We start from the raw sequence: 62,168 nt of genomic DNA, 5'->3' as shown, positions 1-62,168 counted from the left end.
TTTTTATTGGGATTTTGACTTTTTCAGGTAGAGGAATGTCTGCGACTAGCCGAGGGCCACTGGATAAGGGTTGTTGATGGTAAAACAGTAATAATACTAAAATTATTATCATGTACGCAAGCCAAATAAGCATATTATGATGCTTAAGGTGTGAAATACTGTCATCATCAGGTTGTGTGGTCACTCAAACCCTTGCCGCCATGCAATTCCCCGTGCAGTTTGTATGGATAGTTCCGCGTCCTGACACGTAAAGCTCGCGCTTTGTTGGCAGCAGAAGTTGGCACTTAAACAGGTTTATCTTGTTCCAAAGCATGTATGCAGTGCATCTGAGTTGATATGCTACTTGTAACCTACATTAGCTTGTGTTTGGTATTGTTTTCTCACAATATGCTTACAGTCATGGTCCCGGCTTGAAAGGATGTGCGGCGTCCGACTTAAACATAGGATTGTTGTAGCAGCAAGTCCCCTTCATCATTTACTTAGAGGGATCTTTTGCCAAAATGTGGCACTTCAGCAACCAGTTTAGTTTTTCATTTGGTACATGCTTCTCTCATTCAGTGATTTATGGGAAGTATTGACCTTATTGCTTGTCTTTGCATACAAGGTGACATAAATCATGATATGTGTTGTGTTGAGAATTCTGCGGGAAGCTGTTCCCCAGAAGATGTACTAGAACCTCTTTCAGGAAGCCTGCATTGATCTGAGCTGCCTTCTGCCCCTGTTACTTCATAGAACTTCATTTCTAAGCTTATAATGCTCTCCAACAATATGTATCTTGTTCATTTTAACCTTTCCTTCTAGTTTAAACCCCCAAAATGAGCATTTTTGTCTTTCGCCTCAGTTATTAACGCCCATTTTGACCAGATTGCCACCATAAAAATAGTAAAGTACTTATTTGCGCCCAAAATATGAAATTTTGTATTCTCTGAACCTCTGAATGACAGCTGGCAGAGCATATTGACCATCTGTGCAGTTTAAAGGCACCATGGCATTATATGCTAGAATATACCATTTGCGACTGGTAAATAAATGGGCTCCGAGCAACAAGGCGCTTTCAAGATTTCACACTTTTATAAGTGTGAAACAACAAGTAATAGGAAGCTTATTGATTTCTACACTTCAAAGTATCTTTGATCTCTCATTTTTGCTTATTGTTGTTTGTCTTGGATGAAATTGGATTTTTTTTGCTGTGAAATTGACATTTTTGGGGGTATTTTAAAAAAAAACACACACAAAAAAGACATTATCAAAATTGCTTGGAGTGAAAATATCTAACAAGTTCATTCTTTCCCCACCCCGCAATAAGCCCCACGTGCCTGTCCATATGGTTTGTTTTGGTATTTTGTTGCAGATATTGAACACAACAGCTTTAAATCTTAAAGGGACATTTAAGCTTTAACAGCCCTTAAATCGCCTTCTTCGGACCGAAAACACCCACATGTGAAAATGTGATCTAAAATGGCCAAATGGGCAGATAATCCAGCCAAACTTAATATGTGGTGCAATATGAATAGGAAGATAATAATATGCAAGAAAAAACATTTTTCATTCAGAACATATTTTTCCTTTAGGTTACAATATACTAAATCTTTTTGGAGTGCAATGCTATATCTTTTAAAAACCTGAACATCATTATAAGAAGACACAATTCTCTGTGGGGCACTTGCCATGACTTATTTTAGAATGTTCTTTGTGCATGTGGTAGGGAAAACATTGATGTTTAAAAGAAATTCACTCATTTGCTTGAAGGTTAAAGACTACGTGAGACTTTGACAGATGGCGGGAAACCCTCATCCACTGGTACGAACCCGGTAAATTGATGGCTGTAAAACAGTGACCGCTGATTCGCATCGAGTTCTTTCTTGCAAAACGCATGACCCCCTTTTTATTGTCTAAATCATTGCGGCTTGGAATGCTCTTTAAGAAAAGGTATGGTTATGGGGGTCTCTATGCGCAAAAGTTTGACTTTATTTTTTGTTGAAGTTATTGCTTTTACATGAATTTGTGTAGGAAATCTTTTGGTATATTGTAACCTAACTAGCTTTAGGTAAAAATGAAATATATCTGCAAGTGCAAAATATGACTGGGAAAGCTGATTTTGGTAATTTCTTAACAAAAGAGAAGAAAATAAGTGCCTTAAATGCATGAATTCAGATAATTTGACCTGGAATATTGTTTTTCAAGTTGACCCCCACCCTGATATAGCCAAATAAGGGCTAAATTGCTTTTCGACTTGAATTCAAAGGCATATTGGTTGACCGTGTAGCGTTAGTGTGCCACATGAAGTCAGAATTCAACGCCAGGAACTCCGTGATCCAGTAACGCAACAATAGCTAGTGCATAAAGCATGAACATTCAAACAGAGCCCCATTTCACCGACATGGAATGGCGGACATTTTTACAGTTTGGACAGTGCAGCAGACACTTAATTGAGGCAGCCTTCATATTAGTACAATCATGAACATAACAAGGTTTATTACTTCATATTATTCATAAAAATACACTCAAAATACTTAATGCATGTTTTTTGCCATGTTATATCTATTTTTATGGGAATTTTTGACTATTTTCAGGTAGAGGAATGTCTGCGACCTAAGCCGAGGGCCACTGGATAAGGGTTGTTGATGGTTAAAACAGGTAATAATACTAAATTATTATCATGTACGCAAGCAAATAAGCATATTTATGATGCTTAAGGTGTGGAAATACTGTCATCATCAGGTTTGTGGTCACTCAAACCCTTGCCGCCATTGCAATTCCCCGTGCAGTTTGTATGGATAGTCCGCGTCCTGACACGTAAAGCTCGCGCTTGTTGGCAGCAGAAGTTTGGCACTTAACAGGTTTATCCTTGTTCCAAGCATGTATAGCAGTGCATCTGAGTTGATATGCTACTTGTAACCCTACAATTAGCTTGTGTTTGGTATTGTTTCTCACAATATGCTTACAGTCATGGTCCCGGCTTGAAAGGATGTGGCCGTCCGACTTAAACATAGGATTGTTGTAGCAAGTGTCCCCTCTCATTTACCTTAGAGGGATCTTTTGCCAAAATGTGGCACTTTCAGCAACCAGTTAGTTTTTCATTTGGTACATTGCTTCTCTCATTCAGTGATTTATGGGAAGTATTGACACCTTATTGCTTGTCTTTGCATACCAAAGGTGACATAAATCAATGATATGTGTTGTGCTTGAGATTCTGCGGGAGCTGTGTCCCCAGAAGATGTACTAGAAACCTCTTTCAGGAAGCCTGCATTGATCTGAGCTGCCTTTCTGCCCCTGTTACTTCATAGAACTTCATTTCTAAGCTTATAATGCTCTCCAAATATATGTATCTTGTTCATTTTAACCTTTCCTTCTAGTTTAAACCCCCAAAATGAGCATTTTTGTCTTTCGCTCAGTTATTAACGCCCATTTTGACCCAGATTGCCACCATAAAAATAGTCAAAAGTACTTATTTTGCGCCCAAAATATGAAATTTTGTATTCTCTTGAACCTCTGAATGACAGCTGGCAGAGCATATTGACCATCTGCTGCAGTTTAAAGGCACCCATGGCATTATATGCTAGAATATACCATTTGCGACTGGTAAATAAATGGGCTCCGAGCAACAAGGCGCTTTCAAGATTTCACACTTTTATAAGTGTGAAACAACAAGTAATAGGAAGCTTATTGATTTCTACACTTCAAAGTATCTTTGATCTCTCATTTTTGCTTATTGTTGTTTGTCTTGGATGAAATTGGATTTTTTTGCTGTGAAATTGACATTTTTGGGGGTATTTTAAAAAAAAACACACACAAAAAAGACATTATCAAAATTGCTTGGAGTGAAAATATCTAACAAGTTCATTCTTTCCCCACCCCGCATAAGCCCCACGTGCCTGTCCATATGGTTTGTTTTGGTATTTTGTTGCAGATATTGAACACAACAGCTTTAAATCTTAAAGGGACATTTAAGCTTTAACAGCCCTTAAATCGCCTTCTTCGGACCGAAAACACCCACATGTGAAAATGTGATCTAAAATGGCCAAATGGGCAGATAATCCAGCCAAACTTAATATATTGGTGCAATATGAATAGGAAGATAATAATATGCAAGAAAAACACATTTCATTCAGAACATATTTTTCCTTTAGGTTACAATATACTAAATCTTTTTGGAGTGCAATGCTATACTCTTTAAAAACCTGAACATCATTTATAAGAAGACACAATTCTCTGTGTGGGCACTTGCCATGACTTTATTTTAGAATGTTTCTTTGTGCATGTGGTAGGGAAAACATTGATGTTTAACAGAAATTCACTCATTTGCTTGAAGGTTAAAGACTACGTGAGACTTTGACAGATGGCGGGAAACCCTCATCCACTGGTACGAACCCGGTAAATTGATGGCTGTAAAACAGTGACCGCTGATTCGCATCGAGTTCTTTCTTGCAAAACGCATGACCCCCCTTTTTTATTGTCTAAATCATTGCGGCTTGGAATGCTCTTTAAGAAAAGGTATGGTTATGGGGGTCTCTATGCGCAAAAGTTTGACTTTATTTTTTGTTGAAGTTATTGCTTTTACATTGAATTTGTGTAGGAAATCTTTTGGTATATTGTAACCTAAACTAGCTTTAGGTAAAAATGAAATATCATCTGCAAGTGCAAAATATGACTGGGAAAGCTGATTTTTGGTAATTTCTTAACAAAAGAGAAGAAAATAAGTGCCTTAAATGCATGAATTCAGATAATTTGACCTGGAATAGTTGTTTTTCAAGTTGACCCCCACCCTGATATAGCCAAATAAGGGCTAAATTGCTTTTCGACTTGAATTCAAAGGCATATTGGTTGACCGTGTAGCGTTAGTGTGCCACATGAAGTCAGAATTCAACGCCAGGAACTCCGTGATCCAGTAACGCAACAATAGCTAGTGCATAAAGCATGAACATTCAAACAGAGCCCCATTTCACCGACATGGAATGGCGGACATTTTTACAGTTTGGACAGTGCAGCAGACACTTAATTGAGGCAGCCTTCATATTTAGTACAATCATGAACATAACAAGGTTTATTACTTCATATTATTCATAAAAATACACTAAAAATACTTAAATGCATGTTTTTTGCCATTTTATATCTATTTTTTATTGGGAATTTTGACTTTTTCAGGTAGAGGAATGTCTGCGACTAAGCCGAGGGCCACTGGATAAGGGTTGTTGATGGTAAAACAGGTAATAATACTAAATTATTATCATGTACGCAAGCAAATAAGCATATTTATGATGCTTAAGGTGTGAAATACTGTCATCATCAGGTTTGTGGTCACTCAAACCCTTGCCGCCATGCAATTCCCCGTGCAGTTTGTATGGATAGTTCCGCGTCCTGACACGTAAAGCTCGCGCTTTGTTGGCAGCAGAAGTTGGCACTTAACAGGTTTATCCTTGTTCCAAAGCATGTATGCAGTGCATCTGAGTTGATATGCTACTTGTAACCCTACAATTAGCTTGTGTTTGGTATTGTTTTCTCACAATATGCTTACAGTCATGGTCCCGGCTTGAAAGGATGTGGCGTCCGACTTAAACATAGGATTGTTGTAGCAAGTGTCCCCTTCATCATTTACCTTAGAGGGATCTTTTTGCCAAAATGTGGCACTTTCAGCAACCAGTTTAGTTTTTCATTTGGTACATGCTTCTCTCATTCAGTGATTTATGGGAAGTATTGACCTTATTTGCTTGTCTTTGCATACAAAGGTGACATGAATCAATGATATGTGTTGTGTTGAGAATTCTGCGGGAAGCTGTGTCCCCAGAAGATGTACTAGAAACCTCTTTCAGGAAGCCTGCATTGATCTGAGCTGCCTTTCTGCCCCTGTTACTTCATAGAACTTCATTTCTAAGCTTATAATGCTCTCCAACATATATGTATCTTGTTCATTTTAACCTTTCCTTCTAGTTTAAACCCCCAAAATGAGCATTTTTGTCTTTCGCTCAGTTATTAACGCCCATTTTGACCAGATTGCCACCATAAAAATAGTCAAAAGTACTTATTTTGCGCCCAAAATATGAAATTTTGTATTCTCTTGAACCTCTGAATGACAGCTGGCAGAGCATATTGACCATCTGCTGCAGTTTAAAGGCACCCATGGCATTATATGCTAGAATATACCATTTGCGACTGGTAAATAAATGGGCTCCGAGCAACAAGGCGCTTTCAAGATTTCACACTTTTATAAGTGTGAAACAACAAGTAATAGGAAGCTTATTGATTTCTACACTTCAAAGTATCTTTGATCTCTCATTTTTGCTTATTGTTGTTTGTCTTGGATGAAATTGGATTTTTTTTGCTGTGAAATTGACATTTTTGGGGGTATTTTAAAAAAAAACACACACAAAAAAGACATTATCAAAATTGCTTGGAGTGAAAATATCTAACAAGTTCATTCTTTCCCCACCCCGCATAAGCCCCACGTGCCTGTCCATATGGTTTGTTTTGGTATTTTGTTGCAGATATTGAACACAACAGCTTTAAATCTTAAAGGGACATTTAAGCTTTAACAGCCCTTAAATCGCCTTCTTCGGACCGAAAACACCCACATGTGAAAATGTGATCTAAAATGGCCAAATGGGCAGATAATCCAGCCAAACTTAATATATTGGTGCAATATGAATAGGAAGATAATAATATGCAAGAAAAACACATTTCATTCAGAACATATTTTTCCTTTAGGTTACAATATACTAAATCTTTTTGGAGTGCAATGCTATACTCTTTAAAAACCTGAACATCATTTATAAGAAGACACAATTCTCTGTGTGGGCACTTGCCATGACTTTATTTTAGAATGTTTCTTTGTGCATGTGGTAGGGAAAACATTGATGTTTAACAGAAATTCACTCATTTGCTTGAAGGTTAAAGACTACATGAGACTTTGACAGATGGCGGGAAACCCTCATCCACTGGTACGAACCCGGTAAATTGATGGCTGTAAAACAGTGACCGCTGATTCGCATCGAGTTCTTTCTTGCAAAACGCATGACCCCCCTTTTTTATTGTCTAAATCATTGCGGCTTGGAATGCTCTTTAAGAAAAGGTATGGTTATGGGGGTCTCTATGCGCAAAAGTTTGACTTTATTTTTTGTTGAAGTTATTGCTTTTACATTGAATTTGTGTAGGAAATCTTTTGGTATATTGTAACCTAAACTAGCTTTAGGTAAAAATGAAATATCATCTGCAAGTGCAAAATATGACTGGGAAAGCTGATTTTTGGTCATTTCTTAACAAAAGAGAAGAAAATAAGTGCCTTAAATGCATGAATTCAGATAATTTGACCTGGAATAGTTGTTTTTCAAGTTGACCCCCACCCTGATATAGCCAAATAAGGGCTAAATTGCTTTTCGACTTGAATTCAAAGGCATATTGGTTGACCGTGTAGCGTTAGTGTGCCTACATGAAGTCAGAATTCAACGCCAGGAACTCCGTGATCCAGTAACGCAACAATAGCTAGTGCATAAAGCATGAACATTCAAACAGAGCCCCATTTCACCGACATGGAATGGCGGACATTTTTACAGTTTGGACAGTGCAGCAGACACTTAATTGAGGCAGCCTTCATATTTAGTACAATCATGAACATAACAAGGTTTATTACTTCATATTATTCATAAAAATACACTAAAAATACTTAAATGCATGTTTTTTGCCATTTTATATCTATTTTTTATTGGGAATTTTGACTTTTTCAGGTAGAGGAATGTCTGCGACTAAGCCGAGGGCCACTGGATAAGGGTTGTTGATGGTAAAACAGGTAATAATACTAAATTATTATCATGTACGCAAGCAAATAAGCATATTTATGATGCTTAAGGTGTGAAATACTGTCATCATCAGGTTTGTGGTCACTCAAACCCTTGCCGCCATGCAATTCCCCGTGCAGTTTGTATGGATAGTTCCGCGTCCTGACACGTAAAGCTCGCGCTTTGTTGGCAGCAGAAGTTGGCACTTAACAGGTTTATCCTTGTTCCAAAGCATGTATGCAGTGCATCTGAGTTGATATGCTACTTGTAACCCTACAATTAGCTTGTGTTTGGTATTGTTTTCTCACAATATGCTTACAGTCATGGTCCCGGCTTGAAAGGATGTGGCGTCCGACTTAAACATAGGATTGTTGTAGCAAGTGTCCCCTTCATCATTTACCTTAGAGGGATCTTTTTGCCAAAATGTGGCACTTTCAGCAACCAGTTTAGTTTTTCATTTGGTACATGCTTCTCTCATTCAGTGATTTATGGGAAGTATTGACCTTATTTGCTTGTCTTTGCATACAAAGGTGACATGAATCAATGATATGTGTTGTGTTGAGAATTCTGCGGGAAGCTGTGTCCCCAGAAGATGTACTAGAAACCTCTTTCAGGAAGCCTGCATTGATCTGAGCTGCCTTTCTGCCCCTGTTACTTCATAGAACTTCATTTCTAAGCTTATAATGCTCTCCAACATATATGTATCTTGTTCATTTTAACCTTTCCTTCTAGTTTAAACCCCCAAAATGAGCATTTTTGTCTTTCGCTCAGTTATTAACGCCCATTTTGACCAGATTGCCACCATAAAAATAGTCAAAAGTACTTATTTTGCGCCCAAAATATGAAATTTTGTATTCTCTTGAACCTCTGAATGACAGCTGGCAGAGCATATTGACCATCTGCTGCAGTTTAAAGGCACCCATGGCATTATATGCTAGAATATACCATTTGCGACTGGTAAATAAATGGGCTCCGAGCAACAAGGCGCTTTCAAGATTTCACACTTTTATAAGTGTGAAACAACAAGTAATAGGAAGCTTATTGATTTCTACACTTCAAAGTATCTTTGATCTCTCATTTTTGCTTATTGTTGTTTGTCTTGGATGAAATTGGATTTTTTTTGCTGTGAAATTGACATTTTTGGGGGTATTTTAAAAAAAAACACACACAAAAAAGACATTATCAAAATTGCTTGGAGTGAAAATATCTAACAAGTTCATTCTTTCCCCACCCCGCATAAGCCCCACGTGCCTGTCCATATGGTTTGTTTTGGTATTTTGTTGCAGATATTGAACACAACAGCTTTAAATCTTAAAGGGACATTTAAGCTTTAACAGCCCTTAAATCGCCTTCTTCGGACCGAAAACACCCACATGTGAAAATGTGATCTAAAATGGCCAAATGGGCAGATAATCCAGCCAAACTTAATATATTGGTGCAATATGAATAGGAAGATAATAATATGCAAGAAAAACACATTTCATTCAGAACATATTTTTCCTTTAGGTTACAATATACTAAATCTTTTTGGAGTGCAATGCTATACTCTTTAAAAACCTGAACATCATTTATAAGAAGACACAATTCTCTGTGTGGGCACTTGCCATGACTTTATTTTAGAATGTTTCTTTGTGCATGTGGTAGGGAAAACATTGATGTTTAACAGAAATTCACTCATTTGCTTGAAGGTTAAAGACTACAGTGAGACTTTGACAGATGGCGGGAAACCCTCATCCACTGGTACGAACCCGGTAAATTGATGGCTGTAAAACAGTGACCGCTGATTCGCATCGAGTTCTTTCTTGCAAAACGCATGACCCCCCTTTTTTATTGTCTAAATCATTGCGGCTTGGAATGCTCTTTAAGAAAAGGTATGGTTATGGGGGTCTCTATGCGCAAAAGTTTGACTTTATTTTTTGTTGAAGTTATTGCTTTTACATTGAATTTGTGTAGGAAATCTTTTGGTATATTGTAACCTAAACTAGCTTTAGGTAAAAATGAAATATCATCTGCAAGTGCAAAATATGACTGGGAAAGCTGATTTTTGGTAATTTCTTAACAAAAGAGAAGAAAATAAGTGCCTTAAATGCATGAATTCAGATAATTTGACCTGGAATAGTTGTTTTTCAAGTTGACCCCCACCCTGATATAGCCAAATAAGGGCTAAATTGCTTTTCGACTTGAATTCAAAGGCATATTGGTTGACCGTGTAGCGTTAGTGTGCCACATGAAGTCAGAATTCAACGCCAGGAACTCCGTGATCCAGTAACGCAACAATAGCTAGTGCATAAAGCATGAACATTCAAACAGAGCCCCATTTCACCGACATGGAATGGCGGACATTTTTACAGTTTGGACAGTGCAGCAGACACTTAATTGAGGCAGCCTTCATATTTAGTACAATCATGAACATAACAAGGTTTATTACTTCATATTATTCATAAAAATACACTAAAAATACTTAAATGCATGTTTTTTGCCATTTTATATCTATTTTTTATTGGGAATTTTGACTTTTTCAGGTAGAGGAATGTCTGCGACTAAGCCGAGGGCCACTGGATAAGGGTTGTTGATGGTAAAACAGGTAATAATACTAAATTATTATCATGTACGCAAGCAAATAAGCATATTTATGATGCTTAAGGTGTGAAATACTGTCATCATCAGGTTTGTGGTCACTCAAACCCTTGCCGCCATGCAATTCCCCGTGCAGTTTGTATGGATAGTTCCGCGTCCTGACACGTAAAGCTCGCGCTTTGTTGGCAGCAGAAGTTGGCACTTAACAGGTTTATCCTTGTTCCAAAGCATGTATGCAGTGCATCTGAGTTGATATGCTACTTGTAACCCTACAATTAGCTTGTGTTTGGTATTGTTTTCTCACAATATGCTTACAGTCATGGTCCCGGCTTGAAAGGATGTGGCGTCCGACTTAAACATAGGATTGTTGTAGCAAGTGTCCCCTTCATCATTTACCTTAGAGGGATCTTTTTGCCAAAATGTGGCACTTTCAGCAACCAGTTTAGTTTTTCATTTGGTACATGCTTCTCTCATTCAGTGATTTATGGGAAGTATTGACCTTATTTGCTTGTCTTTGCATACAAAGGTGACATGAATCAATGATATGTGTTGTGTTGAGAATTCTGCGGGAAGCTGTGTCCCCAGAAGATGTACTAGAAACCTCTTTCAGGAAGCCTGCATTGATCTGAGCTGCCTTTCTGCCCCTGTTACTTCATAGAACTTCATTTCTAAGCTTATAATGCTCTCCAACATATATGTATCTTGTTCATTTTAACCTTTCCTTCTAGTTTAAACCCCCAAAATGAGCATTTTTGTCTTTCGCTCAGTTATTAACGCCCATTTTGACCAGATTGCCACCATAAAAATAGTCAAAAGTACTTATTTTGCGCCCAAAATATGAAATTTTGTATTCTCTTGAACCTCTGAATGACAGCTGGCAGAGCATATTGACCATCTGCTGCAGTTTAAAGGCACCCATGGCATTATATGCTAGAATATACCATTTGCGACTGGTAAATAAATGGGCTCCGAGCAACAAGGCGCTTTCAAGATTTCACACTTTTATAAGTGTGAAACAACAAGTAATAGGAAGCTTATTGATTTCTACACTTCAAAGTATCTTTGATCTCTCATTTTTGCTTATTGTTGTTTGTCTTGGATGAAATTGGATTTTTTTGCTGTGAAATTGACATTTTTGGGGGTATTTTAAAAAAAAACACACACAAAAAAGACATTATCAAAATTGCTTGGAGTGAAAATATCTAACAAGTTCATTCTTTCCCCACCCCGCATAAGCCCCACGTGCCTGTCCATATGGTTTGTTTTGGTATTTTGTTGCAGATATTGAACACAACAGCTTTAAATCTTAAAGGGACATTTAAGCTTTAACAGCCCTTAAATCGCCTTCTTCGGACCGAAAACACCCACATGTGAAAATGTGATCTAAAATGGCCAAATGGGCAGATAATCCAGCCAAACTTAATATATTGGTGCAATATGAATAGGAAGATAATAATATGCAAGAAAAACACATTTCATTCAGAACATATTTTTCCTTTAGGTTACAATATACTAAATCTTTTTGGAGTGCAATGCTATACTCTTTAAAAACCTGAACATCATTTATAAGAAGACACAATTCTCTGTGTGGGCACTTGCCATGACTTTATTTTAGAATGTTTCTTTGTGCATGTGGTAGGGAAAACATTGATGTTTAACAGAAATTCACTCATTTGCTTGAAGGTTAAAGACTACGTGAGACTTTGACAGATGGCGGGAAACCCTCATCCACTGGTACGAACCCGGTAAATTGATGGCTGTAAAACAGTGACCGCTGATTCGCATCGAGTTCTTTCTTGCAAAACGCATGACCCCCCTTTTTTATTGTCTAAATCATTGCGGCTTGGAATGCTCTTTAAGAAAAGGTATGGTTATGGGGGTCTCTATGCGCAAAAGTTTGACTTTATTTTTTGTTGAAGTTATTGCTTTTACATTGAATTTGTGTAGGAAATCTTTTGGTATATTGTAACCTAAACTAGCTTTAGGTAAAAATGAAATATCATCTGCAAGTGCAAAATATGACTGGGAAAGCTGATTTTTGGTAATTTCTTAACAAAAGAGAAGAAAATAAGTGCCTTAAATGCATGAATTCAGATAATTTGACCTGGAATAGTTGTTTTTCAAGTTGACCCCCACCCTGATATAGCCAAATAAGGGCTAAATTGCTTTTCGACTTGAATTCAAAGGCATATTGGTTGACCGTGTAGCGTTAGTGTGCCACATGAAGTCAGAATTCAACGCCAGGAACTCCGTGATCCAGTAACGCAACAATAGCTAGTGCATAAAGCATGAACATTCAAACAGAGCCCCATTTCACCGACATGGAATGGCGGACATTTTTACAGTTTGGACAGTGCAGCAGACACTTAATTGAGGCAGCCTTCATATTTAGTACAATCATGAACATAACAAGGTTTATTACTTCATATTATTCATAAAAATACACTAAAAATACTTAAATGCATGTTTTTTGCCATTTTATATCTATTTTTTATTGGGAATTTTGACTTTTTCAGGTAGAGGAATGTCTGCGACTAAGCCGAGGGCCACTGGATAAGGGTTGTTGATGGTAAAACAGGTAATAATACTAAATTATTATCATGTACGCAAGCAAATAAGCATATTTATGATGCTTAAGGTGTGAAATACTGTCATCATCAGGTTTGTGGTCACTCAAACCCTTGCCGCCATGCAATTCCCCGTGCAGTTTGTATGGATAGTTCCGCGTCCTGACACGTAAAGCTCGCGCTTTGTTGGCAGCAGAAGTTGGCACTTAACAGGTTTATCCTTGTTCCAAAGCATGTATGCAGTGCATCTGAGTTGATATGCTACTTGTAACCCTACAATTAGCTTGTGTTTGGTATTGTTTTCTCACAATATGCTTACAGTCATGGTCCCGGCTTGAAAGGATGTGGCGTCCGACTTAAACATAGGATTGTTGTAGCAAGTGTCCCCTTCATCATTTACCTTAGAGGGATCTTTTTGCCAAAATGTGGCACTTTCAGCAACCAGTTTAGTTTTTCATTTGGTACATGCTTCTCTCATTCAGTGATTTATGGGAAGTATTGACCTTATTTGCTTGTCTTTGCATACAAAGGTGACATAAATCAATGATATGTGTTGTGTTGAGAATTCTGCGGGAAGCTGTGTCCCCAGAAGATGTACTAGAAACCTCTTTCAGGAAGCCTGCATTGATCTGAGCTGCCTTTCTGCCCCTGTTACTTCATAGAACTTCATTTCTAAGCTTATAATGCTCTCCAACATATATGTATCTTGTTCATTTTAACCTTTCCTTCTAGTTTAAACCCCCAAAATGAGCATTTTTGTCTTTCGCTCAGTTATTAACGCCCATTTTGACCAGATTGCCACCATAAAAATAGTCAAAAGTACTTATTTTGCGCCCAAAATATGAAATTTTGTATTCTCTTGAACCTCTGAATGACAGCTGGCAGAGCATATTGACCATCTGCTGCAGTTTAAAGGCACCCATGGCATTATATGCTAGAATATACCATTTGCGACTGGTAAATAAATGGGCTCCGAGCAACAAGGCGCTTTCAAGATTTCACACTTTTATAAGTGTGAAACAACAAGTAATAGGAAGCTTATTGATTTCTACACTTCAAAGTATCTTTGATCTCTCATTTTTGCTTATTGTTGTTTGTCTTGGATGAAATTGGATTTTTTTGCTGTGAAATTGACATTTTTGGGGGTATTTTAAAAAAAAACACACACAAAAAAGACATTATCAAAATTGCTTGGAGTGAAAATATCTAACAAGTTCATTCTTTCCCCACCCCGCATAAGCCCCACGTGCCTGTCCATATGGTTTGTTTTGGTATTTTGTTGCAGATATTGAACACAACAGCTTTAAATCTTAAAGGGACATTTAAGCTTTAACAGCCCTTAAATCGCCTTCTTCGGACCGAAAACACCCACATGTGAAAATGTGATCTAAAATGGCCAAATGGGCAGATAATCCAGCCAAACTTAATATATTGGTGCAATATGAATAGGAAGATAATAATATGCAAGAAAAACACATTTCATTCAGAACATATTTTTCCTTTAGGTTACAATATACTAAATCTTTTTGGAGTGCAATGCTATACTCTTTAAAAACCTGAACATCATTTATAAGAAGACACAATTCTCTGTGTGGGCACTTGCCATGACTTTATTTTAGAATGTTTCTTTGTGCATGTGGTAGGGAAAACATTGATGTTTAACAGAAATTCACTCATTTGCTTGAAGGTTAAAGACTACGTGAGACTTTGACAGATGGCGGGAAACCCTCATCCACTGGTACGAACCCGGTAAATTGATGGCTGTAAAACAGTGACCGCTGATTCGCATCGAGTTCTTTCTTGCAAAACGCATGACCCCCCTTTTTTATTGTCTAAATCATTGCGGCTTGGAATGCTCTTTAAGAAAAGGTATGGTTATGGGGGTCTCTATGCGCAAAAGTTTGACTTTATTTTTTGTTGAAGTTATTGCTTTTACATTGAATTTGTGTAGGAAATCTTTTGGTATATTGTAACCTAAACTAGCTTTAGGTAAAAATGAAATATCATCTGCAAGTGCAAAATATGACTGGGAAAGCTGATTTTTGGTAATTTCTTAACAAAAGAGAAGAAAATAAGTGCCTTAAATGCATGAATTCAGATAATTTGACCTGGAATAGTTGTTTTTCAAGTTGACCCCCACCCTGATATAGCCAAATAAGGGCTAAATTGCTTTTCGACTTGAATTCAAAGGCATATTGGTTGACCGTGTAGCGTTAGTGTGCCACATGAAGTCAGAATTCAACGCCAGGAACTCCGTGATCCAGTAACGCAACAATAGCTAGTGCATAAAGCATGAACATTCAAACAGAGCCCCATTTCACCGACATGGAATGGCGGACATTTTTACAGTTTGGACAGTGCAGCAGACACTTAATTGAGGCAGCCTTCATATTTAGTACAATCATGAACATAACAAGGTTTATTACTTCATATTATTCATAAAAATACACTAAAAATACTTAAATGCATGTTTTTTGCCATTTTATATCTATTTTTTATTGGGAATTTTGACTTTTTCAGGTAGAGGAATGTCTGCGACTAAGCCGAGGGCCACTGGATAAGGGTTGTTGATGGTAAAACAGGTAATAATACTAAATTATTATCATGTACGCAAGCAAATAAGCATATTTATGATGCTTAAGGTGTGAAATACTGTCATCATCAGGTTTGTGGTCACTCAAACCCTTGCCGCCATGCAATTCCCCGTGCAGTTTGTATGGATAGTTCCGCGTCCTGACACGTAAAGCTCGCGCTTTGTTGGCAGCAGAAGTTGGCACTTAACAGGTTTATCCTTGTTCCAAAGCATGTATGCAGTGCATCTGAGTTGATATGCTACTTGTAACCCTACAATTAGCTTGTGTTTGGTATTGTTTTCTCACAATATGCTTACAGTCATGGTCCCGGCTTGAAAGGATGTGGCGTCCGACTTAAACATAGGATTGTTGTAGCAAGTGTCCCCTTCATCATTTACCTTAGAGGGATCTTTTTGCCAAAATGTGGCACTTTCAGCAACCAGTTTAGTTTTTCATTTGGTACATGCTTCTCTCATTCAGTGATTTATGGGAAGTATTGACCTTATTTGCTTGTCTTTGCATACAAAGGTGACATAAATCAATGATATGTGTTGTGTTGAGAATTCTGCGGGAAGCTGTGTCCCCAGAAGATGTACTAGAAACCTCTTTCAGGAAGCCTGCATTGATCTGAGCTGCCTTTCTGCCCCTGTTACTTCATAGAACTTCATTTCTAAGCTTATAATGCTCTCCAACATATATGTATCTTGTTCATTTTAACCTTTCCTTCTAGTTTAAACCCCCAAAATGAGCATTTTTGTCTTTCGCTCAGTTATTAACGCCCATTTTGACCAGATTGCCACCATAAAAATAGTCAAAAGTACTTATTTTGCGCCCAAAATATGAAATTTTGTATTCTCTTGAACCTCTGAATGACAGCTGGCAGAGCATATTGACCATCTGCTGCAGTTTAAAGGCACCCATGGCATTATATGCTAGAATATACCATTTGCGACTGGTAAATAAATGGGCTCCGAGCAACAAGGCGCTTTCAAGATTTCACACTTTTATAAGTGTGAAACAACAAGTAATAGGAAGCTTATTGATTTCTACACTTCAAAGTATCTTTGATCTCTCATTTTTGCTTATTGTTGTTTGTCTTGGATGAAATTGGATTTTTTTGCTGTGAAATTGACATTTTTGGGGGTATTTTAAAAAAAAACACACACAAAAAAGACATTATCAAAATTGCTTGGAGTGAAAATATCTAACAAGTTCATTCTTTCCCCACCCCGCATAAGCCCCACGTGCCTGTCCATATGGTTTGTTTTGGTATTTTGTTGCAGATATTGAACACAACAGCTTTAAATCTTAAAGGGACATTTAAGCTTTAACAGCCCTTAAATCGCCTTCTTCGGACCGAAAACACCCACATGTGAAAATGTGATCTAAAATGGCCAAATGGGCAGATAATCCAGCCAAACTTAATATATTGGTGCAATATGAATAGGAAGATAATAATATGCAAGAAAAACACATTTCATTCAGAACATATTTTTCCTTTAGGTTACAATATACTAAATCTTTTTGGAGTGCAATGCTATACTCTTTAAAAACCTGAACATCATTTATAAGAAGACACAATTCTCTGTGTGGGCACTTGCCATGACTTTATTTTAGAATGTTTCTTTGTGCATGTGGTAGGGAAAACATTGATGTTTAACAGAAATTCACTCATTTGCTTGAAGGTTAAAGACTACGTGAGACTTTGACAGATGGCGGGAAACCCTCATCCACTGGTACGAACCCGGTAAATTGATGGCTGTAAAACAGTGACCGCTGATTCGCATCGAGTTCTTTCTTGCAAAACGCATGACCCCCCTTTTTTATTGTCTAAATCATTGCGGCTTGGAATGCTCTTTAAGAAAAGGTATGGTTATGGGGGTCTCTATGCGCAAAAGTTTGACTTTATTTTTTGTTGAAGTTATTGCTTTTACATTGAATTTGTGTAGGAAATCTTTTGGTATATTGTAACCAGAACGGACTATTGTTATGAAAGCGTCTCATTTATGTCATGATCATTCCAAGCGTTCATCATTGAGGTTACACAATACTAAACAATCTCTTGCACTACGGTTACATTGCATTCACTGCATTAAAGAAAACCATCTCATACCATGATATCTTATATCAGTCTGAATTCATTATTATAAAATTGATATGTTTTTTTATGTTAAGAAACCAACATACATACACGCGTCGAAGCAATACCTAACGTCACTAAAAAATATGTTCAATTGTTTACATTTGTGAAGTGCGTGGAATGAATCCATCTGCGTAAATGGGCAATAAATTAGTTACAATGAGTTTCATTAAAACTCGCAAGTTTTTGCACGATTTATCGTATATTTAAAAGTCATATTTCTTATTTTAATGCATGCGATCTTAGATATCCAATCAAATATACATTGAATGCGTTTGTTCGGTTTTATCTATTGTATAGACAAAATGGCGTGCTGAGCCTTTCGCAGAGTTGTATGTGAGAGCAAGGAACGACAACTCTGCGTGGATATTGGAGATGCACGCGTTTCAGTTGAAGTTGCCACGCAGGCGCCATGGACGAAAACGGGTCTGAAAAAGAGTTGTGGTATTATAATATCTCGCACAATTTTAACACGGTTTCGAGGAAATTGGAAAATAATTTTAGAATGAAGTTATAGAACAATGTTTAACAAGATGGAATGGTTAACACCAGCGGCGCGCCTCTTATGTCACATGCGAACATTTTCTTAACACCCCTAAATGTACATTAATGTAGGTTGATGGAGTTGCCTTAATAAAAATGAGCCTCGCTCTGGGAAAACAGGGATAAATGAAAAGTGTCGTCCCAGATTAGCCTGGGCAGTCCGCATATTAATCCATCTAGACTGGATTTTCGTTGAGAAGAGAATTATTTGAAAAAAAATCCATTAAAGCAGAAAGTGTCTTCCCTGATTAGCCTGTACGGACAGTGTACGCAAATACATTAATCCTCGTTTTCACAGGGCGAGGCTCACGTACATTCATCATAATCATACAAGTAAGTGTTACTTTAATGGAACTGTAAATAGGGCAACTGTACATTACCTGTCGCACCTTTATATATACATTTTATGGTTTCAGCTGTTAAGTTTGAAGGACTTAAATTAGTTCATTCCAAATGGCATAGTACATGTATTGTGAATCATCCAAACGTGAACAGTTATCAAGCCGTTTCGCAGAAGAAAATAACGCGCACATTTCAAACAAGTGTATCCGTTTAAAACTTAGAACGTTATGATGATGGTGATGATGATGATGATGATGGTGATGATGATGATGAGGAGGATGAGTATGATGAGGATGATGAGGATGATGATGATGAGGATGATGAGGATGATGATGAGAATGATGATGAGGATGAGGATGAGGATGATGATGATGATGATGATGATGATGATGATGATGATGATGATGATGATGATGATGATGATGATGATGATGACGATGATGATGATGATGATGATGATGATGATGATAAGGATGATGAGGAGGAGGATGAGGATGATGAGGATGATGAGGATGATGATGAGGAGGATGATGGGGATGATGATGAGAATGATGATGAGGATGAGGATGAGGATGATAATGACGATTATTATTATAATCATGGTGTTTATAGCGCTGCTGATGAATATAATGATATTAAGCATCATAAAGAGTACTATTTTGGCGATAATAACGCTGTTGTTTAAAATGTATGTTTTTTTCTCAACGATAATTACGTTACGCCATCCTTAAATGAAACCATTTTACGATCTCCGATCCAGTTTGTCTTCGGTCGCTCCGTGCCCAGTAACGTAACATTCTGCACCAACGTTAGCATCATACACGGTCGACACTGACGTCACATGCGACACGCCGCTAACCGGAAGTAGCGGCGATGGAAGGCACACGGGGCGGTTGTAGTTGGAGAGGAAGGCCGAATGTTCCAGTCGCAGTATCGCGATGTCGTTCGCCGGGTACGGTTCGACTATATATCCAGTCTCTTTAAACAATATAAATATGAGTGAAAGTGATAATAGTAACACGTATACGGACGTAGTTTTATCAAAAGGCATTTACATAATGACTCTTATAAAGGAAAGTTAAATAATAACCATTTAGTTAAGCGCTTAGTTATAAAGCCTTTTTAGCTGTATTTATAAGACTGCTATTTTTGGTGATGTAGCGCTACAATACTTTATCGTATGTTTTGGTGACCTGAATCGTCTGCATCCAGTTATCGGAAGTGAACAAAGAGTCGACGCTGAGGACTACCGAATATTCTGTATCCGAAGGCAGCTTTTTTTATTATACAATAAATAAGCGCCTTACATTGTAAAATTTATCATTCACATTTTGTTCTTATATTAAACGTAAATTTATGTGTTTAATAACTCTACAAGTCTATTTGTGCAGGCGTTTAATGATTGTTTACGTTAATTAATCAGGAAATTCTTCAACAAATGCACACATTATTCAGTGAAAACTTAAATAGATGCTTTTGATGTTTTTATTTATTTAAAGGACATTAATATAATTTATATATCAATTTAATATAACTGAATCATTGCACATTTAATGTATGATTGTCGTGTTCAATTTACTTGACTGTCATGAAATGTGAAGCGGATGCGTTATATTAAGGGTGTCACGATACGCTCACCTTACGATACGATACGTATCGCGGTACAGTGTGTACGATACAATACGTATCGCGATACGTATCGTCAGATGGAAACAACATACAAACCATTTAAAACCATTTTTCAATTTTATTTAAAGACCTCTACATGTGTCATACAATATACAAAATACCATATAATGTCATGAAAGTACACGAATTGACAATTAGTTATTATTATTTACAAATCTAAAACTTTGATTAAATATGAAGACGAAATTATGAATATGTTTGAAACATACGGACTGCTTTAAGTTTCTTTTACTGCGATAGATTATTTAAGGTAACAATAAAACGTGTTTTCTAACTAGTCAAACTGGCTTGTGCCAATCTTTACTTGTGCGGTAATAAAAGTAGGCGACACAGCACATTTTTGAGTGGTTGAAATTTAATTTTAATGGTTTCAAAGAATTTGCGAAATTCTCAGCGGAATCACAAAATTACAGCTCCTGCTTTGGAAATTCGTTGCGACTTAAGTCTTGATATAAAGCAAATGTTTATACGAAATAAACGCCTACCACTTTCTTACTGATAACACAAAATTCTTTCATATTTTTTATTAGAAGCTCGCTGGAGATGATTTCAATTAAACTTCCGCCATTTTTTGGGCGATTTACAGTTACTTCCCTTAAAATGCGTCATGGAAAATGACGTACCGTACCGTACCGTACGGACTCGGAGGCGAATCGTGAACCGTAACGAGGGGAGACTAATACGATATACCGTCCCACGGAGTACCGTGACACCCTTACGTTACATCACGCGATAGTAAAAATGGCGACGTTCATGCCGAGACATTTTTTCCGCCGTTTTATACCCTTTATTTCGTTTGTTAAATTTTTAAATGCCGCTCACTTTCCAGCCATATCAGTAAACATCTGTGTGTTTTGCATATCTAAACTTCATGGCCATAGCATATTTTAAGTTTCAATTTAATCTATTGAGACATTTCTAGACCGAACTTACAACATTTCATGCGGAATAAAGCAAATTGATATAATCAGGTTGATTTTTGTTCACACGTTTGCGTTTTGTGATAATTCTGGGCCAAGTATGGCGTGAAGTCATCAATCGGTTTAAACACAACTAATGTATGTAGTGATTGTTCAAACGCAGTCACATCCGCCTTATTAATTCGTTTATGTTTTATGTATTGTATGCATTTCCTCGATGTGTAAATAAGCAACCCTTGTGAAAAATAGGGCTTAATGCACGTGTGTAAAGTGGTGTCAAGATTAGGCTTGATGAGCAGTCCGCATAGGCTAATGTAGGACGGCACTTACCGCTGATACTTGATAAGCAGTCCGCACAGGCTAATGTAGGACGGCACTTACCGCTGAGACTTGATAGCAGTCCGCACAAGCTAATGTAGGACGGCACTTACCGCTGAGACTTGATTAGCAGTGCGCACAGGCTAATGTAGGACGGCACTTACCGCTGAGACTTGATTGCAGTCTGCACAGGCTAATGTAGGACGGAACTTACCGTTAAAATTTGATTAGCAGTCCGCACAGGCTAATGTAGGACGGCACTTACCGCTGAGACTTGATTAGCAGTCCGCAAAGGCTAATGCAGGACGGCACTTACCGCTGAGACTTGATTAGCAGTCCGCATAGGCTAATGTAGGTTCGCACTAACCGCTGAGACTTGATTAGCAGTCCGCACAAGCTAATGTAGGACGGCACTTACCGCTGAGACTTGATTGGCAGTCCGCACAGGCTAATGTAGGACGGCACTTACCGCTGATACTTGATTAGCAGTCCACACAGGCTAATAGAGAACGGCACTTACCGCTGATACTTGATGATTAGCAGTCCGCACAGGCTAATGTAGAACGGCACTTACCGCTGAGACTTGATTGCAGTCAACACAGGCTAAAGTAGGACGGCACTTACCGCTGAGACTTGATTGATAAGCAGTCCGCACAGGCTAATGTAGGACGGCACTTACCGCTGATACTTGATTAGCAGTCCGCACAGGCTAATGTAGGACGGCACTTACCGCTGAGAATTGATTAGCAGTCCGCACAGGCTAATGTAGAACGGCACTTATCGCTGATACTTGTTTAGCAGTCCGCACGACTAATGTAGAACGGCACTTACCGCTGAGACTTGATTGCAGTCCGCACGACTAATGTAGAACGGCACTTACCGCTGAAACTTGATTGATAAGCTGTCCGCACAGGCTAATGTAGGACGGTACTTACCGCTAATACTTGATAGGCAGTCCGCACAGGCTAATGTAGGACGGCACTTACCGCTGATACTTGATTAGCAGTCCGCACAGGCTAATGTAGGACGGCACTTACCACTGATACTTGATTGCAGTCCGCACAGGCTAATGTAGGACGGCACTTACCGCTAAGACTTGATTGCAGTCCGCACAGGCTAATGTAGGACGGCACTTACCGCTGAGACTTGATTGCAGTCTGCACAGGCTAATGTAGGACGGAACTTACCGTTAAAATTTGATTAGCAGTCCGCACAGGCTAATGTAGGACGGCACTTACCGCTGAGACTTGATTAGCAGTCCGCAAAGGCTAATGCAGGACGGCACTTACCGCTGAGACTTGATTAGCAGTCCGCATAGGCTAATGTAGGTTCGCACTAACCGCTGAGACTTGATTAGCAGTCCGCACAAGCTAATGTAGGACGGCACTTACCGCTGAGACTTGATTGGCAGTCCGCACAGGCTAATGTAGGACGGCACTTACCGCTGATACTTGATTAGCAGTCCACACAGGCTAATAGAGAACGGCACTTACCGCTGATACTTGATGATTAGCAGTCCGCACAGGCTAATGTAGAACGGCACTTACCGCTGAGACTTGATTGCAGTCAACACAGGCTAAAGTAGGACGGCACTTACCGCTGAGACTTGATTGATAAGCAGTCCGCACAGGCTAATGTAGGACGGCACTTACCGCTGATACTTGATTAGCAGTCCGCACAGGCTAATGTAGGACGGCACTTACCGCTGAGAATTGATTAGCAGTCCGCACAGGCTAATGTAGAACGGCACTTATCGCTGATACTTGTTTAGCAGTCCGCACGACTAATGTAGAACGGCACTTACCGCTGAGACTTGATTGCAGTCCGCACGACTAATGTAGAACGGCACTTACCGCTGAAACTTGATTGATAAGCTGTCCGCACAGGCTAATGTAGGACGGTACTTACCGCTAATACTTGATAGGCAGTCCGCACAGGCTAATGTAGGACGGCACTTACCGCTGATACTTGATTAGCAGTCCGCACAGGCTAATGTAGGACGGCACTTACCACTGATACTTGATTGCAGTCCGCACAGGCTAATGTAGGACGGCACTTACCGCTAAGACTTGATTGCAGTCCGCACAGGCTAATGTAGGACGAAACTTACCGCTGATACTTGATTAGCAGTCCGCGCAGGCTAATGTAGGACAGCACTTACCGCTGAGACTTGATTAGCAGTCCGCACAGGCTAATGTAGGACGGCACTTACCGCTGAGACTTGATTAGCAGTCCGCACACGCTAATGTAGTACGGCACTTATCGAGGAGACTTGATTAGCAGTCCGCACAGGCTAATGTAGGACGGCACTTACCGCTGAGACTTGATTTTGGTTTAGAAGAGACTTCCTTTAAATCGAACAATTCCATGTAAAAAGAGAGTGTCGTCCCTGATTCACGCCGGGTATGCGAATACTTCGTTTACGGATGGCACTTCACTAACAGAGAACAACAAACGCCACGCGCTAGAGGTAAGTTCCTCTGTTTTATTTAAAGTTATATCCTAAAGATTAGTTTTTAAGACAAGACACATGGTCGAGTTGATAAATGGTGTATCCTTTTGTATTGGGAATACACAATTTCACGGAAGAATGGAACAGTTTTGCCCAAAAAATAGAAAATTTGATCGGAAAACAGCATAAACTGGATGATCAGTAAACATTTTAACAAAATAAAACTACTTAGAATTATTGCAAGAAATTTTTTGCTATTCCAGCATGTAGAGTAATCACTGTGCTTCAAATACTGAAATTTTGATAGCATTCAATGAAATATAAACAAAGATAGTACATTTTGTAATAGGTGGCATACATAAAGTTGCAGCCACTTTGTTTACCGATAAAGGGCACTTCAGATTACGGAGACTTTCAACAAAGCGGGCACTCTAATAACTGAGTTTTATCTTCTACCTCAAATGCATTTATTTATATTATGGCTATTCATACGAAACATTTTAAAAATATATTTTTCAAAAATCACATGACTATTAATTTATACTATGTTTATTATAATTGCAATTTTCAAATAAGATAATATTTATTATTAAATAAATGTGTACGGATAATGCGAATCAACACAATCGTGTTTAATTTTACTTATAGCAGGGCTCTAGATAACGGTAGTGAAGGGGTCTTTATGACGCAAATACACATTTGTTCTTCATAAAATCCTATGTCGGTTGTGCTTATTTGAATCGCATCATCAAGACGATACTTATGCGTAGCAACAAAATTAAAAAGAGAATGGTAAAACTCCCTGTATTTTGAGCCCTGCTTATAGGGAGCACTTCCCTTTACGCAACGCTAACGTTTGCTCGAAGTGCGATTCACCTGACCCTAAATCACTGTATTGGTTGAGTTTTAAGAATCACGGTTAAAATTAAATCGTAAAATCAACTGATTCTGGAAAAAAAGGAATGCGTACATAAAATGTTTAAATGTCATATTATGGAGTCAGTACTTAGTATACCCACACAAACGAAGTTTAGGGTGCTATATTGGATAGAACTTCATATGCAGCATGTGTTGTGTTTATATTAAAAAAAAGACGGATATGCATAATTTTTACACCACTATCGTGTGATTAAATCAACCCCGCCCGTTCTTTTATTGCTATTTTCGTTTATTGGCATTGAGCCAAAAAGTTCCAATAGAATTTCGAACCTGCATCGCTGCTGATATTAATCTCTGAGAGGCAGTTTAAGCAGAGTGATTATTCATGACATGCTATCTAATATAAAAGAAAATAGCCATAGTACCTTCATTTGGACATAAAGATAAATGCTTTAGATCAACCGCTTAGAACGTAATTTAAAATATATGGTCATATAGATTTTACTCATTAGACATATCCAATTTGTTTAACATTTATCTTTCACATTTATACCAAATCATAATCATATTTCAAAGGGATAAGAACATGCTTCGGTTATTCGTTTTTTATTTGCGTACTAAGTACATACATTTTTATTTATTGCCTGCTTACTTTAACAGTATTCCACAGCGAATTCTGCATTTTTGATTCAAAAAATACGAGTGTGTTATATCTGGAAAAAAGTGTCTAGATGTCAGGAAACGAAGTGCCATTGTTTTTTAGATGATCGGTAAACGAAGTGCAGATGAAAAATGTGCATGCGACTCTTAAAACATTTGAATTTTCTCAAATACATTAGTAAACTAAAATGTAACATGTTGTAACATTACTGGATATATTGATCTTTTATTTCGAATAGTAAGCACGTTCTTGATTTATTTCCAAGTATGTTTATTTTGTTTAAATATGTACTGATCATTCAATTCATGCTGATTATCGATGAAATTTTATCGTTTTTTTTAAATAATTCACCGTTTTTCCGCGAATTTCTTTCTTCGCAATACGAAGTGCTATACCATTAATCACCCAAACAATGTTCTGTGTCTAAAACCCAAATAAACAGAACATAAATACAAGAAAGCTGAAGAACTCACCTCTCGCGCGTGGCGTTTGTTGTTCTCTGTAAGTGAAGTGCCATCCGTAAACGAAGTATTCGCATACCCGGCGTGTGATTAGCCTGTAATCCCCTTTTTGCGATAGTGAGGATCATAGGAATAGTTCATTTGCATAAAATTAACGAATTGCGCACAATTATATAGTCATTATGATACTGGAGTTTCATTTCTCATATATATCTAATGGATGTTGCATTATATTGAGAACCTACGTCTCATAGATTTTAAACCATACAACATATTGTATTACTTTGATATATTCCGGTTTCAGGTTTCAACATTTATTGGCAATCCGGCATTTTGCATTCAAAAGATATATGACTAAAACAGGGAATGTAGATGAACAAATATAACTATCAAGAAACGCTTGAATAATATTATATAATATGCAAGATTATATAGTGCAGGAGTGCGTTTTAACATGCACCTCTACAGCAGCTAGACGATTAACATGCTCACATCTACCAGAAATTTTGCACTGTTTTTTTAAGCTTTTATAACATTTGTGAACGGCATCATTAATATTACAAAATGCAGCATTATTAATCAATTGAATCGCAAAGTAACAGTTATGATTTAACATTTGGATTGCCATTATAGTTTGAGTTTATGAGATTGACACCAAGACAGATGTTAAGATTAAAAATCACCAGATTTAAATTATTGCAAACACTGACGAATAACAAATTCAGTTACATTTCATGTACATAACTCTTCAATGCGTTAAAATAACGGACACATAACCTTTTAGAGCAGCTTTAACTTTTTATTAATGAATCAAACAAGCCTTCTCATTACGTTAAACAATTGTTATCAAATAGTAAATTATGAAACATTGTAAAGTATCAAATTCATTTACTAGCGTAGTAGTAATAATTGTCGGATGTTTTCCAGTGTAAGCATATGCACATTTTTGAAAAAAAAAACATATATAAATTGCCTCAAAAGAAAATTTCTGATTTATGCGTGTGCTATCAAAACATAGTACGATATTAATAAACAAGATGAACGATTTAGTAATATCACAACTGGTTATTTGCCTGTTAATTTTTTATAAGGCAATTGTCATTGACAGAGATATGAATAATCCAGCGCTTCTCTATTCTTTTCGGAACACCACTAGAAGCGAAAGTGTATCGGCCGGCTAAGATTGGCATTCCGCCCAGACGCCCAGAGTGATCGACAAACAGTTTCCTCTCGTCGCAATAACGCTCGCAGAGAAGCCGAGTATATTATTTAAAACAACAACAAGGAGCCGCACTCTTGGAAAATGGGTCCTAAAGTACATGTATAAATTGTCGTCCAATATTAGCATGTGCAGTCTCATCGTCGGACACCCCCGGTCTATTCATTACGTTACTCTCTATTCCTAAATGATGTATGAGCGGAGCGTAATCAGCAGCCGTGGGTATCCGACGATGGTGCAGTCTACACACGCTAATCAGATAAAACACTTTCAGCTTTTATTGTAATTTTCGTTGGAATGAAGTCTCTTCTTAGTTTCTCTTACTCAATATCGCTTTTTTGAACACAACAAGTCTAATTGTTCGTAATAGCGGTCAACTTGGGAACATTACATAAAATAAACGATTACATCCATAATGGCAAAAATCATGTTTAATTTATAAATGAAAAAATGAAAACTATTATTTGCGGTATACCTTTCCAAGAACCAATTTAATTACTCGGAAATTGATGGCACACATAAGTTGAAAAATAGCTCCTTATGTATGTCAGAAAGCACTACAACCAAACACCAATCATATACCACAGCAATGACTATATATTTGTTACCGGAAATGTACCATCGAAAGAGGCGCATGCGTCATATGAGGCGAAAGAAAACAACATAACAAGATACACTACAGGTAAAACATGTCTTCCAAACAAATACATCGTAGAAAGCGGCGATGCATATTCGGATCGTGAGGCACGAGAGTCAAAACTTATACTTACAATGAGACTAGACAAAAACCTAGACCACGACTTCAATATGATATATGACGTATATGTCTGCAATGTGGAGTTCTATTTACGTATGGACAGCGTGAATTGGGGTGGATCTGCACGAGTTGACGCGCACGACTCACAAGGAGCGACAAGGTAAACGTCACAAATACTCTCGCTCTATCGTACGCTTTAATCCACATCTTCCTTTTGCCCCCATTTATGATCAAATTGATTTAAAATGTATCTTTTTATAAGCAAAATGTCAGTCGTAACTTACAATGTGTTGTGAGATGATAAGATGGTTCCCGAAGGTCGTGATTACGAAGGTCGAGGAGTGAAATGCTAGCGGCATGGATAAAAGGATTATGTCGTGTTGTATCGATGCGACCACATAACAGATGGCCAGATCCTGATACCCTGCAATCACGGAGCATCGACACAAAACTGTGTTTTGAGAAGATGATGATGTTACGCACAGTTCTTTTTCATAGCTTTGTGTTTGTCTTAGTAGGAAAATGGTTTGTTATTGAGTATGTCTAACGACTGAATATTGTCTTACAATTCGAGGCATTTTAGCGGCGCCCAATTGAAACTTTCCGTTTTCTTACAAACGAGTACACACATACTTATTATTTCCTCGATTCAATAAATGATTTATATCAATAAACGGATTACTCAAACACAGTGTCGCATTATGATGGAAAAAGCATTGTGAAGATAATTTGTTCGATATTTGAGGCGATAATTAGCTACGTACTCATTTATACAATTAAGTTATAAAGTTTAAAGAATAGACAGCCTAATTAGCACGTTAATCTAAAGCGAGAACATGTCGTGAACGGACAACTTAACTGTAGTAATTTTTGGAAATGACCGAGGGAAGTACATGGAAACAAAGTACGTGTGTACGATCTGTTAATGTTCACGCACATAACCTCCTTGTTTTGTTTCACTGTTTAATAATAAGTCCTTATAACGAATATTGTGTTTATTCACGCAAGAAATTATACTTTTCGAGTCAAGTTCAAAGCGCTATCTTTGCTTTATTGGGTTTTCACTCCGATAATACCGAACACAATACATTTGAACGCAATAAGTTCAAATGCTGATCAACATCTTTATTAAGTTCAATCACTTTAGCAGCAATTATTTTTTACTTATACACGAATAGTTCAAAAGTGATTTTATTTGCTTAATTATGTCCACATTTGTTGACTGAGGGCCTAAACTAATTGTATGTCCCAAAATCATTAAAATGCTGACATGCTGATAAAAATGAATGTACATCAGTAAAGCAAATACATGAGTACGTTTAATGTTACATGATACACAATAATCTGACGCTCGGACGGCATAATATACAAGAGCAATTTTATATGCGTCCTCCTGAAATTGTAGGATTGAAACTTTTGTGGAAAGAACTGAAGTCACCGTAAGAGTGAAAATTTTTATATAGAATCAGACTAGATGTTTGCTTTCTGAGAAACAGCATACTATGTCTCTACGAATGACTAAGCATGTGAATATTGCACGCAAGACATTGTTGGATGGCGCTGACCAATCGTATGAAGTTATATCAAAGAGTCAAATTGATGCGTTAATATCATCTAATAGTTCGTATATAAGTTGCATCAAGTCTTACAAAGGTGACCCTTGTGACATTGACCTACTGATAACAAAAATCAGCAATGGTCTTGTACCCATACAGACCAACCACCATATGAAATATGAAAGCTCTGTAATGAATGATTCTCATGATTTTAAACATAATTAAAGTGTGACGGCGAACTATCTGACTTACTTAAAATTCATGAGTCTCCCAGTTGAGGGGTCTTTTTCACATAATGAAAAGTTATATAGAAGTCAGAAAACGAATATGATTTTTTTAATTTTGATATCAACACATTGTCAACGTACAACATTATTTCCACTGCCAGGATAGCTATGTACATTAACGACAGGGGAACAACAAACTTGGTTCAACAAATGTACATATATACATACACATAATTAGTACGTCCCTATACAAACAAACCACTGAATATAGTAGTGGTATTGATAAGTATAATTTGCGTCTGAAAAAAACAATACAGTTATTGAAAAACTATAAAAAATATTAAATTTAATTACACTAACAGTAAAATAATGATGTAGTTATTTTAACACGTATATTTGTACAGTTTAGAGAAATATCGAAACATGAATAATTAAAATTCAATTAACAGTAATGTTTCGATTTTGAAGATATTGAGGCACGTCAGACAAAATGATGCAATCAATTGATAAGCAAATGATCATGATGTGTTACCAAGCTCTTCATAAAGACCTTGGAGACGCCTCCATAGAATTTTATTTATATAACAGAGCCTTACCATAGCAAATTGTCATGTTGGTGTTGGTCGAACAAACATATTAATCATACCAATTTAGCCCAATACTCATAATGTGTACACTTGTATGGTTACCATTTTATTTCAGCTAAACAATGATACAAATTAAATAAAATGCGAGTTTTCTTCTCACTGTAAATATCAATTCAATATGTAATTCAAATAAGATATAAAATGTACATACACAAAGGTTATTCAATTGTTGAACAACAGAAAAAAACATTTGATTTGTAATCAAGTTTGAATACAAACAATCAGATTTTATGGGGAAGTCTGGCTTTAAGATTTGTGTAAAACTTTTAAAGCGTCAGTTATATAAAGAAGTGAAACTCCAGCTGCTGGAGCAGTATTGAATTTTCATTAAAAACAATTAGTTGGTCCTTTATTTAAGGCAAGTTACCGATTGCCCAAACAGTACAAAACAGCACAATACAGCACAATACAAACCAACATAAACACAAAATATGAATAAAGCTGGGGTCACCGCCTGGGAACGGTCAATGCAAAGCATTGGGGGTTTAAACCGGTTATAGAGCGCTCAACCTCACACTTGGCCCAACAATATGTCAAGTATAAAATAAAATATTGTGCAGTCCATGCATTAATATTAGTCAGAATTACAAAAATAATTCAACACTCTAGTGTCATTCTATCAAGTTGATTTCCTACAAATTTCATTAAATACGAATTTTGTTATAACAAATACCGACAAGTTTTTGGAGAAATGAGAATTCAAATAAACCTAAACTAATAAATAAGCATGAATTAAAATTGCAGTTATTGACAATTTCAAGCATATCACATTGCTCTCCCTTGATATGTTATTGTTTTCCAAATCCCCACATATTAATATTTTTCGACATGATTTCCTACATATCAAAAATATTGTCAGTATATTTTTACATTTGAATTGGATTATATATATCTTGGTCAAGTTATAATACTCATTTACGCACATTAATATCTGGTTTCTATTAGTCTATTAGAGCCTGCACAGTGTATACAAAGAATCATGAACAGTTCTGTCCGAATACAAACTTCAACACTAGATATGAGCATGTTAGTAATAAGTAGGGTTGAAACAAAGCACAATTCATTAATAATTTAAACCGGCTTTGGATGTGTTTTGCTATATATCAACAATAGCATAATGTAAATATATATATACCTGTTTACTATAGTGACATCAACATCTTGGTCAAGTTATATCACTTATTTAGGCACATAATAATCTGGTTTCTATACAAGCCTGCACAGTGTATACAAAGTATCATAAACTATTATGTCCGAATACAAACGTCAACACTAGATATGAGCATGTTTGTAATAAGTGTGTGATCCACCATTAGCTATTTACACTTATAACGTTGGTTAGTATTCACGAATAATCTCATCATAATAAATAAATACATTGAAAGCATTCCATAGAATTATAGTCTTTTCATATCCTTAAACAAACCATAGCAATTTTAGTAAAGATAACCTTTCACATTTTATTCATTTCAAACAATCTTTCTTCAAATGATGACAACATAGGCTTTTCGCCTATTATCAGCGTTTTGAACATGTATACAGCTTTTAAAATATGATAAATTTGTGCTAATATTTAATAGTAATACCAATTGTCAATACAGAATTTACAATTTACCGAGCATAAAACAAGTTTGTAGAAATTAATTAATATTTTGCTTTTTAAATTTTACGAGACTACACACGATTCTTGATAAAATACTGACTCCTCTAAGCAAAGTAACAAGTACTGTATACAGACGGAAATACAGAAAGATAAAAATAGAAGTGTCAAAATGTTTAATCTTTCTTTAACAAAAATAGCATGTCTTGCTACATTACTGATAAAACAATACTGATATATGTTTTATTTAATGAAAAGGAAACAATAAATATGACATTTTGTACAAGTTACTAGTATTATTTAAACAGCTTTGCTTAAGCATAAAGTCAGCGTATGCAAACTCTTAATTCTAAGTTTTTCCAAAATCCCGTTTAAACAAAAACATTTATATCAAATCATTGACAGCATTATTATGCCCATACTACATGAAATGTATTCGCTGGTCGCATTCCACAATGTGGCATGCCACACGACTTTATGGCTGGCCACATGACTTGGTATGCTTTGTCATTCTGCAATTTCATTTTGAACTATGCCACTCGTTTCCGACCCATCCCACAATTCCAAGATGAGATCTTCGATCATTGTTATTGTTCACAACAGAAGGCGAGGCTATAACGCGACCAATAAGGGAACTTAGAAAGTAGCATGTGCTTAAATTTTATTCATAACTGATCTTCCGAGGTATGACTAACTGATGCAACAGGCTGTCTTTCTGATTGGCCCGTTTGATTGTGTTGATTGGTGTCTGAAAAAAAGGAAGATGCATTGTTGTTAACTTCAGTTTGTCATTTTGTTTGTTTTTTAACAAAGGGTCTGAGGGCAAAGAACAAGCAAGGTCATGATGATCATCGGGCTGTTGGTTAAATAAAAAATACTTTGGGTGAAAAAAAAAAGTGTAACAGTGTTTGTCTTTTTCACCTCCTCATTTCCAAATAGCAAAGTCAAACCATCAATTTGGCGATAAAGGATGGGATATCAAAAAAAGATATTTTTTGACATTAGAAAAATATTACGCATTATCAAAACATCTAAGTAAGGCGATATATTCTGAGAAAACTCATATGTCCTCTAAAAATAAGTGCTGGCATATATTTCACAGATGCACTAACATTCCAGTTTTGTCTAAAAACTCCATTGAAGTCAATACTAAATAAACACGAAATATCAAACAGTCCAAAATCAATCTCAGGTTAATAAGTTTGGAGACATTTATCAATAGAAGTATAAGTATTCCTTTCGTAATACCAATCATTTTTTATTTTGATTAAAGAGAAAAGAATTGCAATACAATCTTAATTGAAATGGAAAATGTCTCATCACTCCAGTCCAACATGCAATCATGCAAAGGTCACCAAAGCCCATGTGACCTTAAACCTTTCCCTGACACCAAGGTGAGTACTGGGGCGAGTTGGAGGACTTCATCGTCATGGGTATGGCACTGTTGGGAGGGCTGACCTCGCATGGATCCCTTTGAGATGTTGTGCTGCGACATGAAAGCCCGCTGATCTGCTCTGAGCGGCGTGAGTCAACCTTGGTAGAAGAGAGGCAAGGTGAAATATTTATGTGTTAATATACTGCACAACATAACATATTTGTTTAAGTGTTAAAAAATACATACAAGCAAATTTAAATACATAAATTAGACTAGTAAGTTTTGTTTCACAATGCACTTTTTTCATAATAAGTTTATTTTTTTACATAATTCTTATTTTTATTGTTGCATTATTTATTTCATTAGTTATAATGCTTTACATTTCTTGCCTTTATATATTGCTTTCAAAGTACCTGTATCAATATATTGTTGTTTCTTAAATGAATAAAGGGAGGGATTCATTGGTTTGATATGAGTCTATATTAAGATGAAATACCTCCAATATCACCTTTCACCCAAAATGAAAAATATCTTTCTAAAATAACAATTTGTAAGAAGAAACAACATTTAAAATCACAATGTTCATCCTTAACTCCATAACAAAATATTAGTTAAAAACTATCCATACTGAGCTGACGTTTCAACAAACTACTGCGCCTTGGCTGCCCAAACATGGTTGACGGCTGACCTGACCACTGCTGCTGATGAAGCTGTTGCTGGGCAATTATGGGTTTGTTTCATGGATACTGTTGCATGGATACTGCTGGTAGCTAAATATGAAGCAGTTTGGTGAAAGCTTCAAGCGATTGGAGAGAGATCTATGACGATGTTTGTATCTAGGAGCACATTGCTGTGAAAGAAAATAATCTGCAGTAAATAACTTCTTACTTACCATGTACAGTCAGATAGTGTTGCTGAAACAACATATGCATTCACTGCCCTGTATTGTATACCCACATCGTGCCGGATCAGTAAGAAGCCATAAAATAAATTGATGTTACTTTGTATCATTATTTCCACAGTATAACCGGTAACATAATAAGCTACACTTCATGACATGGTCATGTTTATTTCAAAGCCATTTAACGTTGCTTGCAGGAAATGAAAAAGCTACTGACCTAATAAAGAAAATTGAATGGTTATCATGTGAGCTTTGCCGATGAAAAACTTCTAATTTTTTTTTCAAGGAAAGATAGTTGTTGATTTTATAGTAATACTGAATTTTATTTCAGAATTCATTGAGAAGTAAAACATGTATATGACTAGCGGGATCCATTCTTTCCATTTTTTTAAAAGAAAAATCACACAACCCGACATTTGTTTAACTGAAACTGTGAAAACCCCAGAATATTCACACTTAAGGGTAGAACTAACAATTATCTACAGCAATCATTTTATAAAACATGTTTATTTTATTGTTTAATTCCTAAAAAAGCAGATATCGTGCAAGTTACCCGTATGTGGTATTTTTTATGTTGATGATACGTACCGATGGGTTATTCAACATTTCACTGTACAATAGGGGTATATACATATTTAGAAAATTACACATTTTGAAACTTCATATTGGGCAAGCCATTGGATATCATTAGTCCAACGATTCTCAATTGTATTCCTTCAATGCAATACTTTAACATGAGGACTTAGTTAATCAATGTCAAACCTATGAAACAAACTACAGATATTTAATAGATTTTGGGTTCAGTCAAATTGTACTCAAACGAAAATACTTTGAACTATCAATACTGTGACAACTGTTACGCTGGGTCTTGCTGGTTACAGAGGGAATACTGAGTTAAGATGAGGTCAAAGTAATAACCGAACAGCATGAAACCCCACAAATTGTTGACTGCTTATTTTAACGAAAGGTAACCATTAAGTAATGCTTAATTATTGTTAACATGTATACATAGTCAGTTTATATAGTAGATAATTACTGCAATTAGGTTGCTGTCCTAACATTGAAGATGGCTGAACCGAGTCTTGCTGCAGCTGATGTTATTGTTGCTGTGCGAACATGGCCTGGTTGCTAGGATACCATGGGTTGCTGATTGTCACCAGACAATGATCTGTGGCGATTGTTGTATTGGGGTGCCTCTTGCTGTGAAAGAAAATAGAGAAGATATAAATTAAAGATTGCACAATGTCATACACGTTAATCTCACTTCATTTTTCTCGCAGATATCAATGTCAGGAATGATTCCTCTTTCAGAAATGAAGCTCTTTCAACTAAAAACAATCTGCAATGTTCATTACAAAGCGTCTATTTTTAGTTCCGTGTATTTTTAGTTTATAAGATTTTCTTTTCCACCAATACTCCACAAGTTATCGCATCAAATTAAGATAAATTACCAAAATTAACTTTTGGATGCCCTAAAAACAGATTTTCGGAAAAACAATAGCTGTCTCCATCGGAAGACATATGCCCCCAAAAAAACGCTTTTTTGAAACCTAAACGCATATATTGAAACCTAAACGCTGACCCTAAGTTCAAGGTCCAAGTCAAAGGGGTCAAAATTTGTGTGCGTTTGAAAATGCCTTGTCCATATACACATGCATACCAAATATGAAGGTTACATCTGAAGCGACATAGAAGTTATGAGCATTTTTCAAAACCTAAACGCAAAAGTGTGACAAAAAGAGAAACGGGCAGACAGACGGACAGTGCGATCACTATATGCTCTCCTTCGTGGGCATACAAATTAACAAAATTAGTCTGAAAATTTTAATTAAGCATTTCACAATTGTTAGTTGTGTAGCTGGGGTTTGTGTAGTTAACAAAAGTGGGTATAATTTTCAACTTTTATTTTAATTAATCATATTAATGATGATGGTCTGATGGTCTGAAATATAATAACATAAAGTATTTTAAGATAAATTATAAATCAGATAATTAAATAAAACAATATAATTCAAATAATATAATGATTACTAGTATAACCATAATACACGTAAATACACTTAAAATAATAAAATGACTCACCAGTGACTAGATGCAGACAGAACTTAAAGATGGTAGGTTTATAAGCAATTGAAAAATGCTTGCACCTCTTACAAGGTTTAATAACAAACTGAACCAATTGTTTTAGATATATACAATCATAAAGATGTTTCTAAAATCATGCATCAAAAAAGCATGCACGATTAATAACATAACTCGCTCATTGATCACCTATCAACTCAAGAAATATTTATTGGACTGTGCGATATGAAAAATGGATTTTTCATTTCCCACAAATTCACCAAAAAGTAATAATTACAATTTATAAAACAAAAGAAAAAAAGCATAAAGATTTGTCACTGTTGGAAATAATAATTACTTAAGTATACACTTAAAGAAATGCAAAACAATGATAAAGCTGTGTCATTCATGAACATATTAATATTTAACAAGAATTGTGACACCTGAAGAGTTTCGCATATTGAAAACCGATTATTTATGTGCATTTAATGAGGTTTACCATTATTCTCGCAGAGAGCAATAATTTTTCGTGGCCGTGCGATTAGGTGCTTAAACAAGTAGAAATAAATTTCTCATGACAATAATATTAAATACTTTCAAAGAGCAAACAATTGCAGATTTACGGACATCCTAATTCTTAGCCAAAACACTTTTGACTGACATACAATCTTTTTCTGTCTTTACAATTGTTTTTTCAATCGAAACATCTTCATTCCTTTTTATAAGCTTATGTTGTATTAAATGTGCAATGCCTTCAGCGGTTTTATATATTTTTACATATTTTGAAACCAATTTGAAAACCTTATATAGGGAAATTTAAGCTGTCAAAAGTGAAAAACATTTTTGACATTTTATTAAGCGCCAATTACCAGCCACGAAAAAGACAACAACAACAATAGCTAACCTTGGCCACCATGTTGTTCCACCGCTGCTGTGATAAGTCCGGGGATAGCTGCGAGCCCATGGGCATAATTATCCTTCCGCTGGGACCCACAATGCTCATCCTGGATGGCGGCTGTAGGAGCCGGATTGGTACCGCGGTGACATTGGGCCTGGAGTACCCTTTATTTTGGCGTTGTGGCAATGTTCATTAGCTCAGCGTCGTTTTATGGGAATGCAAGTGATCTTTAAAAAAGATATTATATGTGAATGTGAATAACCTCGCATCAACCAGTCTATGTTGATGCGATGGCAGTATGGTAAATTCTTTATGCATGCGCTTATAAACCATACCAATATAACAATTCCACTGGGTGGATCGTTCGTCTTGAACCCCTGAGTACTACGTGAACAATGCATCGATTCTAACCTTTATTGAATAACCAAGGGAGGTTACCTGTTGAGATGCTGGGACCGTTTCAGAGTGAGGGAACCTGGTGACCCCACTGGTGAGTGTAAGGCGCCTGGGAACAGATGAGAAACATCTGCATTAATCACAGTTATGTATTCAAGCACCAGTAAAATATAACCAACAAGCAAATTTGTTGAATTGATATCCCCCGCCAATTTGCTTCTGGACACAAAAGTGTTATATTTGACACTAAAAAAGCATTTTTTCAAGATACAAAGGGTCATAACTCCGTTATTAACAGATGGTTTACAATGCCATTTGGCGTGCATCATTCTCTTATCCTTATATATACTCATACCAAGTTTCAATGAAATCCGCCAAAGCAAGTCCAAGATATGGCTCCTGACGGACGGAAAGACGGAAGGACGGAAAGACGGAAGAACGGACGGACGGACAACGCCAAAACAATACCCCTTCGCCTATGACTGGGAATAAAAATAATAAAATGGCATCAGGGAGACAGTGAAGTTTGTTTCACAAAAATCATTTTAATTATGTTTTAATTATGTTGATATAAAATGAATATGTACAGTACATTTTGTACAAATACAGTCTACCTTGCTAAATTTACTCCAGAGGCAATACAACATGTATATATATTATACAACTAATTTCATACATTCGTTTTCAGATGGTACAAGTTGACCACTTTAATAGAAAAAAATCCTAGCTACCAAATTGTATTTGAATGACCAGGAATTTTAGATAATATTGTTTGCAACAAGTTTATTGTGATTGAAATACACAAAACAAGAGATGTTATGTTTCAGAAACACAATGCCCCCTACTGCGCCGCATTTTTTTTTATCATTTGGAAATTACAGATAATTATCTCCCTCTGAAGCTTATTACTTCCCTTGGATTTATTTTTGTGACTTTTGAGCGTGAAGGTTGACCTTGACCTTTCACCACTCAAAATGTGAAACTTCATGACATACATATGCATGCTAAATATCAAATTGCTATATGAAGCAACATAGAAGTTATGAGCTTTTTTCGAAACCTAAACGCAAAGTGTGACCGACAGACACACAGACTGACGAACGGACAGTCCGATCACTATATGCCCTCCTTCTTGGGTATAAATATCACAAATAACCATGTGGATAAGGTAACCTCGTTTTTCCAGAAGTCCACACTCAAGAGTCCACTGCAGCTTATGTCTGCCCAATGCTTGACAGAGTTTCCAGTCGTTCAGCTGTTAAGACAGCTGCTGTTCTGGGAAACCGATCTTCGATTATATAACTCTGAGAAGAAAATCCAAGAATTTTATTTCTTTGTTTATAGAACACTCCACACATTACAATGTGTTTATTTGTTAATGTGTTGTTTTTTTTTACCAAAGTCAGTTATGGACATTCAGTCAGTAAGTTTACATTCTCCTCCTTGTATTGGGTAAACTGGTTTATAAGAACAAAAATATACATACTTATGCTAATAACTGAAAAAGTGCCCTACTTGGGCATGAATGCTCGTAGACATTATATCTACACAAGTTATGTGGTCACATTTAGAATTAAACGTAATTTCTAATGCTCAACAAACTCAGCTTACCACAAGAGCTGTCTCCATAGGATGACATATGCCCCCCAAAAACGCATTGATAGTTATGTAAGACAGCTAAATAACAGAACGAATTTTCGAAACCTTAATGCCTAACTTCAAGGTCATGGCCACATGGGTCAAGTTTTGTGTGCGTATGGAAAGGCCTTGTCCTTATACACATGCGTACCAAATATGCAGGTTACATATGAAGCGACATAGAAGTTATGAGCATGTTTCGAAACCTAAATGCAGATTTCGAAACCTAAACGCGGACCCTAAGTTCAAAGTCAAGGTAAAAGGGGAAAACATTTTTGTGCGTATGGAAAGGCCTTGTCCATATACACATGCATACCAAATATTATGAAGGTAACATCTGAAGCGACATAGAAGTTATAAGCATTTTTCGAAACCTAAACGCAGATTTCGAAACCTAAATAAGGACCCTAAGTTCAACGTCAAGGTCAAAGTGGTCAAAATTTGAGTGCGTATGGAAAGGCCTTGTCCATATACACATGCATACAATATATGAAGGTACAATCTGAAGCGACATAGAAGTTATGAGCATTTTTCGAAACCTAAACGCATATTTCAAAACATAAATGCGGACCCTAAGTTCAAGGTCAAGGTCAAAGGGGTCAAAGTTTGTGTGCGTATGGAAAGACCTTGTCCATATACTAATGCATACTAAATATAAAAGCTAAATCTTAAGCGACATAGAAGTAATGAGCATTTTTCGAAACCTAAACGCAGATTTCGAAACCTAACCGCGGACCCTAAGTTCAAGGTCAAAGGGGTCTTAATTTGTGTGCGTATGGAAAGGCCTTGTCCATATACACATGCATAACAACTATGAAGGTTACATCTAAATCGACATAGACGTTATGAGCATTTTTCAAAAAAGTGTGACGGACAGACAGACAGACAGATGGGCAGTGCGATCACTACATGCCCAACTGTGAGGGCATACAAATATCTTACATACAAACTACGGCTGATCTTTAAACTGTCCTATCTGATAACAACTTGTACAGTAGATACATCTGTTTCACAATCTAAAATTTAACTGTCAATGATACCCGATGATAGACTGTAAATGGTTTGTCCAACCATATACAATGGATAGTTGAAAAACCTCTCAACTGGGACAATTATAAAACTCATGTTAAGAGGGCATTGCATTTTGGAGTGGAAGTAATTTACCCGAGTGTCTGATAAATCCCTACAAAGTGAACAATGGATCGAACAACAAGTATAAGTTACCAGTTTTAAGATATGCTTATCCTTAATACATTTTGTTTTTTAAACATATAGTGAACATACCCTTATATGAGTAGTATTTTCATTTAACAAAGATGTTACATAATATACACGCATGTTCTAATTTTTATTCACAGCAACACAATGTTCACTAAGCTCTTATTATTTATATGTTTACTTGTCAATCTGGATTATATCCTGGAAACAGGCTCGGGAGCGTTTCAATCAGCCTTTGGCTTTCGATGCAATCAAACTTCAATAAATAGGTTTAACTAAGCAGCAACATAAGTATAATTATGCTACGGTGCAAGTCAAATTTTGAAAACTTGGATAGTGAACTAGACAATGACACCTACCAAATTTGTAAAATTGCAATCAAATACATGTGATAGAAATGTGCTGTTTAGATCGTTCATAAAACAGTTCCGTGAGTCAGACAGCTCAGACTATTTTGTAAATAGTGGAGCTAATTATTTAAGCACACTGAGACTACTTAGCTCTCACGCTGTAACAAACATAGTATATACACAAGACAAGAGAAGCTACTGTATTTTACCGTATAAACATCGCCTCTGTGGATGTCGCCCTAAGCATCATTGTTGGCTCAATAGCAATTTCAGGAGATTGTTGCACTCAGTTTCCTCCATCGCCATGTTGAGGTGATTGTTGTTGTTGAAGTGCTCTGCAGTTTGTTGCCCTTGCTCTATGCGGGTCCTGGATGCGAGGACTAGCGCAGTCGGGGGGGGGGGGGGGGGGGGGGGGGGGGGGGGGGGGGGACATCGGCAAGTATCCCTGATGACTGTCCTGTCTCAGGTTGACTATGTTCATCTAGGATTAAAACCTGTTTAAAACCGGAAAAAAACATCATAGAGTGTATCTAATGCCTGATGTGTTTCCTACGTCAACCTGAGAAGTTTACTTTTATTCTCCCAATTTATGTTGTATTCAAGAACTGTGATCAAGATTAACACAACAAAACATTTCACATTGGAAATACATGACTGCAATACACAACCCACTAACACAGTCCACAAATCTTAAATCTTAAAATAAGCCTGCTAACCTTAATGCGTTTCCTGATCAGATTTCACTTTGGAGACATGGGTTGGGACAGGAGCTGACGGTGCATGTTTGGTCTTTTAGTCTGGTTTGGTGTCCACTGCCATTTCGTGAGTCACATGGGTCTGTAACAGCGGTCAGGGGCTTGAGTGTGGCTTAGCTGGTCAACTTGGCTGACCGCTTTGCTGTCTATGAATCCATGAGGGCTGGACCGGTTACCGTGGATCCACATTGATAGTCCGTATTAACAGTATTGTGTTTTAATTTCTGTATGGCACTTGGCAGTGAAAGGAAATTACCTCCACAGCTTGGAGATGTATCTACCAATTGCATATTGTCCTTGCGGTGTCTGTTATCCGGATGGATTGTAAAGTACCTGGCCTTTCTTCACGTAAGAAAACTGATTATTTTCCTATCCTGTATGTCTATGCAGAACGAGCATCAATATGCGAGCAGTCTATATCAACGCTCAGGGCACATAATCAGCAGTTTCCTTCTCGTATACAAGATTATCATATTAAAGCACAGGGCATTTCAATAATGTTCACAACAATGGTGTTTTTTATTCAATAATGACATTCATTACTGTTGAAATAATTGCTTGTATCTTATAATATCAGTTGTAGCCTGTTCAGTGAACAGCTGGATGAGGACTTGCTGACATATTGCGGATTGAATGTGTATTCTCTTACATTCCCACTGGTTGATAGACTGGCCAATTTCAAAAAGAATTCATATAAAGAGGTACTTGAGTGACACACAAGCAAATATTTAGCCCGCACACAAATATTTGACCAATAGTTACTGCACATAACATAATTTCTTGCACATACATAACCTGAAATAAAACATAATTCTAGTTGGCTTACACAACATAAAAGGGAATAACATTTAACGATACTCCAGTCATACAGTACAGCTCACGCAAAACAAACATATTCCGCGATCCGCGGAGTCAGACGCCATCTTGTGTTCGCGGAGTCGACTCGGAATCGACTATCTGGTCGCCGAGTAGCCGCGTCTGTCCGCCGAGGCACTCCGCATCTCGTCTCCGCGACTCGCCTCGGCATGATGCCGAGTAATTTATTGATGATGTCGAGTCATTCGGCGGACAATCGTATTAATTATAATTTACAATGTACATGTACCTCGGATAGAAATGGACTCCGAGTTTCGCTTCATAAAATTTATTACATGGACCGTTACTACGTTGCGAAACAATTCACTACATAATACATTGACAATAAGGTTTTGCATCATCTGTCCAAATTATCTTTATTAACTGTTTCTTAACCCTTTCCCTGATAGATGCGTATAATCCCGAGTCTATCGTTTCCCCGATACATGCGTTTATGACTGTCAATATCGATTACCACATACATGTGAATTTTCCCGTCTCTATCCATTACACGCTAATCCCGTGTATTCCATTTTCAAATGCAAATTCTGATTAATACTGACGAGAAAAGTGTTCAATAAAACTCATTAACACAGACATCCAACATTTTTCTAAAATATCAAATGAATTTTGGCATATGTTTCTAATAAAGATTTGATGAAATAGGTGTCCAATCGGGACAAGGGTAACACAAATAAATACATGTATATGCCCATGATATTTTCATGTCCAGTGTTTGTCTAAAACAAAAAGCGCACGAAAATAAGCGTGGGTGAATTTATTGATACACAAAACTACGTTGCGCAGACAACATTGTAAAACTTCGTAGTGAATTTCCATTTGAGTACCGGGGTATCTCGCAAATGATTTTGACATTTTCCTGAATAAAATAAAGTCAAAAACGCTGTATCATTTTCATATTTTAGTTCGTTCAATATTGCAACAATTACTGTATTGTATCTGATTGCACACAAAGTGCCGTGTAAAGTTAATATTCTTTTACAACACCAATAAACAGCGTCATCTATATTTAGGTTTTATGCAACATGTATAAGTCATTTTCTGAAAATTGGGAGAAAGGAAAAGCGATTTTTCGAAAATAAACCAACGTTTTTTTCCATTTAATTTGTCATAATTATTTATATTTTGTTTTGTCTGTGCATGTTTGATTGGTTCTCATTTGTTTTAAGCAAATCTTATGAAAAAAAATATCGTAATGGTAAATGTCCCGTTTCCGAGATCATATACGAGAATTACTTCGATATGTTTACTGATAAATTATAGTTTTGACGGACGACACGTGCTTATCTTAAGTGTGTGTTTTTGTAATACACGGGATATTGGATTATCGGTGCTAGATTGAGCAATAAAACAAAGACGCAGTCGGCGGTTTTCAGAAGGCCTTCTGTACTGACCAACATAATAATAAATAGTGCACGTGCTTATCTAACATTTAGGGATAAAACACACGGGAGACTAGACACTTTGTGCTTGTTTGGGCCGTAACCGGTGGTTATTTTCAGTAGCGCATGTGTCCAGAAACTAACGAGTTCGGATAATAAAGCACTGAGATTATGATCTGAAAACTGCATGGAGTCTGAAATGAAACAAAATGCCGACAAATCAAAAGATTAACCGCCTAATGTTTCAGTATTAAAAAAAACGCCGACAAATCAAAAGATTAACCGCCTAATGTTTCAGTATAAAATTCGATATTTTAAGGCGGGGTTCTCACTGCATTTCCTTTTGCATTCGCATACGCTTGTATTACTTGTTATATCCTCGTATTATATGCAAAGATTTATTAAAATTACAATGAAAAAGCTCACGCTTTCCAGGCAGATAACGTGATATTACACGAGTCATCTTTATTTTCGCGCAATTTCTAAGAGAACAGCAGATTTACAAGTGTAATTAATTGTCGCAATAATGATACTGTTTTGCGTCGCAATATTATTTTGGTAGTCACATTTATGCCGAGTTTAATGTTTCAATATATTGCCCGATAATTTCGTTTATTAAATTGATATTTAGATGCAACATGTACATGGCCATTTCTGAAAATCGGGACGAAGTGAAAGTAATCATTTTTAAATATAAACGAATATAAGTTTTTATTAAAATTGTCAACATTATTTATATTTGTTTTCTATGTGTATAGTCGTTTGGTTCTCATATGTATTTTCGCAAATCTTATGATACTCAATATGTTATTTTCGATGTTTAAAGCAAATCTTGTTTCCGAGATCATGTTCGGGATTAAACTGTGTAAGGTTGATTGATATGGTTATAATGACCTACAAAATCATCATATATGAAGTTCCGTATGCAGAGAAGCTGACCAAAGGTTTACACAATCACGCAGAAGTAAACATATCAACGTATTATTTGTATCTGTTTCTAATAATCGTTTATGTACAAAATATTTAACATGTGTTATAGTAAATAATAAATATTTGTATTTTTTTCGGCGAACCGCCGCGTGTAAAGACGCGGCGTGATGCCGCGGATCGATGCCGAGGCAGGAACAGACGCGGCGTAACTCCGCGAATGATCGCGGAGTGCCTCGGCATGATGCCGAGGGAATACTCGTTGTGGATGCGGAGTAATTTCGAAAACAAAAGAGTGTGTCCGCGGCGTAGCCGCGGATTTTGTTGGTTTTGCGTGAGCTGTACTGTATGTGCAGGTCTTCAGTTTTAGCATGTACAACACGTGTGTCATAGAGTATACAGAAATAATTCCCATGTCAACCTTTTATGAAAACTATTTATAGACAATTAGATTGTCTCTGGATGGAATCATTGTAACTTCTCAACCAAAATACACTTAATATTAAAAGCAGAATAGCCAGATTTTGTCCATCCTGTTTGTCAATTTAAGCCTCATACACAATTAACAATGTAATAATTTACAATCATACAGTATCATCAGCACAAAAAATAACCAATGTCCCACTATGTGTTCTAAATCTACAATATAATTTACTGAAAAGATCAATATTTTTTCATCTTAAGATTACTTAAACTTGTTCATATTTAAAAAAAGTTTTTATAAAATGTTAAATAAATTTGCTATGTTTTGAAGTAATTATTCATTATTCATTTTTTTACATTCATCTAGAAATGAACGTCTAAAAATAGCACAAGCATCATGTGCATGTATATGTATGTACAAACCATTATTTAAATGGTTCTCTCATTTCATACACAGCTTATGACAAATGGTTAATTAAAGGGCAATAATGAAACAAATATTTTAACAATATAGCATCAATAGTACATATTATATAGTTCTAATGTTCAAAGACAAACTCAACATTGTATAAGAAAAACACAATATGTGTACACATATATGTTGCATCTGCAATTACACACACACTTTTTTTGAAATATAAAACACTACAATGTTCTTATGCTCAACTACGCAGTGTCATTGAAATACTTATCACTAATCACAACAACTAATTCATACATACACACTATTCCACTCTGAACACCAGGATGTTGTTGTCCCTCCACTGTCCCACAATGATGGATGATGTTGTGCTGCTGTAGCAGACTGACTCTGGTCTCCACATTCCATCCTCTTGAGTAGCCAGAGTGGCCAGCTTACTCTTCCCCTCCCAGTCCACCTGTAGTATAGTGTCGGACCAGCCTCCACAGACCAGCACCTGGCCTGCAGGGGTCACATGTAGACCATATTGGCCACCTAGTGCTGGGTCTCTGAATGTAGCCAGGAGTGTGCCATCCCTGGCCAGGGTGAGAAGCTTGTGCTGGGAGGGGTTGGTTATGTACAGCCTGTCCCCTGTGGGACTCACAGCACACTTCTCTACTGCAAAACAGAGTAACATCAAGATATTGAATTACTGTTAATGTTAAATAATCTTATTAAACATACTGCAGTGATATTATATTACGCATATGTTGCTATGAATAGGCCTTTATACATCTAAAATATATGCATACATTTCAATGATTCAATAGTTAAGTGTGACATTAAACTTCAGTAGCAGAGCTATTGTGTTAACATTCACATGTTGAAATGCGACTGGCGAGTTAGATATGAATTGAAGCAAAATTACACAGATGGAAACACTTACACATACTGAAACAATTGCACAATTCAATCAACAGGAAAACATTGTGTACATGTACAATCATTTAACAACCATAAAATTAAGACAAGGTCATAAAGTGTCTCTTTCCCAGGAACTCAGTTTCTATTTATAGACATGCCATGTAGTGACAGTCAAAATACTTCATTACTCATATTTATAAATCAATAATTATTAATCTTGTTTTGTCTACAATGTACTGTAGCATTCAAAGGGCACATATAAATTATAGAACAAATATTGTAAAAAACAAGAGCACCGCATAACGGGTGCCGCGCTCGGCTGCAAAAGCTTGTCAGATTATTTTTTTTAGAAGTCACAGTGACCTTTGACCTAGTGACCCCAAAATGGGTGTGACATGTAGAACTCATCAAGGTGCATCTACATATGAAGTTTCAAAGTTGTAGGTGGAAGCACTTTGATTTTATAGCCTATGTCAAAGTTTTATATAAGAGGTCACAGTGACCTTGACCTTTGACCTAGTGACCCAAAAAGGGGTGTGGCATGTAGATCTCATCAAGGTGCATCTACATATAAAGTTTCAAAATTGTAGGTGGAAGTACTTTGACTTTAGAGCCTATGTTAAAGTTTTATATTAGAGGTCACAGTGACCTTGACCTTTGACCTAGTGACCCAAAAACGGGTGTGGCGTGTAGAACTCATCAAGGTGCATCTACATATGAAGTTTCAAAGTTGTAGGTGGAAGCACTTTGATTTTAGAGCCAATGTTAAGGTCTTAGCATGACGCCTACGGCGGACGGCTGACGGCCGACTACGAGCTGGCTATGACAATACCTGTGGTTTTCTCCGAAAACAGCCAAGCTAAAAAAAATATGTTTTTTTATAAATTATATTATTACTAATAGACTGTTGTATCATCACTGATCCATCTTTGTATTATGTATTATGTAATATTATGTACTATATATATTTTTCCGCCAAACAACGTTACGTTATTGTATGACGTTGACGTCATTTCCTTTGTATTTGTATATATGAATGTACTACTGATGAAGGCTATGGCCGAAACATGTTTAGTACCTAAGACATTTTAATAAACAGTGACGTGTTTGTATGATTTATTTAATTTTATTAGAACAAATATTGTATAATACATCAGCGGGTTTTCTGGTATTACATCTGAATTTTATTTTATAATATCATCTCTTAAAGTACATAACTATAATATATATGACTTTTTTTTCAAAATAACAAGATAAAGGCCTAATGGGTCAATATTTGTTGATTAAAAAAATAACTCCCAATCCGATTCATTTAGTCGATAAAAATTTCCAAATTTGTAGTTGTATGGATTTAAAATAGCACAATTTGACTAGACTCCCTTTTCCCACCATGGCTAGAAAAATCACTGTTCATAATACGAATATTATCAGGATGAATTAACCATGATTCTTACCTGTATATAATGAATATGATATATCTTCATAGAGGCTGCAGACATGTTTGCCGTTTAATGTGTATTTGTACAGAGCAGTACCAGAGCAGATAAACAGTTCACCCTGGTGGTGGGCAATACCTGTACATCCATGCTGTAATTCAAGCTTCCTACCAGGAGTGATCTGGCTCTGGGTGACTGTGATAAACTGAACCCCATGTGTGTTTCTAGCAGTATTCACAGCCACTGCAACCTCACTGGGTGTGATCTGACACATGTCCCGTATATCAGCGGCCACATCCCAGTGACTCACCACCTGGTACTGCTGGTTCAGCAGCTTGACTTTTTTATTATTTCTGTCTGCAACCAGTACCTGTCCATCTGGGAGAGCACATATAGCTTGAATCCAACAGAATCGTTTTGAATCACTTGTTATTCTAACATCGTGCGCAGACTTCCCCTGGACCTTAAACACATTGCCTGACTTTCCAAGCAGAGTCAATGCCTGCTGTATTATATGCTTACATTTTATGCTGGCTATAAGGCAGAGCTCCTTATTATCTCCAATTTTCTGAACGATTTCATGGAATTGTGACAAGTCATTGTGAAGACCAGTGCATTTATGAATAGAACTTGAAACAGACCCTTTTATGCTTATGACTTCAACTTTCATCTCGTTTAGTTCCTTCACAGTAATATTATCAAATTCATTCAAGATAGAAAGTACACTCCTACACATGTCTTCTTTTATATATTGCTTACTTTTTTCCGATGTGTCCACATACTTATTTCCACACTTATCTATATCAGCATTTAAATTGCCACTCATTTGTTCTATTAAGACTGCCCCATGTTCATTGTACGTTCTCTGCAATGACTGAACGCTGACCTCCTGACTGATCTGTAGGCTTTTGATTTCTCCCAAGACAGTTTTGAGCTCCACTAACAGGCCCTGTAGGTCTGTGGGCTGCGTGTTGGTCAGCTCATTAATTGGAGTCACTTTACTGCACTGGCTGAAAAGAACAAATAATACAATGCAATGAACATACCAAGGAATAGTGAGTGATCTTATGTAATACTTCAAACAAGTATACAGTGTCAAATTAAACAAACATGGAAAATAAATAAAAACTCTTTTCATAGGTTTAATATGGGGTTATACAGATTTGCCCTTTGACCTCTGTGCTTGCATCCCCTTGACTTTTCTGTTGTATATACCTCAACATGTATTTCTGCAACTTTATAACAAGTACAGTAAGCCGGCATGTTAGCTTGCGAACCTCTATATTTTGGTTCTTTTTTTTTTCATTATCATTGTAGTAATGTGTCATTTTTATAAAAAAAGACATTTTAAAGTATGTGTCGAGTGTAAAATAAACAGTATTGCTACTAGAGGACTGACACTTTACATAAATATTAATCATTGTGTAATTTTGCCCACCTGAATATTTTTATTTGTCTTTTTTCAACATACCCAGAGTTATGGCCCTTGATAAGCAAAGAAATAACATTTAAAATTGTGTTGTGAGTAACACAATGAGTACGGCTGATAGTGGGATGAAATATTCTAAATGTATTATACACCATGTGAAATTACGCATCTTTATATGTTTGTTAAGGTGTTTTTTTACATAAGAAGATACATGTCCTTTTATCCAAACAATCATATGCGTTCAGATGTGAGATGCGTAACTCAAAAATGATTGTTGATAGAGGGATACGTCTACAGTAACATATTAATTGTCAGGTAAACTCGTGCAACTCCATATGTTTGTTAATAATTGTTTGACATTAATGCAGTTGTCTTAAATGGATTAAAATTCAATTATTAAATGCATTTAATAATAACTTTTATCATAATTGAAAATCTGCTTAAAATATTTTATCCCACTTTTACAGCGAATTCGGTTGATTAAAGCCTCATTGATTAAATTTCATCTATAATCAATGGCACAGCTATAATCAACGGCACGAAATGACGTCATCAACTGCTGAACCGGGACTATTTTCGCTCACGCACCTCGTCACCTGTATTTGCCAAGTGCATCAATAATAAAAACAATATCAAATGTTTGTCAATCTTAATGACCTTAAAACAAAGAAAAGTATTTAAAAAAAACGTATTTGTTGTCATTTATTGTCATTAAAACCTCGAGTATTAGGTAAATTTAACACTATGTTGCAAATAGGTTCTGTTGTTGTTGCTCCCCTTTGAAGAAGTCAGTTCGAATTGCTCCCCTTTGATCGTAGAAAACAATTGTCTGGACCAAGAAATCCTGTGTTAATTTACTCTGTATGCGTCCATCTGATTTTTCTTCAAGTTAGCACCCTTTCTACCTGGCAATACGCACACATGACACTGCATCCCAGTGGTTCTTGCGTCAACAATTGGGTGTCAACAAGCTAGGTCAGATGCTGAAGGCCATGGCAAAAGATTACGGCTTTCTCAAGCACAAGACAATAACAAGCCACTCAGTTCGCAAATTCCTGGTCCAAAAACTTCCAAATGCAAACATTCCACTCACTGAAACCATGGCCATAACAGGACACAAAAATGTCCAGTCCATAACCAATTATTCCAACATATCTGTTGAACAGCAGCAAAAGTGTTCAAACATTCTTGCTCAGTCCAGTAAATGTAACAATCCAACAGATTCTTCTTGATCACCTTCATGCACCGAAACTATGACCGAAATGCAGCCTAGACAACCACTGTCTACCATAGAACAAGTTGATCTTGATGTTCGCCCCACCCAGTCACTTCACCAGCAAATGTCTTTCTCTAGTTCGAACAACTTTGCCTCACAATTCTTTGGTGCCACTTTCCACATTCAAAATGTTAATGTATATAATTAGCTTAAATCCAAGTAATCTTTGTTATTTCGTCACGAAATAACCACATATTATAACAAAGAAGCAAATATTGTGCACCTCGTGATCGACTTGATAGTTTGATATCGAAAGTGAATTGTGTGTGGTGTTAGGCTACGTTGTAAACAAATGTAGTTCCTTGTATATAACAACTTAATGTCTTATTGATATTATAACACGTAAAGATTTGCAATTCAATATGATTAAAATTTTAATTAATAACGCTCGACTCTTTGTTACAGAACAATATTCTGATTAAAAAAAAAAGATAAATATAATAATAGGTTAGTGTTGATTATAGATCAGGTTTATCATGCTCAGCACGAAAACGAAAAAGCACTCGCCAAGGCTTGTGCTTTTTGTTTTCTAAGCCTTGCATGATAAACCTGATCTATAATCAACACTAACCTATTATTCTCTATGTTATTATGGGTATAACAGGAACTAAAACTGACTACTAAATCTTAATAATTTCATGTTATAATCTTGTGACCAGTTTGACCTATTGACCTAAAAATGGATTGACCTCTTAATTTTCCTCGATGTAAACATAAAACATGTTGCCTGGCTGTAGGTCAAAGCATTCCCTAGATATATTGTGGAACACAATTGGTCTACGAACCAATAGACAAACGGACTAAAGAACAGATGCAAAGCGAAATAACCCTGCTTGTTAGAAAATGGTCCTCTATTTCTAAACATAGTCTGAGTATTAACATTCTAGCCTGTGATAAGCGGCTTATGACATGCAACCCAGCGAGTTTTTCCCTTCTTTATAAAGTAACCTGTAAAAGGTATACTTTCCCAATTTAAGAAAAACTACGAAATTCCCAATTGCTGTCTGAAAATTTCCCAAAAGAAAGGCAAATTCATTCATTTTTTTTTTCCAAAAGTGCATTTTCTGCAAGTAAACAAACAAGTACAAGAGGGCCATGATGGCCCTGTATCGCTCCACTGCTGAAAAAAAGGCTGAAAAAATATTTTCGGCATGTGCAAATTCTTTAATATAGGCCCTATTTAAGCACATGTACAACTTTGTAGAGGACTTCTATATCTCACTACATACAACATGTGGTAGCCCTTGGTCCTAGAGTTAAGGACAAGAATATTTTTAAAGTTTTCACAAAATAAGCAAGATATAAGCGAATAAAATGTTCAATTTTGTGACCCGCAGGTCAGGGTCAAATTTGACTCAAAAGGCATTATTTGAACAAACTTGGTAGAGGACTATAAGATGTTACTGCATACCAAATTTGGTAGCCATAGTCCGAATGGTTTTCGACAAGAGAATTTTTTAAGATTTCACAAAATAGGCGCTTTATAAGCGTTTATTCAATTTTGTGACCCCCCGGGGCAGGGTCAAAGTTGACCTCAGAGGCATTATTTGAACGAATTCGGTAGAGGTTTATTAGATGTCACTACATACCGTACCAAATTTGGTAGCCCTAGGCCCAATGGATATGGACAAGAATATTTTTAAAGTTTTCACAAAATAGGCCCCATATAAGCGTATGTTCAGTTTTGTGACTCCCGGGCAGGATCAAATTTGACCCAAGGGGCATAATTTGAACAAACTTGTTAGAGAACTATTAGATGTCACTACATACCAAATTTGGTAGCCCTATGCCTTATGGTTAAGGACAAGAATATTTTTAAAGTTTTCACAAAATAGGCACTATATAAGCATATAATCGATTTTGTGGCCCCCAGGGCAGGGTCAAATTTGACTCCTGGGGCATAATTTGAATAAAATAAGAAGAGGACTATACAATGTCACTACATACCAAATTTAGTAGCCCTAGGCTCTATAATTATGAACAAGAAGATTTTTAAAGTTTTCCCACAATAGGCATTATATAAGCATATGTTCAATTTTGTGACCCTCGGGGCAGTTTCAAACTTGACCCCAGGTGCATAATTTGAACAAACTTAGAAGAGAACTATTACATGTCACTGCATACCAAATTTGGTAGGCCTATGCCATACAGTTATGGACAAAAAGATTTTTAAAGTTTTCAAAAATTGGCCTTATATAAGCATATGTTCAATTTTGTGACCCTCAGGGCATGGTCAAAATTGACCCCAGAGGCATAATTTGAACAAACTTGGTAGAGGACTATAAGATGCCACTACATACCAAATTTGGTAGCCCTAGGCTCAATGGTTATGGATGAGAATTTGTAAAGTTTTCACAAAATAGACCCTATATAAGCATATGTTCAATTTTGTGACCCCCGGGACAGGGTCAAATTTGACCACAGGGGCATAATTTGAACATATTTGGTAGCGGACTTTTAGATGTTTCTACATACCAAATTTGATAGCTCTAGGCCAATTGGTTATGGACGAGAGGATTTTGAAAGTTTTCACAAAATAGGCCTTGTATAAGCAAATTTTCAATTTTGTGACCCCCGAGGCACAATGGTTATGGACAAAAAAATGGTGAAAGTTTTTACAAAATAGGCCTTATATAAGCAAATTTTCAATTTTGTGACCCCCGGAGCAGGGTCAAATTTGATCCCAGGGGCATAATTTGAACAAATTTGAAAGAGGTTCACCCCAGGAACATTCCTGAAAATTTCATCAAAATTGGACCAGTAGTTTAGGAGAAGATGTTTAAAGGAAAAGTTAACGCACGCATGCATGCACGACGGACACAGGACCATGACATAAGCGGCCAGTGGAGCTAAAAATCTATAATTCCCAATTGGAAGATTTAACTACGCGTATTTTCCCGATTTCAGGGGTTTTGCACCCTAATTTTTGCCAATTGATAAGATACAGGTACTTTTCCAAATTAGGGTTCTATACAAATCAACTGCAAACTTGGTCTACTATCTCCAAATATGTTGTGTTGTTATTTAACCTTTTGTGATTATTAAGCTTATGTTGTTGTCACACGATCTATTCATGGCAAAGAAAATACACCATTATAAAATGTTTTATAGGAAGATACGAGATTGGTCTAACAATTTGTTTATTTTTATGTGATATTGAAATTTCATACAGTAGCAATATAAAGAAGTGAAACTCCAGCTGCTGGAGCAGTATTGAATTTTCATTAAAAACAATTAGTTGGTCCTTTATTTAAGGCAAGTGACCGATTGCCCAAACAGTACAAAACAGCACAATACAGCACAATACAAACCAACATAAACACAAAATATGAATAAAGCTGGGGTCACCGCCTTGGAACGGTCAATGCAAAGCATTGGGGGTTTAAACCTGGTTATAGAGCACTCAACCTCACACTTGGCCCAGCAATATTCATAATACATTTAAGTGTAAATAAAATTTAACGTCATAGCATTGTAACTCAAATTAAACAGTAATAAAAGGGAATTAAAACGCATTCAATTTAATTACTATTTAATTACTCAATTGCATTGAAGATACAAGAGTAACAGAATTACAACTTTTTGACGAACGATCAAATAAAACTATTAACAATTGTCAACTACATTCCTTCTTTATAGAAAAGATTTGAGAATGTAGAATCATAGAGTTAATATCTCAGATAATCATCGCGCAAATACAGGAAGCAGCAGCAATAATGGGTGTAAAAATTCCATATTACATAGCTTGGTTGTTTATGTGACTGTTAAACAAATTAAAAATAATTAAATCAAACAAGAAACGCCTATCAGAGAGAAAATATAAATAAAATTGAACGTTATAAACCCAATGACCTATGCATGTAGATTACAACTGGGAAAGTCGGTCGTATGACGTCACAAAAATCCATAATGACATAATGACGTGAACAAATTCCAAGGGCAGTCCTAAATAAAATTATTAATGGGGCTGTGCTACTAATAAAACAAGTTTACGTGATTTAATATTAAGAAGCAAATGAATACAAATGGTAATTCCATTAAAGCGACATTATTGGAATCAAACAGTATATAAGCCTACCCTTGCGAAAATTTGTTCTAGAAATTGAAACTGTTCTAGAACATCAGGAACAGTTCTAGAACAATCCATATTCACATTCTAGAACATATGTTCTGGAATTGTTCCAGAACATTTTCTATAATAATTCCAGAACATTTGTGGAACATGGCTTAGTTCTGAAACTGTTCCAATTATTTTCAAGAACATTTTTAGAACATTTCAAGGAAAAAATGTGTCCAATTAATGTCTTAAAATGTTCTAAAATGTAGTTCTAGAACACTTTTAGAACTCTTTAAGAACCAGTAAGTTTTAAAAAAGTTTTTATGGGGAATAAGAACACATATAGAACAGGTCTAGAACCTGAAGGTCTACAAATGTTCTACATATTTAAAATAAACTAATTCAGAAAATGATAATTTTACTTCAATTTCAAATTAGTAAGTACTACAAAAGTTATAATGGGGAATAAGAACACATATAGAACAGGTCTAGAACCAAGGTCTACAAGTGTTCTACAATTGTCCTACATATTATCTCCCTCTAGTTAGGGAATTTCCTTCCTTTAAAATGTTCTTTCATATATAAATTATACCTTTTGTTTATACATAATATTTATGTCAACAATATTATACTTATTTTCTAATTCTGTAACTATATGAAGTATATTGTTGTAGCTAAATAAAGTTTATATATTCTCTTATATAAACTTTATTTAATAATGTAAGGCAATCAGGTTAATTCATGATGAATAGTACACTTGGAACTATGTTTAGAACCGTTCTGAAGGTTTGCTTCAAATAAGTCTCGAACAAACGTTCTAAAACAGTTCTCAAAATGTCCTTATACAGTTCTAGGACACACCAACTATAACTGTTCTGTAACCATACTGAAAATGTTTTAGAATTATTAAGGAACAGTTGTTGAAGGTTATATGAGAAAATTTCTAGAACAAGTGTTCTCAAACAGTTCTGGAAATTTATACAATATAAAGAAGTGAAACTCCAGCTGCTGGAGCAGTATTGAATTTTCATTAAAACAATTAGTTGGTCCTTTATTTAAGGCAAGTGACCGATTGCCCAAACAGTACAAAACATCACAATACAGCACAATACAAACCAACATAAACACAAAATATAAATAAAGCTGGGGTCACCGCCTTGGAACGGTCAATGCAAAGCATTGGGGGTTTAAACCGGTTATAGAGCGCTCAACCTCACACTTGGCCCAACAATATTCATAATACATTTAAGTGTAAATAAAATTTAACGTCATAGCATTGTAACTCAAATCAAACAATAATAAAAGGGAATTAAAACGCATTCATTTTAATTACTCAATGGTATTGAAGATACCAGAGGAACACAGTTACAACTTTTTGACGAACGATAAAATGAAACTACAAACAAGTGTCAACTACATTCCTTCTTTATAGAAAAAGATTTAAAAATATAGCGTCATTGAGTTAATATTTCAGATAATCATCGCGCAAATACAGGAAGAAGCAGCAATAATGGGTGTGAAAATTCCATATTACATTGCTTGGTTGTTTATGTGACTGCTAAAAATTAAATTAATAATAATTAAATAAAAAAAGAAACGCCTATCAGAGAGAAAATATAAATAAAATTGAACGTTATAAACCCTATGACCTATGCATGTAGCTTACATGTACCCAGGAACAGAGAAAGAGTTATGACGTAATTGACAGGCGAAGACACAATGACGTGAACAAAATCCAGGGGCGGTACTGTAAAGTAATAATAAAACTATTAATGGGGGGCTACTGCAAAATTGTACTACTAATAAAACAAGTTTAGTTGATTAAATATTAAGAATCAAATATATAAAAATAGTAATTCCATTAAAGCGACATTATTGGAATCAAACAGTATATAGGTGTTTTGACAACTGACGACAGAAATGACTTGTTGTACGATTTGAGTCCAAATGTAGTTTTCATGCAGATTTGTTCATACGACACAAAGACACAATTTTGTTCAACAGTAAAAAATGCCTATAATATCACTAATGATTCCAAATTTTAAGGGAAGACATATATAGTGAATCGAAAACCATCAAACACGTGTTTTTAAGTACATAAGCATCGTATCTCTTTGATAAAAACAAGTTAATTAAATTGAAAAGTTTAATATGAACATTTGGTTTAACATATTTTAATTTGCGGACACGCTTCAAAACATCTCCGTAAAATGATGGATGGGAGATTCCATTATTTAAATGCCTTTTTAAAGAAACATTATATTTTGAATTTAAATCACCATACTTAGAGTAAAATCTAGCAAATTTATTTCTTAGGTTATGATACAAAAAGCCTTGTTTTAGCAATTTTTTAGTTAATATTAGATTACGATCATTAAAATCTTTAATACACGAACATGCTCTGGCATAACGTACCAACTGCGAAATGTAAATACCATAGGAAGGTCCTTTAGGGATGTTGCCATCTAGAAACGGAAAATTCACAATTTCAAAGTTAAAATCGTCCCGTTTGTCGTATAAACTTGTTTTGATCAAATTATTATTAATAGTTAAATGTAAGTCTAAATACGCAGCGTCTGTATTGGATATACACGATCTATTTAAGACTAGTTCTTTTGGGTAGATTTTGTGAATATATTGTTTAAATAATGGATTATCTAAATTAAGTATGTCATCAATGTACCTACTAGTAAGGTTCAAACAATTAATCAAATCTACTTGCTTAGTTTTAGATAATTCTAACATAAATTCGCTTTCATAACAATATAAAACAAGAGCACCGCCTTGCGGGTGCAGACCGCTCATCTATTTTCTTTTTAAAGGTGAAGGGACTCTCATTTTCAATCACAAAGGAGGGAGGAGTGGAGTGAAGAGGGGTGTATAGTGTGGGGTTGTGGACATTTATTACATTATCTTCCAAAAAAGCGAAAAAAAAAAAAAAAAAAAAAAAAATCGGGGGGGGGGGGGGGGGGGGGGGGTATAGTGTGAGGGTGTGGTGATAATTTGTGAGATGGTCTTAAAAAAAAAAAAAAAAAAAAAAAAAATCAAAAAAAAAATTTGGGGGGGGGGGGTGGGGGGGGTGGGGTGGGGGTATAGTGTGAGGGTGTGGTGGTCATTTGTGAGATGATCTTATAAAAAAAAAAAAAAAAAAAAAAAAATTAGGGGGGGGGGGGAGGGGGGAGGGGGGGGAGGGCACGGGGGATGGTTTGGGTGAAGTCTATTGTGGTATGTCAGGTAAGAGTAGTTTCATCAAAGTATCAATCAAATCTAATCATAAATAAAGAAGTTATGGCAATTTTAGCAAAATTTAATAATTTGACCTTGAGAGTCAAGGTCATTCAAAGGTCAAAGTAAAATTCAAGTTGCCAGGTACAGTAACCTCATGATAGCATGTAAGTATTTGAAGTTTGAAAGCAATAGCCTTGATACTTCGAGTGGATCGAAACACAAAATTTAACCATATATTAAAAGTTACTAAGTCAAAAAAGGGCCATAATTCCGTAACAATGACAACCAGAGTTATGCAACTTGTCCTTTTACTGTACCCTTATGATAGTTTGTGAGTGTTCCAAGTATGAAAGCAATATCTATGATACTTTAGGGGTAAAGTGACCAAAACATAAATCTTAACCAAATTTTCAATTTTCTAAGTATAAAGGGCCCATAATTCCGTCCAAATGCCAGTCAGAGTTACATAACTTTGCCTGCACCGTCCCCTTATGATAGTTCATAAATCTTGCAAGTATGAAAGCAATAGCTTTGATACTGTAGGAATAAAGTGGACCTAAACACAAAACTTAATCAAATTTTCAATTTTCTAAGTATAAAAAGGGCACATAATTCTGTCAAAATGCCAGTCAGAGTTACATTACTTTGCCTGCACAGTCCCCTTATGATAGTTAGTAAGTGTTGCAAGTATGAAAGCAATAGCTTTGATGCTTAAGGAATAAAATGGACCTAAACACAAAACTTAACCAAAATTGTCAATTTTTTAAGTATAAAAAGGGCACATAATTCTGTCAAAATGCACGCCAGAGTTATCTAACTTTGCCTGCCTAGTCCCCTCATGATAGTAAGTAAGTGTACCAAGTTTGAATGCAATAGCATTGATACTTTCTGAGAAAAGTGGATCTAAACGCAAAACTTAACCGGACGCCGACGCCAACGCCAACGCCAACGCCAACGCCGACGCCGACGCCAAGGTGATGACAATAGCTCATAATTTTTTTTCAAAAAATAGATGAGCTAAAAAGGTCAGCTATAAGTGGCGCACAATTAGTACCCATAGGAACACCAATAATTTGTTTAAATATTTAACCATTAAATTCAACAAACAAGTTATCCAAAAGAAAAGTAAGTGCTGCACAAAAGTCAAGACAAGTCCAAATGATGTAATTATCTAATATCTGATTTGTAAAAGCTGTTTTAGTGTTTAAAGCTAGATACAAACACTTCTCTCTAGCAAAAGTTTTTTTCAATCAAAGAAACAAGTTTGGATTTTATTAAAGCGTGAGGAAGCGTTGTATATAGTGTAGAAAAATCATAAGTACTTACCTGTGACACCTTATATTTTTTATTTTCACTTTTATCAATAACTTCTAAGGTGTTTTTTATTGACAAAAATAGGTTAATATTACTATTTTCATAAACTTTATTACAAAATTTAGCTATATGATCTTAAAAGCACTAGAACAATTCTGGAAAAGTTCTAAAAACCTTCAGAACTGTTTTAGAACAATTGTTCTAGAAATTATTCTCATTTAACGTTCAACAACTGTTCTTAAATCATTCTAGAACATTTAAGGATGATTCCAGAACACTTCTAGTCATTTGTTCCAGTACAATTCTAGAAATTTTATAGAACATTTCTAAAACAGTTCGCAGGGGCAGTGTCAATGACTTTTTTAAAATTGGGATATATGAATAATATTTTGCAATTAACTTTATACTATACAACATAAGAAAAATGACAACTTTTTAAAAATTTGTTGAAAATATACCTTCATTTTCTTCTCATTATTTGCACAAAATGGTTAAATGGCAGCAAAGCAAGTGCCAATCGCTCTTCATGAACTATTTTCACATTCAAAATGTTAATAACCCAATTTTAATTAATTCAAAGACACGAGAGACGTTTATGATTATATTACACACAATTTTTTTACAGTTAAGTGTACTTAATAGTGAACACAGTGGACTGCACATTTTCAACAAATATACACAGACCAATGTCTAAAGTAACTATAAATGGCGCGGCAGAGGCCGACGCGTATCTCAACGCCGCATGTTTGAACCAGGGGAGCCCCAGGGTTTGTAATGGGGCCATTTATAGTTGAGATTGACCATATTGTCATAAGAGATGTTCAGTATCAATTCTAAGTAAATCGGTGTAGAAATGAAGAAGTTAATGCAAAATAACCTAAACAAAATGAGTGAAAATCTCTGACCCCTGCCCAGCCCAACCCACATAACTTTTGACCAAGGGGTCAGATCAGAATTCCCAACAGTGCACTGTCGCACATATGCTCATAGCTACCATGTGTGTAAGTTTCAATGCTCTAGTGCTAATACTGTAGGAGGAGTTATGCCAGTTGAAGGCATAACAATTCTGCTATACAGAGATGGGTACTAAAGCCCTACCTGAAAATGACTGGTCAATTTGTGTTGAATGATTATCATTTGTAATATTGTGTATTAGGTGGTATGTTATTGTGTATGATGTAATTATTATAAGTACAAATATATCAGTGTCCGACAAATCCATTGCCCGGAGCCCGGGGGCTACCGATTTTTTTTTATCGGGCTACTGAAATTTTTCAGCTCACGCCCGTCGGGCTACTATAAATCTATAACAGCGGTAGCCCGGTTTATTGACAGACATACGTAGAATAAACACGCTGACCTTGTGTTTGTACACGGTGTATTGCTTATAATCTGATAACAACGTGCAATCAATTATCTAATCAGACATCCATGACCTGCGGTAATGTCGATTGTATACAGTAACAGTGTATTTTAATCATCCAATCAGAATCAACATTTGTCGTCTGCTAATAAAATAATGAGAGCCGAATGGATAATTTGCGCAAGTGATGCAACGTCATTTAACCGCAATAATGAGTAATAGCGACAACGTTTTTGATGTCGTTAAATATCCAAGGACGCCAAACGGTAACAAAACCTAAAATGAATATTAATTACACTGGTGTTAACGCGGTAACTGAGTAATAGCGACAACGTTTTTGATGTTAAATATCCAAGGCGCCGAACAGTAAAGAAATCAAAACAATAACGGATTCTTGAAAGCAGTAACGAAACTGAAAATGAATATTAATTACACTGGTGTGAACGCGATTAACACCTGCTAATTAGTTTGCATTGTCAATTAATGATTAGATTAAAGGAGCGACTGTTAATAATAAAGGTAAGTTTGATTTCAATTCAGACAAACACTGTTTTAATTATTTGATCGAGTTGTATATAAGATGCACCGAATTTGTATCTTTTATTATAACGTATTTAATTAGTTTTGTTGGTAAAATGCAATATGTGACTGGATTACCGTATTTCCTCGATTATAAGACGGGTTTTTTTCCCGATTTTTTAAGGCCTAAAGTGGGGGGGTCGTCTTATAAGCGCAGTCTACGAAAAAAAAAAAGTTTCTTTACCAATTTTTGTGAAGTGATAACCGTATTTCTGATGAAGAAAAGAAACTACTTTCGTTTAGATACGTGATTTGCCGCTTACATCCTTATGTTATGATATATTATAAATGATATGTCTGTTTGGAATACTCGCGAGTTTAAAATCGAATAAAAATTAAACATAAAAATTTATTAAAGCAAATGTGTACAAATACTGTTGTTATTATTCTATTATTTTCTATTTGCAGCAAAATATTTACTGCGGATCGTTGCTACTGTGGCGGTGAAGAATCAGCGTTAGATCGCTTATGTCATTTTGAATAAATCGGTTGGAAACAATTAACGTTTCTTAAATTTATATAAATATATCGGCTATCTATTTCATTATAATAAATAATGTTTTGCATATTTTGTTCTATTTTCAGGGAATGCAGGGTAAATGTACGTCATGCTTTATTATCTGTATCTTTATTTTTCTAAATAAAACACCTATTTGTTTCCAATTAAACTGCAATTGTTGTGCAAACACTATTGTCATAGATGACAGTTTGTTTATTGCCGACTGACTATCAACATGTGCAACCGTTATCTAGCCGTTAATTGGCAGTTTTATTGATACAATTCGAGATAGTATTGACCCCTAACAGACCCCCTGCAGATAGCTTGGTGCTACAAACAGCTAGCAACTAATTGTCAGACAATACTCTTGTTTATTAAGCCGTTAATTGGGTGTTTAATGGACACAGATGGCATTATACCTCCAACACTAATCAAGTTTAAATGACATACCTGGTATTTGATTGGCCAATCTGATGCATACATTAATATATTAATATACATAATCATACACTCTGTATTGAAAATAGGATGACGTGAATCAGGGAACGAATCCGATAACGAGCTTA

At 36.1% G+C, this 62,168-nt stretch overlaps 4 long non-coding RNA genes across 8 annotated transcripts; 1 reads left to right on the top strand and 3 right to left on the bottom strand.

Moving 5' to 3' along the window:
- Positions 1-1,747: 1,747 nt before the first annotated feature.
- Positions 1,748-15,517, top strand: LOC127851479 (uncharacterized). Of its 5 annotated transcripts, none has more exons than XR_008035786.1 (6): positions 1,748-1,811; positions 5,146-5,207; positions 7,719-7,780; positions 10,292-10,353; positions 12,863-12,924; positions 15,434-15,517. It is a non-coding gene; the product is annotated as an uncharacterized LOC127851479 (long non-coding RNA). The 5 variants fall into 5 exon arrangements; XR_008035785.1 differs by having other exon boundaries at positions 1,764-1,800; XR_008035783.1 differs by lacking the exon at positions 1,748-1,811 and adding an exon at positions 4,311-4,374.
- Positions 15,518-32,221: 16,704 nt separating this feature from the next.
- On the bottom strand, positions 32,222-35,361 carry LOC127850006 (uncharacterized). Its single transcript, XR_008034989.1, has 4 exons — positions 35,210-35,361; positions 33,901-34,122; positions 33,268-33,430; positions 32,222-32,645 (listed from the first exon to the last, which is right to left on the bottom strand). It is a non-coding gene; the product is annotated as an uncharacterized LOC127850006 (long non-coding RNA).
- Positions 35,362-37,180: 1,819 nt separating this feature from the next.
- Positions 37,181-41,044, bottom strand: LOC127850423 (uncharacterized). The gene is made up of 4 exons (XR_008035283.1): positions 40,944-41,044; positions 38,702-38,832; positions 37,571-37,637; positions 37,181-37,359 (listed from the first exon to the last, which is right to left on the bottom strand). It is a non-coding gene; the product is annotated as an uncharacterized LOC127850423 (long non-coding RNA).
- Positions 41,045-41,127: 83 nt separating this feature from the next.
- LOC127851586 (uncharacterized) lies at positions 41,128-46,066 on the bottom strand. The gene is made up of 3 exons (XR_008035832.1): positions 45,820-46,066; positions 41,451-42,284; positions 41,128-41,228 (listed from the first exon to the last, which is right to left on the bottom strand). It is a non-coding gene; the product is annotated as an uncharacterized LOC127851586 (long non-coding RNA).
- Between the last annotated feature and the right edge of the window lie 16,102 nt (positions 46,067-62,168).

This window comes from Dreissena polymorpha, chromosome 11, assembly GCF_020536995.1.
Source record: "Dreissena polymorpha isolate Duluth1 chromosome 11, UMN_Dpol_1.0, whole genome shotgun sequence".
NCBI lineage: Eukaryota > Metazoa > Mollusca > Bivalvia > Myida > Dreissenidae > Dreissena > Dreissena polymorpha.
The sequence above is the reverse complement of the archived record's forward strand: the minus strand, read 5'-3'. Positions and strand labels throughout refer to the sequence as shown.